Source organism: Cetorhinus maximus, chromosome 32 (genome assembly GCF_964194155.1).
Source record: "Cetorhinus maximus chromosome 32, sCetMax3.hap1.1, whole genome shotgun sequence".
NCBI classification, from domain to species: domain Eukaryota; kingdom Metazoa; phylum Chordata; class Chondrichthyes; order Lamniformes; family Cetorhinidae; genus Cetorhinus; species Cetorhinus maximus.
In genome coordinates this window covers 17,707,349-17,779,100 of record NC_135910.1, presented here as the reverse complement: position 1 = coordinate 17,779,100, position 71,752 = coordinate 17,707,349, and the positions used below count along the sequence as shown (strand labels likewise).

The 71,752-nt window shown below is 47.1% G+C and overlaps 1 protein-coding gene across 2 annotated transcripts; it reads left to right on the top strand.

Moving 5' to 3' along the window:
• Positions 1-17,235: 17,235 nt before the first annotated feature.
• On the top strand, positions 17,236-65,347 carry LOC144671506 (uncharacterized). 2 transcript variants are annotated; one of them, XM_078533466.1, is made up of 7 exons: positions 17,236-17,324; positions 20,536-20,662; positions 37,624-37,864; positions 42,213-42,263; positions 44,287-44,427; positions 61,821-61,897; positions 64,914-65,347. In XM_078533466.1, exons 3-7 carry the CDS (start codon positions 37,742-37,744, stop codon positions 64,918-64,920), a joined length of 399 nt encoding a protein of 132 aa, XP_078389592.1. In that variant the 5' UTR covers positions 17,236-17,324; positions 20,536-20,662; positions 37,624-37,741; the 3' UTR covers positions 64,921-65,347. The 2 variants fall into 2 exon arrangements, with proteins under 2 accessions (XP_078389592.1, XP_078389591.1); XM_078533465.1 differs by lacking the exons at positions 61,821-61,897; positions 64,914-65,347 and adding an exon at positions 45,922-46,319.
• The last annotated feature ends 6,405 nt before the right edge of the window (positions 65,348-71,752 follow it).

Below are 71,752 nucleotides of genomic sequence, written 5' to 3'. Positions count from 1 at the left end.
ACTGGCAACGAGGCATAACATGACCAGTCGGCCAAAGAAAGCCACAGAAACTCAACAGAAGTATATCAGCCGTATCTTGCAAGGTGATTGTAAGTACAGCCTTCATCATAGTCGTCAAAGTTATCTCCCTCCGGTATGCCACAGTTTGGCCATATCGAACCGTTTGATCAGACCACCGATGACTGGTCACAGTGTATTGAACGCCTTGGGCCCATGACATATCGGGGGAGGAGAAGAGGCGAGCGATCTTCTTATCAACTTTTGGCAGTAAAACGTAAGGCCTAATTCGAAGTCTAATGGCACCCAACGCCCCAGATTCCAAGAGCTTTGATGAGTTGGTAAATCTTGTGAAAAGCCACTTTCAGCCAAAACCCTCAGTAACAACACAGCGTTCTAAATTTAATTCAAGGTGTCGTGCCCCTGGAGAGACAGTCGCTTACTATGTAGCTGCCTTAAAGCAACTGACAGAGCACTGTGAGTTTGGGATGATGATTAAGACATGTTACCATTAGTACAGACTAGAAGCTTACAGGCTGGAGGCTTTAGGTCTTTGAATCCCTCAACAGAAACAGAATTACCTGGAAAAACTCAGCAGGTCTGGCAGCATCGGCGGAGAAGAAAAGAGTCGACGTTTCGAGTCCTCACAACCCTTCAACAGAAATGGATGAATCCCTCATCCATTTACCAACAACCTTCTCTCCCTTTATACATATTTTCCACTTTGAATGCAAATTCTCATTATCACTGGTTTTTTAAAATTTAAAATCTTCTAACCATAAAACTCTTTCATAATACCCACTTTACTTGTAACATCTGAAAAGAAAATAAACACATTGTTTCTGAGCTTCACCTGGTTAGGTGTAATATTTGACCTGCTCTTTTGAATGGTCTATTTAAAATGCAAATTGCTCCCTTTATACCTCACCTTCTATTTCCCTATGTTTGTCTAATTACCATTTCAACCCTACTTCTGGTCTATACATCAAAGCCTCTAGACCAGCTGGCTTTAACCTAATAAAGGTACAAACTTCCCCACCCGACCTGCAATGGTTCAAGTAGAAGGTTTATGTTAAGGGAAAATTAAAAATGCTAAAAGAGAGCACTGTAAGAATTTACTGAAGAACACTTAAAGTCTCCAGGCAGACATGGCTGCTAAACATATTAAGAGTTGACAATTACCAGATGAACATTGCACAGCCTTGAGAGTCAGACTGGAGACACAAGAAAGGACATAAATTAGATTAAGTGTACTCCCCTCTCACATAGGGAAGGGGCAGATGGTTTTAGCTTAGATATGGGAAGATCAACAATGGACAAAGAGGGGGTTTTGGTGAAACACCAACAGTCTTGAGTTGTGAGAACCAAGGTCTTTGCGTACGTGTTTTAATTTTGGTTGGATAATATAATTATGTATACACCATTTAGAATAATTGGTTAGCAGAATCACATGTTTATGTACTCAATAGGATAGTTTTAACATGGTAACTGTGTGTCGGTTACCGATTGGATATATTCAAATGTACTCAAATGTGTTATGATAAGAAAAAGTACGAAAGTAGTGAAATGTAATCAATCTGGGAGCTGGGTCATTCTTAGGAATGATTGCAGCTCCCTTGCATATGCTTGAATAAAACCGGTGAAAGGAAGCCTGAGTCTCTGTGGTCGCTGTGTGATCGGGGATTGTAACTTCTCCTCTTCAACTGGCCGATGTGGTTGTTGCTGTACTGGAGGGAGAAGCTTCTTCAGTTTACCACCATCTTCTCAAGGGGAAACAAGAGATTTTCAGAAAGTATTTGATAAGAACCATAGAATGAAACAGCACAGAAGGATACCATTCAGCCCATCTTGCCTTTGGTGGAGCCATTCAATTTGCCTCACTCTCCTTCATTTTCCCTTGAGCCTGTAAATCTTTTCCCTTCAAGCTTTTATCCAATTCTCTTTTGAAAGTTAACATTAAACCTGTGTCCAATGTGCTTTCAGGCAGAGCATTGCAGGTCCAACCCAACAGAGGGCGCTGGTGAGAAGTGACTGAAGCATTCTGGGAGAAGTCACCGCAACCAGCGTGACTCAGGAGGTAATCGAGGAGAAGGACTCTTGCACTCGACAGGAGGAAGAGCATCCAACTGAGGGCGCTGGTGAGAAGTGACTGAAGCATTCTGAGAAGACGGCTCAGTAAAGTCATCACGGTCCGACATTCTGAGGATCAGCAAATCCTTTTATGCCGGATTGTATGACGTGAAGCCCACGGACAGCACGGCCTCCCAGTCCTTCCTGTCCTCTATCACGGAGGTCTTAGACCACAGTACGCGGGAGAGCCTGGACAAACCGCTAACTCCTGATGAACTGACTAAGGCCCTTGAGTCCTTCGAGAAGAGTAAAACTCCCGGAAGCGACGGCTTGCCGGCGGAGTTGTATTCGGCTCTGTGGGACTTGATCGGCCCAGACCTGCTAGGAGTGTACGAGAGTATGCTCCTGGCCGGTAGTATGTCAGAATCCATGAGGAAAGGCATCATCACCCTCATCTACAAGCACAAGGGGGAAAGGGAGGAAATTAGAAATTGGCGACCCATTTCACTGTTGAATGTGGACTATAAGATTCTGTCCAAGTCATCGCCAATCGTGTCAAATCCGCTCTGGAATTGGTGATTCACCCTGACCAGACCTGCTCTGTGCCAGGCAGGAAGATCTCTGACAGCCTGGCGCTGCTCAGGGATACGATTGCCTATGTACAGGACAGGGGTGTGGATACCTGCCTCATCAGCTTGGATCAGGAGAAGGCCTTTGACAGAATATCGCACACCTACATGGGGGATGTGCTCTCCAAAATGGGGTTTGGGGAGGGAATTCGAAATTGGATCCAACTGCTCTACACTAACATCAGTAGCGCAGTCTCAATCAATGGGTGGGAAACAGATAGCTTTCCGATTAAATCTGGAGTCAGGCAGGGCTGTCCTCTCTCGCCTGTCCTTTTCGTGTGTTGCATAGAACCCTTTGCCGAGTCCATCAGGAAGGATCCGGGCATAAGAGGAGTGACGATCCCAGGCAGTGGAGGCACTCAGGTAAAAGCCTCCCTGTACATGGACAACGTCGCCGTCTTCTGCTCGGATCCGCTGTCGGTGCGCAGACTGATGCACATCTGCGACCAGTTCGAACTGGCCTCGGGAGCCAAGGTAAATCGTGGGAAGAGCGAGGCCATGTTCTTTGGGAACTGGGCTGACCGATCCTTTGTCCCCTTCACTGTCAGGGCTGACGGCCTGAAGGTGCTGGGGATATGGTTCGGAGGGACCGGGGCATGCGTTAGAAACTGGAAGGAGCGAGTGGCTATGGTGAAAAGGAAACTGGGCATGTGGGAGCGACGCTCCCTCTCCATTGCGGGAAAGAACCTGGTCATCAGGTGTGAGGTACTCTCGCTGTTGCTGTACGTGGCGCAGGTCTGGCCCATTCCAGACTCCTGCGCGATGGCGATCACTCGAGCCATCTTCCGCTTTATCTGGAGGTCGAAAATGGATCGTGTCCGCAGGGACGCGATGTACAAGCCTCTAGATAAAGGGGGAAAAAACGTGCCCAACGTCGCCCTCATACTGATGGCCACCTTTGTGTGTGGCTGCATCAAGCGGTGCGTAGACCCTCAGTACGCAAACACCAAGTGTCACTACGTGCTGAGGTTCTACCTGTCCCCGGTGTTGCGAAGGATGGGTCTGGCCACGCTGCCGCGGAACGCTCCAAGTAGTTGGACCGTGCCGTACCACCTGTCCCTGGTGGAAAATTTTATGCAGAAAAACACCTTTGACCACAAGTCCATCAGGCAGTGGTCAGCACGTAACGTCCTAGAGGCCCTGAGGGAAAAGGAGAGGGTGGACCCTGTGGGATGGTTCCCCGAGCAGACTGTCAAAGTCATTTGGCAGAATGCCTCATCGCCAGAACTTTCCAACAAGCACCAAGACGTAGCTTGGCTGGTGGTGAGAAAGGCCCTCCCTGTCAGATCCTTCCTACACGCCAGGAGGCTCACCCCCTCTGCACGTTGCCCTCGAGGTGGCTGTGGTGGGGAAGAGACCGTTGTTCACCTCCTTGTGGATTGTGCCTTTGCAAAGAAAGTCTGGAGAGAGATGCAGTGGTTGCTGTCGAGGTTCATCCCGAGCAGTTCTGTGACACAGGACTCTGTGCTCTACGGGCTGTTCCCAGGGACACACACCGAAACAAACATCAACTGCAGCTGGAGGATCATCAACTCGGTGAAAGACGCGCTTTGGTCTGCCCGAAACTTGTTGGTCTTCCAGCACAAAGAGTTGTCCCCGACCGATTGTTGCGGACTGGCACAATCCAAAGTCCAGGACTACGTGCTGAGGGACGCACTAAAGCTTGGGGCAGCTGCCGCAAAGGCGCAATGGGGAAGGGTCGCTGTCTAAGACCTTTCTACCACAGCGCACCGAGAGACTGGGAACTGTTTAGAGCCCCTCGGGCTGTACAGATCAAAATGAAAGGCTGTAAATGATTGTAATATTGTTTGTACTGATGCACCTGGTGATACATTTTGTAAAAGTTTAACCTGGATTGTACCCTTGTAATGTTGTTTTTGAAATGGTTTGGAATGTGATTGAAGATATTTTATGAATAAAGTATATTTTTACAAAAAAAAATAAATAAATAAATTCTGGGAGAAGTCACCATGACTCAGGATGGAATCGAGGAGGACCCACTGTCAAAGAACGGACTAGACCCAAACATTACATTGCTGTAGTATTTCCATCCCTCCCTCCTCCTCAAACCTAAAAAAAAAGAGAGGAAGAGGTACTGCCTTCAGAAATGCACCAGACCTGTGAGGGACACTCTTCTGAAAGTGGATTTTAAAGAAAAAGCAGCTGATTGGTGAGTAAACCCTGGGAGCAGACTCGGAGGGAGGAGCACCGGAGCCTTGAGTATAGATCTAGCTTACCTCGGGGATTCGCGGCCTTGTCTCCAGGGAGCAGACTCGGAGGGAGGAACACCGGAGCGGTGACCTCGGGGCACAGAGTAACTGAAGCCAAAACTAAAAAAGGTGACATCACAGGAAAGCTGTGACCTGATTGGTTGGTAGGAATCTGCACCAAATTTGAAAAAAAAAACACTGCAAAGCTAATTAATAAATTAATTATCTAAGTCGAGATGGCTGGGCAGGTGATGTGCTGTAGCTGTATGATATGGGAGCTGGCAGATCCCATTGTGAGCTGCAGTGACCACATCTGCAGCAAGTGTTGGTTGCTGGAGGAACTCCGGCTCAGAATTGATGAGCTGGAGTCCGAGCTCCGGACGCTGCGGCACATCCAGGAGGGGGAGAGTTACCCGGACGCTTTGTATCAGGAGGCAGTCACACCTGGTAGATTAAGTACCTCAAGTTCGGTCAGTGGTCAGGGTCAGCAGGTTGTGACTGCAGTGAGGCAGGTAGAGGGATCCTGTGTTCAGGAACAGAGGAGCCTCAGCTCTTGACCTTGTCCAACAGGCACGAGGTACTTGCTCCCTGTGTGGATGAGGAAGAGGGCTGTAGGGAGGATGAGCCAGATGACCACGGTACCGTGGCACAGGAGGCCATTCAAGAGGGGGGAGCAAAAAGACAAGTGGTAGTTGTAGGGGATTCTATAATTAAGGGAATTGAAAGCATCCTTTGTAAGCAGGATCGAGAGTCCCGCATGGTATGTTGCCTGCCCAGTGCCAGAGTGAAGGACATCTCTGACCGGCTTGAGAGGATATTGGAGAGGGAGGGGGAGGATCCAGTTGTTGTGGTCCACGTCGGGCAAATAACATAGGTAAGACGAGGAAAGAGGACCTTTTTGGGGATCATCAGGAACTAGGAACTAAATTAAAGAACAGGTCCTCAAGGGTTATAATCTCCGGATTACTACCCAAGCCACGTGCAAATTGGCATAGGGACGCGAGAATAAGGGAAGCAAACACGTGGCTAAAGGAGTGGTGCAGGAAAGAGGGGTTCCATTTCGTGGGGCACTGGCATCAGTAATGGAACAGGAGGGATCTGTACCGTTGGGACGGTCTCCACCTGAACCGATCTGGGACTAATGTTCCAGCGAAAAGGGTAAATGGGGTGGTTAACAGGACTTTAAACTAGAAAGTTGTGGGGGAGGGAAGGGTAAAACTCCAAGAAGTATGACTAATGAGAAACAAAGCAGCAGGTTAGCGTGTGGTGGGGTGGATTCAACTTCATGGAAAATTATGAAAAAACTGAAAAGAAAGGAGAGCCCAGGAGAGGCTATTAAAGTCTCCAGAACACAAAATAGGACAGAGTGTTTGGAAAGGGCTAGGAATCTAACTTCAAGTACATCAGATAAAGGGACGACAATGAGAAAGGGGACGGGAAATACAGGACTGAAGGTGTTGTATCTGAATGCACGCAGTATACGAAATAAGGTAATTGAGCTTGTGGCGCAGATTGAAATTGGCAGGTATGATGTGGTGGGCATTACGGAGACATGGCTGCAAGGGTGTCAGGTCTGGGAGCTAAATGTCCAAGGATATACATCCTATCGAAAAGATAGGCAGGTTGGCAGAGGGGGTGGGGTTGCTTTGTTAGTAAGAAATTAAATTAAATCGATAGCAAGAAATGACGTAGGGTCAGATGATGTAGAATCTGTGTGGGTAGACTTGAGGAACCGCAAAGGTAAAAAAACCATAATGGGAGTTATGTACAGGCCTCCGAACAGTAGTCAGGATGTGGGGCGCAAGATACACCAGGAGATAGAAAAGGTGTGTAAAAAAGGCAAGGTTACAGTGAACATGGGGGATTTCAATATGCAGGTAGACTGGGAAAATCAGTTTGGTAGTGGATCCCAAGAAAAGGAATTTGTAGAATGTCTACGAGATGGCTTTTTGGAGCAGCTTGTGGTGGAGCCCACTAGGGAACAGGCAATTCTAGATTTAGTGATGTGTAATGAAGCAGATTTGATAAGGGAGCTTAAGGTGAAGAAACTCTGAGGAGGAAGTGACCATAATATGATAGAATTTACCCTGCAATTTTAGAGGAAAAAGCTGGAATCAGATGTAATGGTATTACAGTTGAATAAAGGCAACTACAGAGGCATGAGGGAGGAGCTGGCCAGAATTGACTGGGAGATGAGCCTAGCAGGAAAGACAGTGGAACAGCAATGGCAGGAGTTTCTGGGAGTAATTTGGGAGACACAGCAAAAATTTATCCCTAGGAGGAAGAAGCATACTAAAGGGAGGACGAGGAAACCATGGCTGACAAGGGAAGTCAGGGACAGCATAAAAGCTAAAGAGAAAGCATACAATGCAGCGAAGAACAGTGGGAAACCAGGGGATTGGGAAGCCTACAAAGACCAACAGAGGACAACTAAAAAAGAAATAAGGAGGGAGAAGATTAAATATGAGGGTAAACTAGCCAGTAATATAAAAGAAGATTGCAAGAGTTTTTTTAGATATATAAAGGGTAAGAGAGAGGCAAAAGTGGACATTGGGCCACTGGAAAATGACGCTGGAGAAGTAGTAGTGGGGAACAAAGAAATGGCGGAGGAACTGAATAGGTACTTTGCGTCAGTTTTCACGGTGGAAGACACGAGTAACATCCCCAAAGTTCAAGAGAGTCGGGGGGAAGAGGTGAGTATGGTGGCCATTACCAAGGAGAAGGTGCTAGGAAAACTGAAAGGTCTGAAGGTGGATAAATCACCTGGACCAGATGGATTACACCCCAGAGTTCTGAAGGAGATAGCTGAGGAGATAGTGGAGGTGTTAGTGGTGATCTTTCAGGAATCACTGGAGTCAGGGAGGGTCCCAGAGGACTGGAAAATCGCTAATGTAACCCCACTGTTTAAGAAGGGAGTGAGGCAAAAGACGGGAAATTACAGGCCGATTAGCCTGACCTCAGTCGTTGGTAAGAGTCCATTATTAAGGATGAGATTTCAGAATACTTGGAAGTGCATGGTAAAATAGGGCAAAGTCAGCATGGTTTCATCAAGGGGAGGTCAGGCCTGACAAATCTGTTAGAATTCTTTGAGGAGGTAACGAGTAGGTTAGACAAAGGAGAGCCAATGGATGTTATCTACTTGGACTTCCAGGAGGCCTTTGACAAGGTGCCGCACAGGAGGCTGCTCAGTAAGATAAGAGCCCATGGTGTTAGAGGCAAGGTATTAGCATGGATAGAAGATTGGCTGTCTGGAAAGAGGCAGAGAGTGGGGATAAGGGTGTCCTTCTCAGGATGGCAGCCGGTGACTAGTGGAGTTCCGTAGGGATCAGTGTTGGGACCACAACTTTTCACTTTATACATTAATGATCTAGATGAAGGAACTGAGGGCATCCTGGCTAAGTTTGCAGATGATACAAAGATAGGTGGAGGGACAGGTAGTATTGAGGAGGCGGGGAGGCTGCAGAAGGATTTGGACAGGTTAGGAGAATGGGCAAAGAAGTGGCAGATGGAATACAACGTGGGGAAGTGTGAGGTCATGCACTTTGGTAGGAAGAATAGAGGCATAGACTATTTTCTAAATGGGGAGAGAATTCAGAAATCTGGAGTGCAAAGGGACTTGGGAGTCCTAGTCCAGGATTCTCTTAAGGTTAACTTGCAGGTTGAGCCGGTAGTTAGGAAGGCAAATGCAATGTTGGCATTTATTTCGAGAGGACTAGAACATAAAAGCAGGGATGTGCTGCTGAGGCTTTATACGGCTCTGGTCAGACCACATTTAGAATATTGTGAGCAATTTTGGGCCCCGTATCTCAGGAAGGATGTTCTGGCCCTGGAGAGGGTCCAGAGGAGGTTCACAAGAACAATCCCAGGAATGAAAGGCTTAACATATGAGGAACGTTTGAGTACTCTGGGTCTATACTCAATGGAGTTTAGAAGGATGAGGGGGGATCTGATTGAAACTTACAGAATACTGAAAGGCCTGGATAGAGTGGACGTGGGGAAGATGTTTCCATTAGTAGGAGAGACTAGGACCCGAGGGCACAGCCTCAGAGTAAAGGGAAGACCTTTTAGAACAGAGATGAGGAGAAACTTCTTTAACCGGAAAGTGGTGAATCTATGAAATTCATTGCCACAGAAGTCTGTGGAGGCCAGGTCATTGAGTGTATTTAAGACCGCAATAGATAGGTTCTTGATTGGTAAGGGGATCAAAGGTTACGGGAAGAAGGCGGGAGAATGGGGTTGAAAAACTTATCAGCCATGATTGAATGGTGGAGCAGACTCAATGGGCCGAATGGCCTAATTTCTGCTCCTACATCTTATGGTTTTATGGTCTTATGATCACAATAATTCACTGTGTTAAAAAATGTTTCTTCATATCAAAGAGTTAATCGAGTTTTGGTATATATCTAAGTTTGCTGACAACACAAAGGTTGGTAATAATCAGTCCTGATCTGTGAGAGGGATACAAAGAAATAGTGAAAGGATACAGACCAGTTGGACAAGAAGTTGGCAGATGAAGTACATTGTGACAACTGTAGGTCAGGCCAAGTGAGGACGGCAGATTTCCTTCCCTAAAGGACAATAGTGAACCAGATGGGTTTTTACGACAATCGATGATAGTTTCGTGGTCACCATTACTGAGATTAGCTTTCAACTCCAGGTTTTATTAAATGAATTCAAATTCCACCAGAGCATTATCAAGGGTCTCTAGATTACTCATCCAGTGACATTACCACTGCTTTAAAGAATAGGTGGGCTGGCATATTTTTTTCCCAACCCCTCAATTTTTGTGTGACCCAGTTTTGCTAATAATCCACAGCAAGATGGAGTTAAGGTTAACTCAAAAGGCGAGTTTATTTCACACATTCAAAATCCATGAACGAGAGTGTCTGCAACATCCCATCCCCCCCATTCACAAGGTAAAGGGTCAATAGTGAAAAAGAGGTTTACAGTACAAGGACCACAGAAAAACTGAATATTGGTTCACATGGGTTCCAGAGTCCCAAAGTCAGGGCAGAATTTTACAGCTACTCCTGCTGGTGGGATCTTTCAGTCCCGCTGAGGTCGATGTAGTTTTGAACAGCTCAGCGCATTTTCCAACTCCGCCCCACACCCCCGCGCCCACCCCACCACCACCCACCATGACGGGGACATAAAATTCTGCCCTCCGAGCTCAGTGTGGTATGCTTTCACATTTGGGTTTCGAGTTCAGCTGGCTGGAGACCCGAGTTGTAAGATTTGCTTTCCTGGTGGCGTTGATGAGCGAGATGGAGTAGGCGCGCAGAGATTGAGTCAGCTCTGTAGGCGACGGCACGAAATCTTCTAGCAGAGTCAGGTTAGATGGGGCCAGCTGTCCTGTCTGGGCAGAGTCGGCTTCTTTGTGGTTTGCCAGTTGGATGGCAAAACAGCAAACTGGGGGCAGGTCAGAAGTGGAATATTTAACTGCTCAATCGGCCAGGGTCTTGGGTCATATGACCTTCCTTCCCCACAATGATTTCAGCAAAGGCTGTTCATCCAGCATCTGGAATTGGCTTGGTTTTCAGGACTGATAATGTCTCGGCCATTATGGGTCGAAAGGGGTGCCATTTATGTTGCGGGTCCAGCGTTTGGGAACCCATTGCCTCTGTAGACCCACTGGCTCTGCTAGCAAGGTTGGCTTACCAAATGTAGATGGCCTTCCTGTAGCTCTGTTTGAAATTGGCCTGAAGAGCCCAGGTTGTCTGTTAGTAGCTCCTTAGGGATAACGAGGGGCAGGGTTTTCCACACCCGCCCACTGCCGCAATCTTCCGGTCCCACCACAAGTCAATGGGCTTCTGGCTGGTGCACTGCCTCGCCCCACAACGGGACCAGAAAATCCAGGCCGAGGTGTGACATTCCTGAAACTGAAGAGTCATATTGCACCCGAAGTGTTAACATTGTTCCCCTCTCCGCAGATGCTGCCGGACCTGCTGAGTTTTCCAGCATTTCCTGTTTTTATTTAAGGGAATTCTTTTGTTCTGGAGAAAAAGTCCCAGTTTAAACATGTTTAAACAACTTTTCCATGTTGCAGGAGCCCAACAGTCTGATGGCCTTTATTGAAAGGGGGTGGAAGTATAAGAGTAAACAAGTCTTGCTACAACTGCATAGGGCTTTGGTGAGATCATACCTGGAGTGTGTGCACAGTTAAGGTCTCCTTGCCTACGGGAGGGTATACTTGCCATAGAGAAGGTGCAACAGAGATTCACTAGATTGACCCCCAGGGTGAGGAGATTGTCCTTTGAGGAGAGATTGAGTAGAATGGCTCTACACTGTCTGGAGTTTAGAAGAATGAAATGTGATCTCATTGAAACATGTAATATTCCAAGAGGGCTTGAGAGGGTAGATGCTAAGAAGCTGTTTCCACTGGTTCAAGAGTCTAGAACTAAGGGTTGCAGACTTAAAATAAGGGATGGCCATTCAGGACTGAGATGAGGAGAAATTTCTTCATTCTGAGGGTTGTGAATCTTTAAACTTCGCTGCCCCAAAGAGCTGTGGACGCTCAAAGGTTGAATATATTCAAGGCAGAAATCTGAGGGGATTGCGGAGCGAGATGTGTTATTTGCCACTTTATGGGGTCTTTAATGTCTCATCCGAAAGATGGCACCTCTGCCAGTGCTGCATTGGGGCATCAGCTTACATTATGTGCTGAAGTCTCTGACGTACACTGGACAGTGCCATCATTCACACTAGCATTGACATAGCATGTTAAAATTTTAGACCTAGACAAGCTGTCATCGTTGTGACTTGGCAGATTTAATGTGAAGTACAAAATAAAACCAGATTCTGCTTTCCAACTGTCTGACAGTAAGACTCTGGTTAGTAAGAGGAGCAAATGGTACAGTTACATAACAGGGAATAACCTTTTTAACGTGACTGTATACATACAGTTACATACAGTCTTAACATGGCTGTAAAATGAAGAAATCAAGTCAAAATTAATTGACTGGGCAAAATAATAATGAGCGCTGTTTTATTAATTATCTGCAGTCCTATTTTCTACCTTCATAGTCAACCTCTGCACACACTGAAATCTAAAGTCAAATTATAAGTTAAATTGTATTTCACCAGAAGCAGTTGTGGGAAACCATGAAGAATTTAGAATTGAAAATTCCAACTTTAGCAATATTTCAATATACAAAAGTAAAGAGTGACATAATCAAGATGTTTCAAACGATTAAAAGGATTTTTTGAGGCTATAGTTTTTGTTGGTAAGAGTGTTAAGGGATAGGGAGCAAAAGCAGTAGGATGAGGTTAAGATGCAGATCTTCCATGATCTCATAGCATGACGGAACTGAAGAGGGTCACACGGACTTGAAACGTTAACTCTGCTTCTCTCTCCTCAGATGCTGCCAGACCTGCTGAGCGTTTCCAGCATTTTCTGTTTTTATTATAGCATGAAGGGACAGGCTTGAGGAGTGAAGGTTCCCCCACCCCTATTCCTATGCTCTGATTTCCCAAGCAAAATTGTTTGCTTTTTTTTGTTAAGAGTTGACCCTCTGTGGAAGCCCCACAGCCAGCTTCTAAGTAAGAAGCTCCTCCTGTTTTAAGACGGAGTTTGTGAGTGAAATACTGTTGATAATTTGATTTAAAAAGCTGGCAAGAATATAACGCCAATGAGAGCAACTTCACCCTCACTATGAGTGTAAAAGCTTTTTTGGGCAGCTGAATACAACTTCCTCAAAAGGTGTCCTTGAGAAAGACATCCCCTAACATCTATTTGTCAATTAAAATGCCAAATTTGACATGAGCTGAGTTAAAACGAGTGCCAACTGTGAGACTCTGGGATGCTTTGCATATACAACGTAGTTTGGGGACAGGCAGTGGGTGCATTTCCCACTTTGCCAGCCGGTCGATGATGTTGGTGGGATGGCCAATTGGTTTTCATGGTTGGGCCTCATTCGTGTGCAAGAGGTGAATTTCTGGCCCCAATTTCATGCTCTGTCCACAGCTCACTGTTTGGGAGAGTGGGGATCCACACCAGTACAGCAAACAGAACGCTTCTTTGCGACATTAAACCAAGGTGTTGCCAGCCCTTTAAGGTGGTCCAAAAAGGTCCCATGGCCATTATTTCCTCCTGGCCAATACTTAACTCTCAATGGACATCACTCAAAGTGCATGATCTGGTCATTTATCTCATTACCTCTTCCAATAACAGCACCCCCATGCTTCATGTTTGACAAATTTGATCAAATTTTTTGAAGAGGTAACCAGGAGTGTTGATGAGGGTAATGCATTTGATGTGGTCTACATGGACTTTAGGAAGGCTTTTGATAAGGTCCCTCATGGCATACTGGTCAAGAAAGTAAGAGCCCATGGGATCCAAGGCAAAGTGGCCCATTGGATCCAAATTTGGCTGAGAGGCAGGAAGCAGAGGGTGATGGTAGAGGGATCTTTCTGTGACTGGAAGTCTGTTTCGAGTGGGGTTCCACAGGGCTCAGTGCTGGGGCCCTTGTTGTTTTTGGCGTACATAAATGATTTGGACTTAGATGTTGGGGGTGTGATCAAGAAGTTCACGGATGACACGAAAATTGGTAGGGTGGTAAATAGCGAGGAGGATAAGTGTAAACTGCGGGAGGATATCAATGGACTGGTCAGGTGGGCAGAGCAGTGGCAAATGGAATTCAACCTGGAAAAGTGTGAGATAAAGCACTTGGGGAGGGCTAACAAGGCAAGGGATCACACTATGAATTGTAGGACCTGGAAAGTATTGAAGATCAGAGAGGCCTTGGTGTGCATATCCATAGATCCCTGAAGGTAGCAGGGCAGGTAGATAAGGTGGTTAAGAAGGTATATGGGATACTTGCCTTTATTAGCCAAGGCATAGAATACAGGAGCAGGGAGGTTATGCTGGAACTGTATAAAACACTGGTTAGGCCACAAACGGAGTGCTGCATGCAGTTCCAGTCACCACATTATAGGAAGGATGTGATTGCACTGGAGAGGGTGCAGAGGAGGTTTACCAGGATGCTGCCTGGGCTGGAGGGTCTGAGCTATGAGGAAAGATTGGATAGGCTGGGGTTGTTTTCCTTGGAGCAGCGAAGGTTAAGAGGGGACCTGATAGAGGTGTTGAGGGAGGGAATTCCAGAGTTTAGGGCCCAGGCAGCTGAAGGCACGGCCGCCAATGGTGGAGCGATTAAAGTCAGAAATGTTCAAGGAGCCAAAATTAGAGGAGCACAGAGATCAGAAGAAGAGCAAAGAATGACAAAAAGATTAATAAGGAGGGAAAAATTAGAGTACAAGAGGAAGCTAGCTAGAAATATAAAGGCAGATATCAAGAGTTTCTATAGATATTTAAATAAGAAAAGAGTTAACTAATTGAGCCTTAATCCTATAGAAAGTGAGTCTGGGGAATTAATAATGGAAAGTAGGAGATGGCAGATGAACAGGTATTTTGCATTAGTCTTCATGATAGAGGATACAAGTAACATCCCAGAAATAGCTGTAAATCAGGAAATGATAGGGACAGAGGAACTCAGGAAAATCACAATCACCAGGGAAGTGGTATTGAGCAAATTGTTGGAGCTGCAGGCTGACAAATCCCCAGGTCCTGATGGACTTCATCCTAGAGTCTTAAAAGAAGTGGCTGGGGAGACAGTTGATGCGTTGGTTTTAATTTTCCAAAGCTCCCTGGATTCGGGGAAGATTCCATCAGATTGGAAAATACCAAAGGAGATTCTGAGATTCTGTGATTCTGTGAAAGAAAGCAGGAAACTACAGGCCAGTTAGCTTAACATTTGCCACAGGGAAAATGTTAGAAGCTAGGTAATTGCAGAAAACAAAAGCTAATGGTATAAAGGGTAATATATTGGCATGGATAGAAGATTGGCTAGCTAACAGGGAACAGAGAGTTGACATAAATGGGTCTTTTTTTGGTTCGCAGGATGTGACGAGTGGTGTGTCACAGGGATCAGTGCTGGGGCCTCAACTTTTTACAATTTATATAAATGACTTAGATGAAGGGACCAAAGGTATGGTGGCTAAATTTGCTGATGACACAAAGATAGGTAGGAAAGTAAGTTGTGAAGAGGACATAAGGAGGCGACAAAGGGACATAGATAGGTTAAGTGAGTGGGCAAAGATCTGGCAAATGGAGTATAATGTGGACAAATGTGAAATTGCCCATTTTGGCAGAAAGAATAAAAAAGAAGCTTATTATCTAAATGGTGAGAGATTGCAGAGCTCTGAGATTCAGAGGGATCTGGGTGTCCTAGTGCATGAATCACAAAAGGCTATCAAACCCCTTCATCCAAGGTACAGCAAGTAATTAGGAAAGCTAATAGAATGTTATCATTTATTGTGAGAGGAATTGATTACATAAGTAGGAGGGAGGTTATGCTTCAGTTATGCAGGGCACTGGTGAGACCACATCTGAAGTATTGTGTACAATACTGGTCTCCTTATTTAAGGAAAGATATAAATATGTTAGAAGCAGTTCAGAGAATGCTTACCAGACTAATACCAGGAATGAGTGGATTATTTTATGAGGAAAGGTTGGACAGTTTAGGCTTGTATTCACTGGAGTTTAGAAGAGTAAGAGGTGACTTGATTGAAACCTTTAAGATCCTGAGGGGTCTTGACAGAGTGGATGCGAAGAGGCTATTTCCTCTTGTGGGAGAATCTAGAACTAGGGGTCACTGTTTAAAAATAAGGGGTCACTCATTTAAGATAGAGATAAGGAGAATTTTTTTTTCTCAGAGGGTTGTGTGTCTTTGGAACTCTCTTCCTCAAAAGGCAGTGGAAGCAGAGTCTTTGAATATTTTTAAGACAAGACTAGATAGATTCTTGATTAACAAGGGGGTGAAAGGTTATCGGGAGTAGGCAGGAATGTGGGATTGAGGTTACAATCAGATCAGCCATGGGCTTATTGAATGGCGGAGCAGGCTCGAGGGGCCTCCTCCTGCTCCTAATTTGTATGCTCATATGTGTCTCAGAGAGGTTAGAGGAGGTTACCGAGATAGGGAGGGCAGTGGTCATGGAGGAACTTAAAAACAGGGCTGAGAATTTTGAAATCGAGGTATAGCCAGACCAGGACACAGAACTTCATCCCGACAGAAAGACCGAATTGAGGTCTTTAAAATTATGAAAGATTTTGATCGAGCCGATACAGAGAGAATGTTCCCTCTTGTGGGGAAGAGCATAACTAGAGGCCATCAATAGAAGATAGTCACCAACATATCCAATAGGGAAGTCGGAAGAATGGTGAGAATGTGGAACTCGTTACCACAGAGAATGGTTGAAGTGAATAGTATGGATGCAATTAAGACAAAGGAAGCAGGTGGCTACAATGGTGGATTTAAATGAGGTAAGGGTGGGTAGAGATTCTAGGGAAGGATAAATGCTGGCATGGACTGGCTGGGCTGAATGGTCAGTTCCTGTGATAAAAATCTTATGTATATTAATCATGTTTAATTGCGTGCAGGCAGTGAGCATTAACTGGAGATTCTCTTGTGCCTCTTTAAGTAGACACAAACTGAAACTGTGAAGTGTTGGGTTTGGAAGTTCATGCTTGTGATGTGTAATTCCTTAAATAAATGTTTATAAAACCGTATATAGTTTGGGTCAAGTTCTATCCTTCACCAATTGGCTTTCTGGAACAGAACACAGCAAAGGTAGGTGAGTTAGGGGTGAAAGCTCATGGGCAGAGACAAATTATTGATGAGCTGTTTTTTTGCCATTGGGTAAGATTCTAGACTTCACCATAGATCAGTGGGCAAAAAAATAAGAGTTGCATTTCTATTGTGACCTTTCATGACCCCAGGATATCCCAAAGTGTTTTATGCCAAGTACTTCTTGAAGTGTGGACACTGTTATAATGTAGAAAACATGGCAGACAGAAGCACGTACAAACAACAATGCAATTAAGGCCAGATAATCTGCTCATAGAGATGCTGATTGATTGAGGGAGAACGAGTGGCCAGGATATCAGAGATAAAGCTCCCGCTTTTCTTCAAAATAACATCAAGGGGATCTGATATGCCCACCTGAGCGAACAGTCTGTTTAACTTCTGTTTAACAGCTCATCCAAACCACTGCCCTTCTGACAGTGCAGCACTCCTTCAGTACTGCACTGGGAGTGTTCACCTAGATTTTGTGCTCAAGTCTCTGGATTAGGACTGGAACCCAGGACCTTTAACTCAGAGGTGAGGGACAGTGCTACCCACTGAGTCACAAGCAACAGTCCTGAAAGATTAAAAGCTGACCATATAATCAAATGAGAACTCTGATTTTATTGGCTCTGTTTCACAGCTAACTAAGAGCTGCTGGGTGTGGGAGGGGTGGGGTGTAGGGGTTGGATGAGTTCCACACACATATGTCTAGCTGAAATTGACTCGCGAATTCACACCAATGACCCAGGGCCACAGAGAAACACAGAAGGCTCCTCCACACAGTTCAAGCTCATAGGGTGAGTCCACAGAAATACGATAGTATATTTTCTCGATTTTCTCAAAAATTAAGCAGTAATTCATCCAAAGTGCCTGAAGTTTCAAACTTTCTCTCTCTCTTTTGCACAGTTTTGTGTAGGCTACAGATTGATTTAGCTCCAAACAGTATTTTAACTGCGATTGCTCTTATTGTTATAATTGTTATTATTTCAGCAGGAGCGCACTTTTTGCAATGTTGTCTGTTGCTTTATGTTATTAAATTTATTAAGTCACAATTTGAAATATTTCTATTTTGGGTTGCAGAGTTTGTCTAAAGTTTGTTCTAATTTGCTGACACCATTCCAAGTTAATAAATGCATTTGTGTGATGTCCTGTTTATGATCATGTTAAATATCCCAGAGAATTCTCCATGTCAACTGATTTACGTTTACCCTGGTTACAGGTAAAGATGTAGTCCTGTTTTATTTGTGGAGTTTATTTAACACCTCTCATGCTCCCACCCTACACACTTGGTCATCTGCCAGCTGGATATTAAGTTTCCTTAGTCTATTCCCCAAGGAAGGAATTGTCCCCAGTCCTCGTCCTGACTGGCTCCGGGTGCACAAGTTGCCATAGAGGCTGACAGATAGCAATCTGGAGAGAGAATCCTAGTTGATGTTCCGCCCTACTTCAAAGTTCTCTCTCGCTCTCTCACGTGTTCTGCAGGGACTTTTCAGCTCTGTTATAATGTTTTTGGAGTTCATTAGCTTCTTACTTGAGAGGCGACTCTGCTGGAGGCAAAGATCTTGTCAAAAACACGTTGATTTATGTACTATCTATTTACAAAGCTTAAGCAGTGCCAAGACATAGCTGGAGCTACTCTCTAAGATGCTTCTCAGTCATTTTCTGTCAGTGAATGTGACCACATAAGTGTGACGTAGCTTCTTGGCCACATGCTCAGTAGCTAGCGTTAGAGTTAACCCTTTACTCTACATCATGTTAAGTGTCATCCAGGTTGGTGAAGGAATAGGGTCAGATTGGGTTTTATAACATGTTTACAGCTTCATGGCACTTTATTCAAACTCAGTTCAAATTCTCAAACTTCTCTCATGGTGGTTAAACTACAGGTCTCCGGATGCCTGGTCCAGTAACATACACATTAGCAGCTGTAGTGGCTCCAGCTTGTTAGAGTTAGGAAGTAAACATTATTCTTCATGTTTTGACAAATACCTAAAAACAAGGCTCCAATTATCATCAGCAAGGCACAACTCTATGAATGCTCTCTCCCTCTCACGACAGTGCAGATGGTATAGATTTCCAGAGATCCTTGTCAACCAACCAATTAATAACACCCCAGTTCATGGTTGGGCCACTTCTATGGAAAAACCCCAGCTCTTTAGCGTCTGAGGTATTTGCATAGCTTTGTACGTTTTAGACCTTTTTAGCCAGCTCACACATTGCCTCCAAGAGCTCCTGTTCTCTTTTCTGCCAAACAGAAAAATTGACCTCTTCCCGAGAGTGATTGCTTCTTTTCCTCACAAGAATTCTCTGTGTTCCTCTTTCTCTCTCTCTGTTTTCTCTTTGTGTCTGCACCTACGTGCTGATCACCTTCACTCTCCAGTTCCTCTGCTTGTAGCTCTCCTTTGTGTCTGCAACTCTCTTTTGTTTCTGGCCACATGGCATTCATATCTTAACCTCCTTCCTGTTGGTACTGCTTCTAGGTCATCCAAGGTTGCCAGGTCACATGGACCAGCATTTCTTATTATCCAAGAAAGGTACAATTTGCTAAAGTAAGGGGCATGCTGTTGAAGCTTTCTGTCTTGCACTCATTAGGACAGGCCTGGAAGGGTAAAGAAACCCACAAATTTGAGCAACAGGTGAAGCTAGCCGTTTAACACGGCTACTATGCAGTGGCAACACGAGTGGTGTTTTCCACTAACAGGATGCTGCCGTCAAGCCAAAATAACATTCTGCCTATCACACAACATTCTGCCTATCACACAAATAAGTAATGTATTATATGAATTTCAATGCTGATGTGATGCCAGGTATGTAGGCTGTACATCCCAACGACTGGCGGATTGCATCAAACAGCATGTCCTCTTGGCTGTTTGCAATAGACAGAGGACTGACCATACTCAACCAACCCGTGCTTGCAAAACTCAGAATATAATGTTTAACGTTAGATGTGATTCTGTGATTGGGCAGCACTTGCTGAACAATCCTGAGTGTGCTAAGAATTACACTAACAACCAATTGAAGATTATCAGTCAGGCTTGCAATGTAGCTCACTTATACCTGCTACAAGCTGCATTTGTTCTTATGCAGGGATCTGTCCTCTGCAGGCGAAAGGCACCTTTACAGACATGTCCAGACATTGTCCTTTTTTTTTAATAAACAAAAGCATAGAGGACAGTGGCATCCTGGTGAATCTGCTATGGTGTTGCGGTCACTTTGACAAACGGACCACAGGAGTCTCAGGTACAGGTCACGATCGTTTATTCAAGCAATTGCAAGGGGAACACCATCTCAATGCAGCTTGAGATAGCACTCTGCTAAACTACAAGTATTCAATATATTTACACATTATTGGTCATGTACAAGAACAGTTTCCAGATTCCGATCTCATCAACATATAGGTTTACATTAAACAGACATCTCTGATAACAAGTACATGCACCGTATGTCCCTATTTGTTTTCACCCAGGCAGAGACCTTCCCTCCTACCTAAACTAGGACCATCTGTTCTTCCCCTATCTGTTGAAGAGCACACTTAATCTTAGTTGTTATTGTCATCCTCTGACTACAGTCCGGCCCCAAGGCCTTTCTGTTGTTTGCAGGCCCTTAAGGCTGTGCAAGGTTCATCTGGTAACCTTTAACTGCCAACGTGCTTGGAGATTTTAAGTAATTTGTTCCCTTTCAATAAGTTCTTACTGTACCCCTATATTCCCCCCTGGCTGTGGCAACATCTTGACCAATCAGAGCCGACTTGCCAAACGCTCAGCACCCCTTTTCTCACGCAGTCTAAATTGTTGTTCCCTTTGAAATTTGGCATTCTTGCATCTGTCCTGATGAACGCAAGACGAAAATCTTGGGCAGAATGTCTCTCTTCCCAACAAGCGACCAAAGGTGCAATTCATTCATTCAGCCCTTTACAATTGACGAAAGCTCTTAAAACATTCTTAAAAGCAATCACAGGTTCTGCAGACATTTTAAAGAAATTACAAATATCCCTTACTGTGCTGCTTCCAGGTCAAAGGTCGCCACAATTTCGGGAGTGAGCCCGTTGAATTTGACAATGACACCACTTCATGCCTCACCCTTCAAGCCATGCTGTTCTGTGCCTATTGGCATGAATTGCTGAAACCATTTTCGCAAGGTGAGAGATTTCTAACCACAGTCTTTTCGGCGAGGTTCAATCATCTGGGAGCAGCAGGTAGGTTGGAGTGAGGAGTGGCATAGGGTCCCAGTGATTAGCTAAAAATTAACACTGGGATCACTAATAAAAGTCTCACAGCATCTGAGATAAGCACTAGAGTATAGCAATCCACAATAAACACCATAATGTAGATGTTATGACGCTGCGCTGGCAACCTGGCTCAGGATTGTTTGGATCCTGAGGTTTCCTGGCCAGCCCACCTGAAGAGTCGGTGGCGAACACATCCCCACTGATACTAGGTGCTATGCAGCCATTTAATGCTTCAAGTTAGCTGGAAGTGAGACTTCTGCCCCTCCCTTGGCAGGACATTCACCTCAGAGAGTTGCTGGCCAACCTGATTGGCCAGCAGCTATCTAGCCCTAGGAGCTGCAGTGGTCAAGCCTGGGACTGCAAGCAGTCCCGAGACTCTACGCCCTGTCGTCTAGGACCAGGAAAGTGTGGTGGTCTCTGGGTGGGGAGAAGAGGTGAGACCCAAGGGGACGGGCAGAAGGGGGTTGTTGACGGGGGGTGGCAGGAGCACTAGCTGGGGGGTGGGGGGGGCAGGCCTTGTGGAAGGTGGGGGCTCGATATTGAAAGAGGCCTGGGCTGAGTCACTTTCCAGGCCTCCCACCACCGCCCCCCCCACCCCTCCATCCCTGAACCCCTCTCACCCACCTGAAAATTGAGGCTGGGCAGGAAATTGCCCTCAAGCGGTCATTGATTGGCTACTTAAGGGGGCCTCAACTGGGGAAAGGGCAGGCCAGCCTGCCCAGGCCTCCCCACGGTGAAGTTGTGGAGAGGTTGGGGCAGCCGGGAATCTGGTGGGAAGGTCATCCAAGGAATATTACAGGCCCCGTAACCCCCTTCCCACCCCACCCCATTCCCCCAGCCCTACCCAAACCTGGCAGCAGGAGAATGTCAAAATCTGGTTCAATCGCATCCTTTGGGGGAGGAAATCTGCCAGCCTTACCCGGCCTGGCCTACATGTGACTCCAGACCCACAGCCGTGTGGTTATTGACTCTGAACTGGCCCCCTGAAATGGCCGATCAGGCCACTCCATTGCGTCAACTAGCTCTCCTCACAGACTACAGTGGTCAAAGACGGTGACACACTTTCTGCTTTCACAAGGACATTGAGTTACGGCAATAAATGTTCTCCCTGCCAATGATGACTACATCCCATAAGCAAGTGTTTAAAAAGAAATCATACTTAATTAACTTGGCAAAGCGGTTATGAAAGCTGCTAGATTGTCATTAAACCCCAACTGGTTTTTTTTTTTAAAAGCCCTTCAGGCACTGGAAGCCCTGCCCAGTGGTCTATGTGCGAGTCCCAATGTCTTCATGATAACGAGGGAGAAGTGTGGGCGATGTGGGGAAAATCCAAACTAGGGGTCAGAAATTTAGGATAGCTACTGGAACTCGCTACCACAGGGAGTGGTTGAGGTGAATACCACGGATGTAATTAAGAGGAAGCTGAATAACCGCATGAGAGAGAAACGAATAGAAGGGTACAGTGATAAGGTGAGATGAAGAGGGGTGGGAGGAGACTCGTGTGGAGCACAAACCCCCAGCATGGAACAGATGGGCTGTATAGCCTGTTTCTGTGCTGTAATTTCCACCCAATTCGGTCTTATAAATGATGACCTTGCCAGGGTAGTCCACACCTCAAGAGCAAATAAAAAACATAAGTGCCTCTAGTATGAACAAATGATTGAAGGCAATTCACAAGCAGTTATAAACTGACAGTAAGTCAGATAGGAAGTTGATAATGCAGATTGGTCAGGTCTGGGACTGCAAGCAGTCCCTAGACTTTATGTCCTGTCATTCAGGACCAGGTAAGTGTGGTGGTCTCTGGGTGGACAGACAGGAAGAGGTAATGCAGGGGATCATCCTGAGAAGAGAGAGCATCTCCTAACCAAAATCCACAAACAGGACTGTCCTGGCAGACCGATCGTGTCAGCCTGTTCCTGCCCCACGGAACTCATTTCTTGCTATCTTGACTCCATTCTCTGTCCCCTTGTCCAGTCTCTTCCCACCTACATCCGTGATTCCTCTGACACCCTACATCATATCAACAATTTCCCGTTCCCTGACCCCAACCGCCTCCTCTTCACCATGGATGTCCAATCCCTCTACACCTCCATCCCCCACCGGGATGGTCTGATGGCTCTCCGCTTCTTCCTCGAACAGAGGCCTGAACAATCCCCATCCACCACTACTCTCCTCCGTCTGGCTGAACTTGTTCTCACACTGAACAATTTCTTCTTAAACTCCTCTCACTTCCTCCAAATAAAAGGTGTGGCTATGGGTACCCGCATGGGCCCCAGCTATGCCTGTCTCTTTATGGGGTATGTGGAACATTCCTTGTTCCAGTCCTACTCCAATCCCCTCCCACAACTCTTTCTCCGGTACATCGATGATTACTTCGGTGCTGCTTCATACTCTCGTCGCGACCTGGAAAAATTTATTAATTTTGCTTCCAATTTCCACCCCTCCATCATTTTCACATGATCCATCTCTGACACTTCCCTTCCCTTCCTTGAACTCTCTGTCTCAATTTCTGATGATAGACTGACCACCATTATCCATTACAAGCCTACCGACTCCCACAGCTACCTCGACTACAGCTCCTCACACCCCGCTTCCTGTAAGGACTCCATCCCATTCTCTCAGTTCCTTCGCCTCCGTCGCATCTGTTCTGATGACGCTACCTTCAAAAACAGTTCCTCTGACATGTCTTCCTTCTTCCTTAACTGAGGTTTTCCACCCACGGTGGTTGACAGGGCCCTCAACCGTGTCCGGCCCATCTCCCGCGCATCCGCCTTCACGCCTTCTCCTCCCTCCCAGAAACGTGATAGGGTCCCCCTTGTCCTCACTTATCACCCCACCAGCCTCCGCATTCAAAGGATCATCCTCCGCCATTTCCGCCAACTCCAGCATGATGCCACCACCAAACACATCTTCCCTTCACCCCCCCTGGCGGCATTCCGCAGGGATCGTTCCCTCCGGGACACCCTGGTCCACTCCTCCATCACCCCCTACCCCTCAACCCCCTCCCACGGCACCTTCCCATGCAACCGCAGAAGGTGTAACACCTGCCCCTTTACTTCCCCACTCCTCACCATCCAAGGGCCCAAACATTCCTTTCAAGTGAAGCAGCATTTCACTTGCACTTCCCTCAACTTAGTCTACTCCATTCGTTGCTCCCAGTGCGGTTTCCTCTACATTGGAGAGACCAAACGCAGACTGGGTGACTGCTTTGCGGAACACCTTCGGTCTGTCCGCAAGCATGACCCAAACCTCCCTGTCGCTTGCCATTTCAACACTCCACCCTGCTCTCATGCCCACATGTCTGTCCTTGGCTTGCTGCATTGTTCCAGTGAAGCTCAACGCAAACTGGAGGAACAGCACCTCATCTTCCGACTAGGCACTTTACAGCCTTCCGGACTGAATATTGAGTTCAACAATTTTAGATCATGAACTCTCTCCTCCATCCCCACCCCCTTTCCGATCCCCCCCTTTTTTTTTCCAATAATTTATATAGATTTTTCTTTTCCCACCTATTTCCATTATTTTTAAATGTATTTCCATCCATTGTTTTATCTCTACCTTTTAGCCTATTTCGATTCCTTCACCCCACCCCCACCCCCACTAGGGCTATCTGTACCTTGCTCGTCCTGCTTTCTACCCTTAATTTAGCACATTCTTTTAGATAATATCACCACCTTCAACACCCCTTTGTCCTTTTGTCTGTGACATCTTTTGGTTATCTCCACCTATCACTGGCCCTCTATCCAGCTCTACTTGTCCCACCCCAACTTAAACCAGCTTATATTTCACCTCTCTTCTATTTTTACTTAGTTCTGTTGAAGGGTCATGCGGACTCGAAACGTTAACTGTGTTCCTCTCTGCAGATGCTGCCAGACCTGCTGAGTTTTCCCAGGTAGTTTTGTTTTTGTTTTGAAGGTAAGGAGTTGGGATTTAATTACGGGTCTTGCTTTGTTCCTGCCTTTCAAGAGGGAAAAGGGTGAATGTTAACAGGCAGGATCAACCCAGTTTCCATAACACAATAAGTATGGGCCAAGGCACCTGCTCTTCTTCAAGTAGTGCCATGGGATCTTTTACAGAGAGGGACTGTTAAGACACCTCATCCAAAAGACAGCACCTCCAACTGTGTCGCACCCCCTCAGTATGACACTGGGAGTGGCAGCCTAGATTTTTGTGCATAAATTGGGAGCAGGAATTGAACACACAACCTTCAGAATAAGAAGCCCACAGAAACACTCTTGAGCTTTACCCACGGAGTGACCAGCAATGACCAAGAGTACAAGGTGGAGAATGGCCGGCTCACACCCGCACATTGCACCCCCACTCCATATCATTCATCTGCTCATGACCATGAACAGGAGTCATGATCCTCAGTGATGAGTAACCATGCCGGATGTGGGAGTACAGTGGCTGAGGCGAGGTATGATGTGCTTTGGATACTGATGCATGGAACATGCCTCATCTCGTAGATCTTGACTCACTGAAGAAAGCCACGTTGCTTGCTAAAGGTTCCCTGCAGTCGTGCCTTTGCTACCAGATCAAAGGAAATACTTTGTCACTCAGTCACCATGTGACTTTTTAAAAACTTATTCATTGGAATGTGGGCATCGCTGGCTAGGCCTGCATTTTTTGCCCATTGTTCAGTGGGCATTTTAAGATTCAACCACATTGCTGTGGGTCTGGAGTCATGTGTAGGCCAGACCGGGTAAGGACGGCAGATTTCAGTAAACCAGATGGGTTTTTCTGACAACTGACATGGTCATCATCAAACTTTTAATTCCAGATATCTTTTATTAATAGCAAACTTCACCATCTACCTTGGTGGGATTCAAACCCCAGAGTATTACTCTGGGTCTCTGGAATACCAGCCCAGTGACAATGCCACTATGCCACCACCACCCCCACTGTTTACGTGGTAACTGACACTGGACTGTGGTCCCGGATAGTCAACACTTTGCTGGGAACATTGGAGCTCTGAATATCTGGATGAAGCTTTCAGTCTGCAAACTGCAGCCCAAGACAGAAGCAAACAATCTGATCGAGCATCAGTTGCATTATTTAGTTGGCAGCTTTGATTCAATGGAGCAGCACTCTTACCTCTGATCCAGGAGGTTGTGGGTTCAAGACCCACTCCAACCTCACTCCCAGCGCAAAACTGAAGGAATGCTGCACTGCTGACCCTCTGACAGTGCAGCACCCCCTCAGTACGGACCCTCTGACAGTGCAGTGCTCCCTCAGTACTGACCCTCTGACAGCGCAGCACTCCCTCAGTACGGACCCTCTGACAGTGCAGCGCTCCCTCAGTACTGACCCTCCGACAGTGCAGCACTCCCTCAGTACGGACCCTCTGACAGTGCAGTGCTCCCTCAGTACTGACCCTCCGACAGTGCAGCACCCCCTCAGTACGGACCCTCTGACAGTGCAGTGTTCCCTCAGTACTGACCCTCTGACAGCGCAGCACTCCCTCAGTACGGACCCTCTGACAGTGCAGTGCTCCCTCAGTACTGACCCTCTGACAGTGCAGCACCCCCTCAGTACTGACCCTCTGACAGTGCAGCACCCCCTCAGTACTGACCCTCTGACAGTGCAGCACCCCCTCAGTACTGACCCTCCGACAGTGCAGCACTCCCTCAGTACGGACCCTCTGACAGTGCAGCACTCCCTCAGTACTGACCCTCTGACAGTGCAGCACTCCCTCAGTACTGACCCTCTGACAGTGCAGCACTCCCTCAGTATTGACCCTCTGCCAGTGCAGCACTCCCTCAGTACTGACCCTCTGACAGTGCAGTGCTCCCTCGGTACTGACCCTCTGACAGTGCAGCACTCCCTCAGTACTGACCCTCCGACAGTGCAGTGCTCCCTCAGTACTGAACCTCTGACAGTGCAGTGCTCCCTCAGTACTGACCCTCCGACAGTGCAGTGCTCCCTCGGTATTGATCCTCAGAGTGTAACATCCCTTAGTACTGCTCCTCCAACAGCGCAGCATTCCCTCAGTACTGAGCCTCTGCCAGTGCAGCACTCCCTCAGTACTGACCCTATGTAACTGTAGCACCCACTCAGTACTGACTCTCCAACAGTGCAGCACTCCCTCAGTACTGACCCTCTGACAGTGCAGCACTCTCTCACTACTGACCCTCTGACTATGCAGCACTCCCTCAGTATTGACCCTCCGACAGTGCAGCACTCCCTCAGTATTGACCCTCCAACAGTGCGGCACTCCCTCAGTATTGACCCTCTGACAGTGCAGTGCTCCCTTGGTACTGACCCTCTGACAGTGCAGCACTCCCTCAGTACTGACCCTCTGACAGTGCAGTGCTCCCTCAGTACTGACCCTCTGACAGTGCAGCACTCCCTCAGTACTGACCCTCTGACAGTGCAGCACTCCCTCAGTACTGACCCTCCGACAGTGCAGTGCTCCCTCGGTATTGATCCTCAGAGTGTAACATCCCTTAGTACTGCTCCTCCAACAGCGCAGCATTCCCTCAGTACTGAGCCTCTGCCAGTGCAGCACTCCCTCAGTACTGACCCTATGTAACTGTAGCACCCACTCAGTACTGACTCTCCAACAGTGCAGCACCCCCTCAGTACTGACCCTCTGACAGTGCAGCACCCCCTCAGTACTGACCCTCTGACAGTGCAGCACTCCCTCAGTACTGACCCTCTGACAGTGCAGCACTCCCTCAGTATTGACCCTCCGACAGTGCAGCACTCCCTCAGTATTGACCCTCCAACAGTGCAGCACTCCCTCAGTATTGACCCTCTGACAGTGCAGTGCTCCCTCAGTACTGACCCTCTGACAGTGCAGCACTCCCTCAGTACTGACCCTCTGACAGTGCAGCGCTCCCTCAGTACTGACCCTCTGACAGTGCAGTGCTCCCTCAGTACTGACCCTCTGACAGTGCAGTGCTCCCTTGGTACTGACCCTCTAACAGTGCAGCACTCCCTCAGTACTGACCCTCTGACAGTGCAGCACTCCCTCAGTACTGACCCTCTGACAGTACAGTTAAGGGAAGAAATGGTGAGTAGAAAGTTCCTGTGCCCTTCTCCTCCTGAGACCCCTAATACACAGAAACAGAAGTTTTTACCAGGAAATAGCCAGGCGGAGAATCAATATTTCCTGCTTTAAACGGTCCCCAAATGTTTCCAGCTCTGAAGACTGCCTTCCGTTGAAGGAGAAAGGAAGTTTCCAGTAATGATTTGTGAAGGCTTGTCACCGAAGCTCCTTACTAGTCAGTGTCGAGCTCACTGCTGGTATTGCCAAGAAATGCTGAGAGGAACTTGTTGACACTCAGTTTCTTGGAAGAGGAAGCTGATCATTTGTGGCTGTGTGTGCCCACGGCTTTGGCGTTTGCTAATTATTATTATTTTGTTAATTATTATTGCTGATAAGTTGGAAAACCCATTAGTCCTCCTCCATATCTGTGCGTCACTCTTCCGAGAGGATGAGGACATCCAACACCCTGAGTGCTATCCAGAGAGAGGTGTCATCATCATCAGGAGTGTGAAAGAACATTTAACAAATGCAGCCAACACCTGTGGGAAGTGTTTCTGAGTTTCAACCGGAATTGTGAGACGCTTTTAGGTAATTCATCATTCAGAGTCAAGAACTTGTACTGTCTGTTGGCACTTTTATACTTAGCCAGTATTGTACTAGTGCAAGTCATGCTTTCAACTGTTAAATCTCTTGACTTAATCTTGGGTGATCCTATCCAGAGATTTTTGAACTGAGCTCCATTGACACTAGACACTCCACAAGCAGATCCCAAAGGCAGCTGGCATCAGGTTACCTGCAGAGGAATGTTTGCTAATGTCAAAAAGGACTTATTGCTGGATTTACAATCAAGCTGATACCGGAGACTGTAAAATCATGGCTGCAGTTACCTGGAGCGGAGTTTCCGGGTTGGCTAATTTGCTATTCTGAAAGTCATTTCAAACTTTTGCACCAGAGTTAGCACTCTCGCTTTTAATGCAGAAGGTCTGTGCTGAAGTCCCGCTCCAGAAATTTAAGCACATATTCTAGGCTGACGCTCCCAGTGCAGTGAGGGTGAGTTGCTCTGTTGCCGATGCTACCTCACCGGTAAACCAAAAGATCCCAGCGCTTTTCAAAGAAGAGCAGGGGATTTCTTCCCTGGTGTCCTGGCTGATATTTATCGCTCTCCCATTCTCTCTCTCTCTCCAGTTCTCCCTCTCCCACTCTCTCTCTCCCCGTCTCCCTCTCCCACTCTCTCTCTCTCTCCCCGTCTCCCTCTCCCACTCTCTCTCTCTGCCTGTCTCCCCCTCCCACTCTCTCTCACCCCGTCTCCCTCTCCCACTCTCTCTCTCCCCGTCTCCCTCTCCCACTCTCTCTCTCTCTCTGCCCGTCTCCCCCTGCCACTCTCTCTCTCTGCCCGTCTCCCCCTCCCTCTCTCTCTCTCTCTGCCCGTCGCCCCCTCCCACTATCTCTTTCTCTCCCCGTCTCCCTCTCCCACTCTCTCTCTCTGCCCGTCTCCCCCTCCCACTCCCTCTCTCTCTGCCCATCTCCCTCTCCACTCTCTCTCTCTCCAGTTCTCCCTCTCCCACTCTCTCTCCCCCCGTCTCCCTCTCCCACTCTCTCTCTCTCTGCCCGTCTCCCCCTCCCACTCTCTCTCTCTCTCCCCGTCTCCCTCTCCCACTCTCCCTCTCTGCCCGTCTCCCTCTCCCACTCTCTCTCTCCCCGTCTCCCTCTCCCACTCTCTCCCTCTCCCCGTCTCCCTCTCCCACTCTCTCTCTCTCCCCGTCTCCCTCTCCCACTCTGTCTCTCTCCCCGTCTCCCTCTCCCACTCTCACTCTCTCTCCCCGCCTCCTCCTCCCACTCTCTCACTCCCTCTCTCACCCCACATCTCCCTCTCCCACTCTCCCACTCTCTCTCCGTCTCCCTCTCCCACTCTCTCTCTGTCTCCCTCTCCCCCACTCCCACTCTCCCACCGTCTCCCACTCCCGCTCTCTCTCTCCCCCCGTCTCCCTCTCCCATTCTCTCTCCCCCATCTCCCTCTCCCACTCTCTCTCTCTCTCCCTCCGTCTCCCCCTCCCACTCTCTCTCTCCCCGTCTCCCTCTCCCACTCTCTCTCTCTCTGCCCGTCTCCCCCTCCCACTCTCTCTCTCCCCGTCTCCCTCTCCCACTCTCTCTCTCTCTGCCCGTCTCCCCCTCCCACTCTCTCTCTCTGCCCGTCTCCCCCTCCCACTCTCTCTCTCTCTCCCCGTCTCCCTCTCCCACTCTCTCTCTCTGCCCGTCTCCCCCTCCCACTCTCTCTCTCTCTACCCGTCTCCCCCTCCCACTATCTCTTTCTCTCCCCGTCTCCCTCTCTCACTCCCTCTCTCTCTGCCCATCTCCCTCTCCACTCTCTCTCTCTCCAGTTCTCCCTCTCCCACTCTCTCTCCCCCCGTCTCCCTCTCCCACTCTCTCTCTCTCTGCCCGTCTCCCCCTCCCACTCTCTCTCTCTCTCCCCGTCTCCCTTTCCCACTCTCTCTCTCTGCCCGTCTCCCTCTCCCACTCTCTCTCTCCCCGTCTCCCTCTCCCACTCTCTCCCTCTCCCCGTCTCCCTCTCCCACTCTCACTCTCTCTCCCCGCCTCCTCCTCCCACTCTCTCTCTCCCTCTCTCACCCCACGTCTCCCTCTCCCACTCTCCCACTCTCACTCCGTCTCCCTCTCCCCCTCTCCCACTCTCCCACCGTCTCCCACTCCCGCTCTCTCTCTCCCCCCGTCTCCCTCTCCCATTCTCTCTCCCCCATCTCCCTCTCCCACTCTCTCTCTCTCCCCGTCTCCCTCTCCCTCTCTCTCTCTCTCTGCCCATCTCCCCCTCCCACTCTCTCTCTCTGCCCGTCTCCCCCTCCCACTCTCTCTCTCTCTGCCCGTCTCCCCCTCCCACTATCTCTTTCTCTCCCCGTCTCCCACTCCCACTCTCTCTCTCTGCCCGTCTCCCCCTCCCACTCCCTCGCTCTCTGCCCATCTCCCTCTCCACTCTCTCTCTCTCCAGTTCTCCCTCTCCCACTCTCTCTCCCCCCGTCTCCCTCTCCCACTCTCTCTCTCTCTGCCCGTCTCCCCCTCCCACTCTCTCTCTCTCTCCCCGTCTCCCTCTCCCACTCTCTCTCTCTGCCCATCTCCCCCTCCCACTCTCTCTCTCTCTCTCCCCGTCTCCCTCTCCCACTCTCTCTCTCCCCGTCTCCCTCTCCCACTCTCTCTCTCTCTCCCCGTCTCCCTCTCTCACTCTCTCTCTCTCTCTGCCCGTCTCCCTCTCCCCCTCTCCCACTCTCCCCCCATCTCCCTCTCCCACTCTCTCTCCCCCATCTCCCTCTCCCACTCTCTCTCTCTCTCCCTCCGTCTCCTTCTCCTGCTCGCTCACTCTCTCTGCCCCCCCCGTCTCCCTCTCCCGCTCATTCTCTCTGCCCCCCCGTCTCCCTCTCCCGCTCACTCTCTCTGCCCCCACCGTCTCCCTCTCCCGCTCACTCTCTCTGCCCCCACCGTCTCCCTCTCACGCTCACTCTCTCTGCCACCCCGTCTCCCTCTCCCGCTCTCTCCCTCTCCCGCTCTCTGTCTGTCTCCCTCTCCATGTGTCTCCCCCACCCTCTGCCTGTCTCCCTCTCTCTTCCATTCTCTCCCTGTCTGCCTCCCCTCCCACTCTCTGTCTCTTTCTTGTCTCCGTTGCCCACCCTCTGTCTGTTCATCTTCCTCCCCCGTCTGCCTGCCTCTCTCTCTCTCCCTCCCCACTCTGTCTATCTCCCTCCCGTCTGCCTGTGTCCCTTTCTCTCTCTCTTCCTGTCTCTCTGTGTGTCTCTCTCTCCCTCTCGCTGTCTGTCTGTGTGTCTCTCTCTCCCCCTCCCCCCCGTCTGCGTCTCTCTGTGTGTGTGTCTCTCGCTCTGTGTCGCTCTCTCTCTCCCCATCTGCCTGTCTGCCTCTCCCACTCTCTCTCTCTGTCTGTGTCCCTTTCCGTCTGTCTCCCTCTCCATCTGTCTCTCTCTCCCACTCTCTGTCTGTCTGTCTTCCTCTCTCCTATTCTATTCATAGACTTTTTTCCGAGACACTTTTTATGGAATGAATGTTGTCCCAAAGAGACCGGTTATCAACATAACATTCTATGGGCAAACTTTCCCCACATTGCCCCTTATATAATATTTCTGTCAATATATTGGATAAATAAACCCCCATATCTAATACTTCTACTAAGGCCAGCGTTTCAGCAGCTAAGGTACTTTTCACTCCCCTTTTTATTTTCTTGGCCTCCCAAGCCAGTGGGCAACATTTATCATTCTTTCCCACCAAGGATATGATAAACCCGGCTGTGCTAGAGAATATGATAAACCCGGCTGTGCTAGAGTACCCATCTGGAAGATTGGCATGTGAAGCATCGCTAAAAATGACCAACCTCATCTCTTCTGGATCACCCAAGGCTGGAAACTTGAGCACAGAACTCTCAGAATTTATTTTTTTTTTTTAAAGTGTTTTATTTGCTCTCAGAACTTGCTCAACTGTAGCATGTTTCATCATGGTACTCAGCTCCAACACATCGTAACTAGCGTCAGGCCTAGTCTGAGTGCACAATCAGTTCAACCGCCCAATCAAACTTCTCAACTGTTCCATTTCTTCCTTGGTAGCAGGATCCTCTTTTTGTGAGGATCTAACCAGAGTTATTGGGATATAATTAACATTTTCTAGACAAGATTGTTGATTCAATGTCACTCCTAACTTGCTCTGCTTAATGTCTAAACCTATGTATTTAAAGGCCCCTGAAGCCTGACTTCCAACCTTGAATTCCTTCTTTATCTTCTCGATTACCCATTGTTCAAATTCTACAGATCTTCCCCACAGGAAATCATCAACATGCATGATAAAGATCCCAGCTAGTTTCTCCTTATGGTACCAGTAGAACATTGCGGGGTCTGCCTTTAACTGAATGCAACCTGTTTTCAACAAGACAGACCTCACGGAAAAGCACCAGACTCTTGACGCATCATTCAACCCATAAACACATTTCCATAACTTTCCTTCTACATCCCCGGCTTCTTTGGATGGTTTCAAAAAAACTTCCCTTTGAAACTTCTCCCCCTGTAAAAATGCAGCTTTTATATCAATCGATTCGCACTCCCAGGAATAGGATACCAAAATAGCTAAAAAAATCTTCAAGCTCACTTTCCCCGCAGTAGGTGAGTCCACTCTGACATCCTGATCCCCTAGTTTCTTTTCAAAGCCTCCGGCTACCAATCTCGCTTTGGCCTTATCTGTGCCGTCTGGGATTACCTTTTCTGTACAGATCCACCTGTGAGATAAAGCTAGCTGTCCTCTGTCAGGTATTTCAGAATATACCCCAAATTCCTTCCAACTTTCTAACATTTTTCGTTTGGCTTCCTTTATCAGCTTATTTTCCAATTTATTAGCAGCTACTAGAATCCCTCTGCCATAAGGGCTTCTACTCCTACTGAGATTGCTAGCTTGCTCTCTGGTCCTCCTTGTTAAGCTATGGCCTCTACTCACATTCCTCTCCCTTTCTGGGCTACTATATGATCGTCCCCCCATGCGAGCAGAACCCCATTTGCAAGTCCGTGATTTTTTTTCTAGGGTCACGACCACTTTCTGGTCCACGGTCAGAACTCAAACTGCACTTCCTGGGTTTCCATTTCTTTACCTCAGTTTGACAATCGATAGGTCTTGTCTCCTGTCCTTCATCCTGCACATTTAGCCAATGTATGTATTTACCAGTGGCCTTTCCTGCTCTCCCTACGATGGTGGGATCCCTCCACACACTGCTCCCCTCTGGCATGTAGGTTACCTTTGTTCCTACTTTGGGTAGTTGCCCTTTTGGACAAATAGCGTTGTCCTGTACCTCAGTATTACTTTGTTCATAGTCAGTCAACCCTGTATCTGCCATCATCTGCTCCTCATAACTACCCAGTGTATGTGTATGTGAAGTGTATGGTGCTTTCTCGCATTCTATTTCCTGTTCAGAGCCTGTAAAAGTACAGTCAGTACCAATTAACCGTGAAGAATGTACCCTAACAGATTGACTGCCGTGTTGCACAATTACTACTTTCCCATCACTCCCTATAACTTTGCCAGGTCCTTCCCACTCTTTCTGGCCTTCCATTTTATAATATACCTTGTCTCCTTGTCTAAACTGTGTTCCCGATGGTCTTATGAGGTGCCTTAGGGCCCTCCGAATTTTCTCCGAAACCCCAGCTTTAATGAAAGCTTTACTGCCTGTGTGCAAAGTGTTCAGATGAGCAGAAAAAGGTGGAGCTAATGCTCGTCCCTTCCAGAGCAGGGGCAGCATCTGACAACACTGAAGGTAACTTCGAATTTCTTCTGTACACCGACTGGTGCAGACTGTATCCCCCAACCGTTTGCAGACAGTTCTTTGCGTGCACCGCCCATGCTAACGCCGTTTGCAATTTACAATCTGGCTTCATCAGCCAATATTTTATGTAATTTTATGTCTACTACCACATGGTTTCTTTCACAAAGACCATCACTAAATGGGCTCTCAGCTGCAGTGCGCATAACTGTGATGTTTAAATTTTCGCACATATCTCGAAATTCCTCATTGGTGAATTCCCCACCATTATCTGTGAGGAACTTAGTTGGTGTTCCTAATCCTGTTCCTACCCATTTCGCCATGACCTTATCGACAATCGTCCTTTTGTCTTTACTATGTACCACAGTGGATAGGCTAAATCTGGTTGCCATATCTATGAAGTGTAGTAAAGATAATATCCCCGTCCTTGTCCCAAGCGTTCAAGTCCATTGCCACTGCATCGTTAAACTCCCTGGCTAGTGGCAGCTCACAACAGGACGTGGTGGTGCCATGCAATATTTAAGGCAAATTTCACACCGAGCAGTGATTTGTTCAATAAGATCATCATATCCTTTATCGACCACTCCCGCATCTCGAAGCAGAGTCTTCAGTTTCTGTGGCGCCGGATGTGCAAACTGTCGATGTAATTTCCAAATGATCTTCTTTTTGTCCACTAAATTCTCATTCTCAGCAGTTAACAAAACTTCATGGGCTTTTTGATGAGAAATCTCTGGCTTCCTCAGTGGCAGTCAGTAATGGCCTGACCGAGTAAAATGGAGATCCACATTTTTCCCCAAACACAACTGCTCTACCATTCTTCATATCTAGCATCATCCGAGCCTTCTTCATCACAGATCGACTCAACAATAGCGGTACCTTGCTAGAAACCACATCAGTACTGATAAACAGATTGACCCCTGCTATCTTACATGGGAGGACCACCTGTTTGGAGGATGTTAATGTATTGTCATGTCCGAACCTGAAGCAGGTAGAGCTTTCATACTCCTTGACCTTCCGCCAATCTGCCTCATCGAGACACTCCAGATAGCAGTCAGGCCAGTCCATGCCACATACTGTAGAAGTGCAACCACTGTCCAGAACTGCACAGTTGAGGGAATCTACCATCAAGATACTCATCACCGAATTCAAACTCTCAGTGATCAATACAATCCCATCACAGCAGTCACCATCATCATTTTCAGTTTCAGATGAATCATCTCCTGGGCCACTTCAGAAACACGATTCCTTCGCCGTGGGCAGTTCATTGTGTAATGGTACTGGGAATCACACCAATTAACCATTCCCCGTGCATTTTTTTGGATTTAAACATCTACAGTAAACAATCCAGACATGATTTATGTCCTGACTCTCAAATTGGCTAGGGTTACAGCCATTTTTAGACCTCTCATCATTAACCCCATCTTTGTACTGGAATCTTTGTCTAATATTTGGTCAACCGCAAAATTCAGCCACCATTGAATCCTCTATCCTGTGTTTTACAGCACAGTTGTTCACATTTGTTAAGTGACAGGGACCGACTGTTACCCCAGAAATCTTTTTAGGGCAGCAGCCATTTGGTCTAAGAGAGATTCTTTCCCCCGGAACTGAACCCCTGTTAATACTAAAAGACTATCAACATGGGAAATGCGAGCACAGTCCAGTAATTTAAATGCCAATATCAATTCCAGAATTTCAAGTTCAAATCGCTGTAGTCTCCTGTACCATTTATCAAAATCCATGATATATTCTTCCATGGGCTGATCATCTGATTTCCTAAACCAATCAAAGATCATCCAAGCTTCATCCGCTTCTAATAACTCATCCTTTTTGTACAACTTATCCAAAAATTGTATCAGACGGTTTAATCCCTCTTCATGATCCAAATCATCCACTTTCCACTCTGAAAATACTTTATTCCTGATCTTACTTTTGGCTGGTAGTGATAACACCAAAGCCATACCTTGCTTCTTCCAGGGTATAGCAGTAACCCCGGTCCACATTTCAACTTCAGCCCTCCATTGCTGATAAGGTTCAGAGTCAGAAAAAAATTGGTGGATAGTTAAAGCTTATGATTTTGCACCATCCTCCCACCAATCTGTAACTTAAATTGTCAGCAACCGTGCACTTCATTTCCCTCAGGGGACTGAGACAGAAATCTTCATATACAGCAATCAATCAGCAAAGCTTAAAGTTCACCCTCTGCTACCATGTTATTCACAATAAGAGGTTATGGTGGAAGAATTAATCCAGGCTGGTCTCTTGGTTAAAGCTGGTTTATTTCCAAGACAACTCTTCAGTGCTACTAACTTCCTAATAGCTTCCACACAAAGTGTTCCAGCTGTACCTTTTTATTCTATTTAGATGGGATAATTAATGCCCATCACCTGTTTAACTAGCAATTGGTTTTAACAAGATGATTGTCATATTAACACTAAGGGCCCAGGCAGCTGAAGGCACGGCCGCCAATGTTAGAGTGATTAAAATCAGGGATGCACAGGAGGTCAGAATTGGAGAGTTGCAGAGCTGGAGGAGGTTACAGAGATGAGGAGGGGTGACTTTTAAATTTGAGGCATTGCCGGACTGGGAGTCAATGCCTGTCAAGAAGCTCAACACCGTCCAGGACAAAGCAGCCCCGCTTGATTGGCACCCCATCCACAAACATTCACTCCCTCCACCACCGACGCACAGTAGCAGCAGTGTGTGTACCATCTACAAGATGCACCAGCACCTTCCAAACCCACGACCACCTAGAAGGACAAGGGCAGCAGACACATGGGAACACCACCACCTGGAAGTTCCCCTCCAAGACATACACCATCCTGACGTGGAAATATATTACCGTTCCTTCACTGTCGCTGGGTCAAAATCCTGGAAATCCCTCCCTAACAGCACTGTGGGTGTACCTACACCACAGGGACTGCAGTGGTTCAAAAATGCAGCTCACCCCCACCTTCTCAAGGGCAACTAGGGATGGGCAACAAATGCTGGCCCAGCCAGTGAAGCCCACATCCCGTGAATGCATTTTTAAAAAGTGAACACAAGGGGTGGTGGGCGAGTGGAATTTGGTGCTAGTTAGGATACAGCCAGCAAAGTTTCGGATAGGCTGAAGTTTACAGAGGGTGCTGGGAGGCAGGTCAAGAGAGCATTGGAATAGTCAAGTCTTGAGGCCACAAAGGCCTGTGCTGAGTTGACTGATTTATAACTTGGCAGCTTGATAAACCTCCCTAGAGGAAGTCATAAATATAGAACAAGATAGGGTTGCTAGGCTGTAATTCTTAAGGTAAAGTGAACTCCAGGGTATGCTCTAGGCCCAACTGCAGTGTTCTCCTTTAGACTGCTGTTGCTCATTGTCTAGACTTACACCTATAGAAAGGCCACAGGAGTCAGGTACTGATGAGGTGTTGGTGCTAATGGAACTGTTTTCTGGCAAGAGAAGAGGAGTTTAAATTGGTGAGGGTGATAATAAATTGAATCTACTACCAGCCAGGCCTCAATATTGAAGCTAATGATGTTAAAACTAAAACTCAGAACACCTGGATTTTAGTTTTGCCAATCCTGAGCTTTGTCTTTCAGAAGATGATGACCCTCCAGCTGAGCCGCTACGCGACCATCTCAGGCAGTGAAGGACATCACCAGCCAGCCTCCGTGCCGCCTGTGCTCATTGTCCAATACTGCTGAAGTGAACCTTGATATGAGGAGCGTGTTTTACTGTTCCCTTACGTTGTATGTCACGATGGCAATGATGGTCATGAGTGAGAGGAAGAATTGTTTCTTCGAGGCTTTGCAGGAGCTGTCTAACCTCCAGATGATGGTGGTAAGATTTGTTGGGATTGCTGTTGCATTGTGCTTTGAGACGGTGCACATTCGTTGTATCATCAATGGCACAATAACTCTCAATGGAAATTGTCCTTGGAAATTGCAAACTGACGTTGTATCCGTTTCAATGGTATAAATGACCACTCATGATGACAGAAGGAGGGGAGGGTTTGTGGAAGGGCTGGGATCTACCAGATTTCCTCCCTCTGTTTATTGTTTGGAGATCACTGGCACTATCCTGGTCCCCACCCCTCCACACTGCCCACCCCACCCCCACCTAGTGAAACACCTCTCCACTCTCTTGGTGTAATCCTCTCCCCTCAGCCAGTGTTTACCTCTCCCACCCACTGTAAACCCTTCCACCAATGCAAACCCTTGCCCCATCCCAGTGTAAACCTTCTCCCTCCAGGGTAAAGCCTCCCCACTCCAACATAAACCCCTCCCCCTCCAGTGTAAACCCTCCCACTCCAACATAAACCCCTCCCCCTCCAGTGTAAACCCTCCCACTCCAACATAAACCCCTCCCCCTCCAGTGTAAACCCTCCCACTCCAACATAAACCCCTCCCCCTCCAGTGTAAACCCTCCCACTCCAACATAAACCCCTCCCCCTCCAGTGTAAACCCTCCCACTCCAACATAAACCCCTCCCCCTCCAGTGCAGTGCAAAATCACAAGCTTTGACTATCCACTAATTTTTTATGACTCTGAACCCAGTTTAAACCCTTCCCCTTCCAATGTAAACCCTCCCCCTCCAATGTAAACCCCCCCCTCCAATGTAAACCCTCCCCCTCCAATGTAAACCCTTCCCCCTCCAGCGTAAACCCTCCCCCTCCAATGTAAACCCTCCCCCTCCAATGTAAACCCTTCCCCCTCCAGCGTAAACCCATCTCCCTCCAGTGTAAACCCTCCCCCTCCAGAGTAAACCCTTCCCACTCAGTGTAAGCCCCTCCCCCTCCAGTGTAAACCCTCCCCCTCCAATGTAAACCCTTCCCCCTCCAGTGTAAACCCTTCCCCCTCCAGTGTAAATCCCTCCCACCCAGTGTAAACCCCTCTCCCTCCAGCATAAACCCTCCCCCTCCAGTGTAAACCCTCCCCACTCAGTGCAAGACCTTCCCCATCCAGTGTAAACCCCTCCCCCTCCAGTCTAAATCCCTCCCCCTCCAGTCTAAATGCCTCCCCCCTAGTGTAAACCCTCCCCAAACCACCCCCATTCTAAATCACCCGCCTTGAATGAATGGAGTTTAATTTTTTTTGCCCTGGCTTATTGATTGGCTGTGCTCTATGACAACATAGTGCTCCAGTCAGATAAGGGAGCAAATTACTGTCTCCCCTTTCCATTGTAGAGTCATTCATTTGTAGACGTTTATTAAGCTTTACAACTTGCCACAACAAGGCATTCCATATCCGAGTAGTGATAATTTTATGAATGATACAAATGTAATTAATCTATATGTCAATTGCAGCATATTAATTCAACGTATACATTTGAATTTACATATGAATGAGTTGTTCGAGACCAGAAAACTTCCATTTCCATGGACTGGAAGAATCGGAATCCAGTGAGCTGCTCAGAGGAGATGGTGGTGTAGTGATAATGTCACTGGGCTAGTAATCCAGAGGTCCAGGCTAATCTTCAGGACCCATGGTGGAATTTAAACTTCAATTAATTCATTTTTTAAAAAAATCTGGAATGGAATGCTAGTCTCCATAATGGTCATGAAACCATTATCGATTGTTATATAAACCCACTGGTTCACTAATGCCCCTTAGGGAAGGAAATCTGCAGTCCTTACCTGGTCTGGTCTACCTGTGATCCCAGACCCACGGCAATGTGATTGACTCTTAACTGCCCTCTGAAGTAGTAAGCCATTCAGTTCGAGGGCACTAAAGGATGGGAGACAAACGCTGGCCTTGCCAGTCCTGCATCCTGTGAAGGAATTTTTATATATGGGTGGCCGTGCCTTCCGCTGTTTGGGCTGCTCTGAAATTCCATCCCTAAACGTCTCCTCCTTCAAGATGATCCTTAAAATCTGTCCCTTTGACCAGGCTTTTGGGCAGTTGCCCTAGTATTTTCTTAAGTGGTTCAGTGTCAAATTTTGTTTTATAACACTCCAGTGAAGAGATGTTTTATTACATTAAAGGTTCCATGTAAATGCAAGATGCTCTTGTTGAAGTCAAAGGATATTTCAGGAACTTTGTGAGCACCTACCAGCCTCTGTAAACCTGAGCTTATCCAAAACTCTGCTACTCAGTATCTTAACTCACACCCCTGTGCTCACTGACCTACATTGGCTCCTGTTGCATCAATGCCTCACTTTTAAAATTCTCATTCTCATGTTCAAAGTCTTCCATTACCTCCCCCTCCCTATCCCTGTAACCTTCCCCCAGCCCCTACAACCCTCCCTATCTCTGTAACCTTCCCCCAGCCCCTACACCCCTCCCTATCTCTGTAACCTCCTCCAGCCCCTACACCCCTCCCTATCTCTGTAACCTCCTCCAGCCTCTACAACCCTCCCTATCTCTGTAACCTCCTCCAGCCTCTACAACCCTCCCTATCTCTGTAACCTTCCCCCAGCCCCTACAACCCTCCCTATCTATGTAACCTTCCCCCAGCCCCTACACCCTTCCCTATCTCTGTAACCTTCTCCCTGCCCCTACACCCCTCCCTATCTCTGTAACCTCCTTCAGCCCCTACACCCCTCCCTATCTCTGTAACCTCCTCCAGCCCCTACACCCCTCCCTATCTCTGTAACCTTCTCCCTGCCCCTACAACCCTCCCTATCTCTGTAACCTTCTCCCTGCCCCTACAACCCTCCCTATCTCTGTAACCTTCTCCCTGCCCCTACAACCCTCCCTATCTCTGTAACCTCCTCCCTGCCCCTACAACCCTCCCTATCTCTGTAACCTTCTCCCTGCCCCTACAACCCTCCCTATCTCTGTAACCTTCCCCCAGCCCCTACACCCCTCCCTATCTCTGTAACCTTCCACCAGCCCCTACACCCCTCCCTATCACTGTAACCTCCTCCAGCCCCTACACCCCTCCCTATCTCTGTAACCTCCTCCAGCCCCTACACCCCTCCCTATCTCTGTAACCTCCTCCAGCCCCTACACCCCTCCCTATCTCTGTAATCTCCTCCAGCCCCTACACCCCTCCCTATCTCTGTAACCTTCCCCGGGCCCCTACACCCCTCCCTATCTCTGTAACCTTCCCCGGGCCCCTTCACCCCTCCCTATCTCTGTAACCGTCCCCGGGCCCCTACACCCCTCCCTATCTCTGTAACCTTCCCCGGGCCCCTACACCCCTCCCTATCTCTGTAACCTTCCCCGGGCCCCTACACCCCTCCCTATCTCTGTAACCTTCCCCGGGCCCCTACACCCCTCCCTATCTCTGTAACCTTCCCCCGGCCCCTACAACCCTCCCTATCTCTGTAACCTTCCCCGGGCCCCTACACCCCTCCCTATCTCTGTAACCTTCCCCGGGCCCCTACACCCCTCCCTATCTCTGTAACCTTCCCCGGGCCCCTACACCCCTCCCTATCTCTGTAACCTTCCCCGGGCCCCTACACCCCTCCCTATCTCTGTAACCTTCCCCGGGCCCCTACACCCCTCCCTATCTCTGTAACCTTCCCCCGGCCCCTACACCCCTCCCTATCTTTGTAACCTTCCCCGGGCCCCTACACCCCTCCCTATCTCTTTAACCTTCTCCAGCCCTACAACCCTCTGAGATTTCTGCACTCCTCCAATTCTGGCCTCTTGTGCATTTTCACCATTCCACCATTGGCAGCCGGGCCTTCAGCTGCTTAGCTCCTAAGCTCTGGAAATCCCTCCCTAAACCTCTCTGCCTCTGTACTCTCTCTCCTTCTTTAAGTTGCTCCCTAAAACCTACGTCTTTGACTAAGCTCTTGGTCGGTCATCTGTCTGGTTGATCTCCTTATGTGGCTTGGTGTCAAATTTTATTTGATAATCGCTCCTACCAAGTGTCTTTACAAGCAACATTTAAATGTTGCAGGCCCGAATTACAATGTTCCTGTGAAGGTACAAGTTCCACATGGAACAATGCTCTTCGGATTCCATACTGTCCAACTATTTTCCCCTCTTGTTTTCTTATGTCCAGTATGAATGGTGATGATGTATGGGAAACTAATTCGGGATTACTATGGCCAGCTGTGAGGGGGAGCGGCATTCCAGGTGATCAGGGGAGGATTGGAAATGTATTTCCCACTTTTCTGCTTTGACGAGGCTGAGGATGATGGAATGGGCAGCTCACAGAGAAATTAAAGGTTATAAGAAAGAAATGATGATTTTAAAAATTATATAATAATATTTAAATATTATTTATCATTTAGGGAAAAGAGTGTGACATCAGGCTGTACTGTCCTAATCTGAATGGCATCAAAGTGAGTATTCGGTAATGGGCTTGTATTTAATTTAACTAATTGTGTTTGTTGGTTTCTCAACATTGAGAAACCAGGTGAGGTTGCCACGCAAACTCCTCTCTCCTATCTGCAGGTCTGAACCTGGCCAATCTGGGGTTCACTACTCCAAATACCACCGCCACCACCCCCAGCCATCCCATTCACACACTAACCTTCGTTCTGCTCCACCATTCCATCCAAACTCGATGCAGAAAACGGCAGGGGTAAGATTCATCTAGCCCGCACTGGCAGTGGGGAACACAGGCCACAAAATCGGAACTTTCAGTGCTCTAAACTATTGAACAGATTCCCCCACGTAGAGCAAGATTGGTGAACTTACCCTATTATCTCGGCTTTCTCCTGTGTGTTCAGCTCAGTTTGAACACCAACTCTGGCCCACAAAGGCTCCTCAATATATTTTTCTGCATTGGACAGGGGAGAGAGGCAAACTAAACTCCTTCATTTTTTTCTGACGTCTGTGTGCAAGTAAAGGTGCTTTAATTTTGGAAATAGGCTGTGGCGTGTTTCCACAACCTCCTATTGGTGACGCCAATTTTAAAGTGATTCGCAGCAAATTCTCTTTAGTGTTAAATTGGAAGTATTGTTTATTCATACATTCAAAACTGGGCATGTTCACAACTACATACACACACACACACACGCACACAAGAAGGCGATGGGAAAGAGGGTTTTTACAACTGTGAATAACTTAAAAAGAAAAAGAATCAAAGATATGGATATTAATTCACATCATTGGCAGAGTCCAGGATGTTAGAGTCCAGCGAGGGTTCCTCCACATAGGAGTTGAAGTTCAGGCCGGTTCAGCTAGCTGAAAAAAGGAGTTGCAGAACTCCCTTAAAGTTGCTGGTTATGCAGTGAGGTGAGGTTGGTATATAGGGACTTGGCCTACTCTGTAGGCGATGGCAGGAATATTCCAGAAAACCAGGTTTCGAGGAGGATTAGACTTGAAGCAGACTTTATCGCTCTAGAGTCCTGCTTTGGTGTTGACAGGCTGGGAGTTAACAGCAGACTGAGTTGGGAGGCTCAGGATGTAACATTAAAACATTCCAAAGGCCAGAGGACCTTATGTCATGTGTTGTTGTCCATTGATGAGTCAGTTGCAGGTTAACAAGCAGTTTCTATGCCTCTTGTCAAAATTCATTATTCACCTTAAGAGATAGATGGTGACTATTAGCGCCTCCACAGGTATTGTGAGTTTTGTTGGCTCTACCTTTGTTATAAATCCAGGCTGGGGAGACAGACTGTCTGCCAGTCCCTGGCTTCATTGACTGTAATGGATCCACACAGTGATAGGTGTGAGATTCCACAAGGGTGAGGATTGAGCTTTTGTCCTGTAATTACTGTTGGAAGTTTCCAGAACTGTAGCCAACTTGCAAATCACATGACTTGTAGCAATCATGTTTTGGTCCAGCAAAGTCCATTTTTAAATAAGCAGAAAGCAAGGTTTTATTCAAACAGTTTATGATCTCTTACATGTCTTAAAAACATGATACTTTTCTCTTGACTATTTCTGCCACCAACCATATATTTTGCTTCATTCACCTCGATTTTGGTTAGATATTTATACATTCTTTCAGCACTTTTCCTTGCCGTTGTTTGGCTGCTTTTTTCTTTTCCCTGTCATTCGCCACTGTCTCTTTAATCCTTTTTTCAAAAATGAACACGTCGAGCAGCCCATTACAGCCCACGACAGCCCCTCTGTAGCAGGGGTCAACAGTCTAGGTCCAGGCTTCAGATACAGGCTTGCTTGTGTATTTCCAACATTTTGTTATTTCATCTTCCCAAGATTTTCAACTCTTTTAAAAAAACAAAATGAACATTCCTAAATTTGAAGCAAAGCCAAGACAGCTTACACTCCACCCACGGGAAAGAACCCCATTACATAATGTTACATGATACTTGTCTAGCCTTTCACATTTGCTCTTTCCTGAGTCCACACTTTCCCTACGCATATAGAGATGGTGCGATATTCATTTTTATGCAGGATTGCTGGAAAGAGACACTGGAATGTTTCAAGGCCGAACTGAATGTCTTGGATTTTGAATTTGATGGAGATTCAAAGTGGGAGGTGACGCAGCTCATATCCAACTTAAAGGAGCGATTTGATGTCCATCTCTCTTATTTGGTAAGCTCAATATCTGGTGGCCTGCTCTGGTTTGTGTAGACATTTGTTACGGTGTTGGAGCGATCGCAGCCGATTGCTTGTTTAATACCATCTGCTGTGGATCACACTGACTCACATGATAAACATGATGGCTTACATTTTAAAACCTTCCATGGAGATAGCATTAAGGGTTAAACACTTGCATCAAAATAACGAAAGAACTTCATTGGAATATGTTAAACTTTATACCATTAAATTGACTGACCCCAACTTAATTTCACATTTTCAATGATTACCTTCCCTCCCTAGAACCCAACGTCAAATTCCAAGACATGTCCCATTTTCACTATGCTTGGTTAATGTTCAGTTTCAGTGCCCATTTCACAGCCCCATCCCTCCTTCGCTGTGAAAGGTGATCTTATAGAGGTGGACATTAAAGGGACTGCAGAATACCAGCTAATGCAAGTCACCAGATCTCTTCCCGAATCCCACATCACTGAAATTTGGTTTAATCATAGCAAATGGGTGTACAATAGTTAAGGGTTATAGAAAGGTTAATCTAGAATAGTACTTTAAATTGAGAGCAATTCATAGGTTCGAACTAGTAGAAGGCAAATTCAGGATGGATTACCTAAAGATTCCTCTTCACACAGAGACTTGGTAGACTCCGAAATAGAGCAATGGAGGTGAAAGTCCTGGGAACATTGAAGGAACATTGAGATACTGTCATGAGGGAATGCAGCTTCATTCTGCAAGGATGAAATAAGAGGGGCTAATTGGCTTTCCTCATTGATAACTACCTTGTCAATTCTGGCTTGATGTTATCTACAATGTCTGCCAGCTGTTTATTTCTAAATTCTGGGAACAGCGAAGTGGTCACTGATATACGTGTGAAGTGTTAATGAAATGGAAAGTTAAGGGAGGGGGGTTGAAATCTGCATCCAGAGTTGAGAGGGAGAATACAATAGGGATGAACAACTTTGTTTGATTTGAATGGAGTACCCAGATCCAGAGGCCACAGACTAAAATGAACAAAGCTCTGGTGAGGCTGGAGACTAGACTTGTTTTTTCCACAACGTTAGAGATAAAGTAAAGAACCTGTGCTGAGAAAAAAAACATTAAAATCTTGAAATTAAAACTAAAGTGAACTGAGCTACTAAGATGAACACTAATAAACCCAATAAGGAATTTAGGAGAAACATCTTTACCCAGAGAGCAGTGAGAATGTGGAACTCACTGCCACAGGGAGTAGTTGGAGTTGAATAGTGTTGATACAGTTAAGGGGGAGCTGGATAAGCACATGAGGGAGAGAGGAATATGCTGATGGGTTGAGCTAATGTAAGGTTGGGAGGAGGCACGTGGGAGAGGAAGAATTGGTGTTGGATGGATCTGTTGGCTGAATAGCCTGTGTCTGTGCTGTGCATTTAATGTAGCCTGAGGCATTTCTGAATGAACAAGACCCCCTGGAGAGGGCATGGCATTCAGTATAATCAGAGTTGAACTGTCCTCTCGCAGAATGCATCCAAAGGCTGCCAACATTGTGAAATCTATGAAGAGAAACCTGCGACAAAATTTCTAAGCAATTTGAAGACATTTATGCAGTATCACAACAAAAATGGATGTCTACCACAATAGTGAAGGACATTTCAAAAGCACTTCATTGGCTGTAAAACGCTTTGGACATCTTGAGGTTGTGACAGGCGTTATAGAACTCCTTCCTTTCTTCCCATAATAAATGCGAATGGATTTAAGCAAGGAGATGGGTTTTCTGGTGGACTATGCGACCAGTGAAGAGATGGAACATTCTAGAAAGGAGAATTTGGCAGTGACCCCTGTATATGAATATTGAGTAAGTATGAACTTTCTCAACAGTCTAATGAAAAATTGGAGTTATTCTTTGTTCTAGTATTAAATACCGTACCTCCACACGCTGGGGGTTACGTTTCACAATGGGGATGTTACAGGTTGCTGCCAACTCCAGTATAAATCTTATTAAGAATATAAAAAATAGGAGTACACCCAGCATGGTAGCATCATAGTTATGCTGTTGGACTAGTAATCCAGAGGCCTGAATTAATGATCCTAAAATATGAGTTCAAATTCCACCATGGTAACTGAGGGGAATTTAATTTCAGTTAATAAAATCAAATTTATCTGGAATTAAGAACTAGCGTTGGCAATAATGACCACAAAAAATACCAGGCTGTCATTAAAAACCCACCTAGCTCACAAATGTCCCTTAGTGAATTAAATCTGCCGTCCTTACCCAGCCTGGCCTACATGTGACTCCAGACTCACAGCGGTGTGGTTGACTCCTAGCTGCCCTCTGAAATGGCCGAGCAAGTTGTACCCGAGGAGGTGGCTCACCACCCCCTTCTCCAGGGCAATTAAGAAGGGGCAATGAATGCTGGCCCAGCCAGCGATGCTCAAATCCCGTGAACGAGTAGAAAAAAATGGGGGGTTAGGCCTATACGACCCTTTGAAACAGGCCTGACATCCAATTGGATCACAGCTGATTTCCTCCCTCAATTCCAATTTTCTGCCCTATCCTTTGATTCCATTTTAAACGGCGCAGAAAGTGGGTGTCTCATTGAAAGCAGGTTGCAAATGGTTACAAGGCGTGGGCAGATAAATCTCAAAGTAAAACTGTTAATGACCTCTGTGGCAGAAAGCCACATGAAAGTTATTTGTTTTGGCTGCTTTGGCGGACATGCCGTTTCCTTCCTGTGTATATTGTGAGCTACTGCATGAAACAAAATCATCTTTCAAGACTTTATATGTTTGAAGGGCGTAACTAACTACAGATTGCACTTCAGTCGCTGTTACCCAGCTACGAGTAAGCGATCTGCCGAATAGCCCAGTGACAGTTACTGAATGTAAGGACGCCCTTCTAAAACAAGGCGGCAATGGAGTTGGGAGAGAGACTTTACAAAGTCACTCTTCAGATGTGCAACTACGTTGTGGCGATAAGGAATGTTGATGTGGCAAGTCAACAGTGGAAAGTTTTGACATAAAGGAATGATTAAAAATCATCACCACGGGAAGTAAGATTTATGGGGACAGGAGGAGGCCATTCGGTCCCTTGAGCCTGTTCCAATGTTCAATGAGGGGGTCATGGCTGGTCACGACATTGCCCACCTTGGCTCCATAATGCCTCAATCCTCTTGTCTAGCAAAAGCCTATCAATCTTAGATTTAAAATGACTAATTGAGCTAGCATATACTTCTACCAGACTTTGTGTGATGAAGTAGTTTCTCCTTTTTCCCCTGAATGGCCTGGTTGTTTTTAAGGTTGTGACTTCTTATCCTAGACTGCCCCCCGCAGCAGAACAAGTTTCCCTCTATCTACCCTATAAAAACGCCCCTTAGCTTTCTTTATTACAGGCAAGAAACGCACGTTTTTTTAATAATTCATTTCAATCTCTACATTAGCTTCAGATACCTGTATGGTTAGATTCTCTCCAGCTAAATTTGAGTTGTATTCGGAAAGACAAGGTTGAACGCTGGCACAGTGCTGGTGCTCGCTGGTGCTAGAGCAATTGAAAGTGCATCAGTTCACGTGTATATTGGCCCACTAACATGTGACCAATATAATTACACCAACTGACAATACTGGGGAAAGAGTTTCACCAAACCCCCCCCAATGATGTTGCTGGATGTAGAGATCGAAATAATTCCTTTTGTGCATGACAGTGACTTTCACACCGAGTGATTCTTGATGAATGAGACCAGTTAGTGAGCAGAAAATTGGTTTTTCAACTGCACCTTGGAAACCAGTTATGTTTATGATTATGTTCTAGTTGTCACCAGTTCAGTTTTTTTTGTGTGATGGCAGTGTAGTGGTGATGTCACTAGACTAGTAAACCAGAGGCCCAGGTTACTTCCACCAGGGAGTAGATGCGGGCATGGGTTCAAATCTCACCACAGCAGCTGGTGGATGTTAAATTTAATTGATAAACCTGGAATATAAAGCTAGCCTCACTAACATTCTTTAGGGAAGGAAGCCTGACACCCCTCCCCCACACAACAATGTGGTTGCCTCTTAACTGCCCTCTGAAATGACCTAGCAAGCCACTCAGTTCAAGAGCAATTAGGGATGGGCAACAAATGCTGGCCTTGCCAGTGATGTCCACATCCCGTGAAAGAGCAAATGAAAAAAGGTAAAAAATTCCTCTCCAAGTGCACTTATAGAGTACATATGAAATAGGAAGAAGCAGGCCATTCAGCCCCTCAAGCCTTCTCTGCTGACCTGTTTGTGTTTCGAGTTCCACATTCCCACCTAACCCCAGTAACCTTTGATCCCCTTGCCTAACAAGAATCTATCTACCTCTGCCTTAAAAATATTCAGTAACCCCCACCTCCACCACCTTCTGAGGCAGAGAGTTCCAAAGTCACACAACCCTCGGAGAGAAAATATTTCTCCTCATCTCTGTCCTAAAAGGGCGACCCCTAATTTTAAAACAGTGCCCCCTAGTTCTGGACTCACCCACAAGAGGAAACATCCTTTCCATGTCCACCTTGTTGAGACCATTCAGGATCTTATATACTTCAATCAAATCACCCCTCACTCTTCTAAACTCCAGTGGAAACAAGCCCAGTCTGACTAACCTTTCCTCATAAGACAACCCACTCATTCCAGGAATCAATCTAATAAACCTCCTCTGAACTGCCTCCAATGCATTTACATCATTCCTTAAATAAGGAGACCAAAACTGCTCACAGTATTCGAGATGCGGTCTCACCAAAGCCCTGTATAACTGAAGCATAACATCCTTAACTTTATGTTTAATTCCTCTCATGATAAACAATAGCATTCCATTAGCCTTCTTAACTACTTGCTGTACCTGACTCATGCACGAGAACACCAAGATCCCTCTGGCACCTCGGAATTCTGCAGTCATTTTCCGTTTAAGTAATACTCTGCATTTATATCCTTCCTGCCAAAGTGAACAACTTCACATTTTCCCACATTATACTCCATCTGCCGGCATTTTGCCCACTCACTCAACTTGTCTATATCCATCCGCAAACACCTTATTTCTTCACAACGTACTTTCCTACCTATCTTCGTGTTGTCTGCAAATTTAGCTCCCGTGGGCAGGGTTTTCCGGTCAGTGAGCAGGATTGGGGCCTGCTAACCGACGCCTAAAATGACACGGGGATAGGTTGGGTGTGCATCCCGATGTCACCCCGCGTCATTTAGGCTTTCAGCTCGGCAGCCGCTGAACTATCAATGGCCTATTAAGGCCAATAAAAAACTAATTAACTGGATGGATGGACCTGCCCATCCAACCCAGGAGCCCAGAATGGCCTTGGAAGAAGCATGAAACCTCATCCGCGGGCGGGATGAGGGTTAATGGGGGCTTTTAAATGTCTATCAAATGTTTAACTAAAAGTTAAGGACGTGTCCCAACTCATGTGGCAGTGTCACATGAGGGGACAGGCCAGGGAAATTTTTTAATTACCTTTCTGCCAACCTTTGAATGGGAGCCGATCTCCCTGAGGCGGCACTTAGCCTCAGGGAGACCTGTGCGCTCTGTCGCCCACATGCGTGAAAGAGCGCACTCCCGGCTGTGAGGGAATCTCTCCCCCCACCTCCCGCCCACACAAGGAGCGCACAGAGCTTCCTGGCGGACGTCACGCTGGGTGGGCCTTAATTGGCCCGTCCACGTAATATGGTGGCGCGCCCCACAACCGCCCCCCACCATGAGGGGAAAATGTTCCCCCATGCCATCGTTCCCCTCATCTAAGTCATTGATATAAATCGGTAAAAGTTGAGGCCCCAGTACGGATTCCACATGTCACATCCTGCCAACCAGAAAAAGACCCATTTATGCATACTCTCTGTTTTCTGCCAGCCAGCCAATCTTCTGCCCAGGCTAATATGTTGCCCAACACCATGAGCTTTTATTTTCCGCAATAACCTTTGATGTGGCACCTTCTGGAAATCCAATACATCCACTGCACATGTTACTCCTTCAAAGAACCGTAATAAATTGGTTAAACATGAAGAAAAATTTCCCCCCCCCACCATTAGGGGGGGGAAGTGAGGGAGCGGGCACGGGCGGGTGCGCCTCCAAGGGGCACGCTGCCATTTTACATGGGCGGGCCAATTAAGACCCACCCAGCGTGACATCCGGTCAGAAGCGCTGTGCCCTTCTTGTGCGGGCGGGGGGGGGATTCCCTGAGCTGGGAGTGCGCTCTTTCATGCACGTGCGCGACAGAGCGCACAGATCTCCCCGAGGCTAAGTGCTGCCTCAGGGAGATTGGCTCGGGATTAAAATTTTTAAGACAAATGATAAAAAAAATCTCCCTGACACGTTCCCTCATGTGACACTGTCAGATGAGTTGGGACATGCCCATCACTTTTATGGAAATATTTAATTAAAATTTAAATGCCTTCATGGAACCTCATCCCGCCCGTGGATGAGGTTTGATGCTTTTTCAGAAGCCCACCAGGGCTCCCGGCCTGCCCGCCAACCTTAAGGTCGGACGGGCAGGTCCATTAATGACTTTAATTCGTTTTTCAATGGGCCCCTGCTAGCCTGAAAATGGTTCCACCCGACGTCATCTCGCGTCATTTTACGCGTCAGCGAGTGGGCCCCGCCCCCACTCGCCAACCGGAAGATGCTGCCCCATGATTTCCCTTTCACAAAACCACACTGACTCTTCCTGATTACCTTGAGCTGTTCTAAGCGCCCAACTATAACCTCCTTAACGACCGATTCTAACACCTTCCTCACGACACACGTCAGGCTAACTGGCCTATAAGTTTCCTGTTTCGTGCTCCCTCCCTTCTTGAATGGAGGGGTTATATTTGCTACTTTCCAGTCTGATAGAACCTTTCCAGAATCTAGGGAATTTTGGAAAATTAACACTAACACATCCACTTCCTCATTAGTCACCTCTTTCAAGACCCGAGGATGAAATCCATCAGCACCTGGAGACTTGTCAGCCTGCAGCTCCATCAGTTTACTCAGTACCACCTCCCGAGTGATTGTAATTTCACCCAAGTTCCCCCCTCCCTTCCATCTACTGATTTGCAGCTATTACTGGAATGTTTTTTGTATTCTCTTTGGTGAAGACAGAAGCAAAACATTTGTTCATTTCACCCACCATTTCCTTATTATCTACTTTAACTCCCCTTTCTCACCCTCTAGAGGACCAACATTCACTTTACTTATTCTTTCCCTGTTTAAATACTTGTAGAAACTCTTGCTCTCCGTTTTTGCATTTCTAGCTAGCTTCCTCTAAAACTCTAATTTCTTCCTCCTGATGAACCTTTTAGTCATTCTCTGCCGTTCTTTATCTTCTGACCAATCATCTGACCTGCCACTCATCTTTGCGCAGTTGTATGCTTTTTCCTTTAAGTCTGATGCTTTCATGAACTACTTTAGTTAACCATGGATGGTGGGTCCTCCCTTCAGAATTTTTCTTTATAGTAGGAATGTACTTATTCTGAAATATCCCTTTAAATGTCTGCCACGGTTTCGCTATTGATCTATCCTCTAGTCTAGTTTCCCAGTTCACTTCAGTTAGCTCAGATTTCACGCCCACACAGTTGCCCTTATTTAAGGTTAAAATATTAATCTTAGACCCACTCTTTTCCCTTTCAAACTGGGTGTGAAATTCAATCATATTGTGGTTGCTGCCTTTACTCTGAGATCATTAATTAATCCTGTCACATTACACAATACCAAGTCTAATATAACCTGCTCTCTGGTCGGTTCCAGAACATGCTCTCTAAGAAACTATCTCAAAAGCATTCTATAAATTCCTCATCCAGGCTGCTACTGCCAATCTGATTTTTTTTCCAGTTTATATCACCCATTAGATTAACATCACCCATGATTATTGCCTTCCCTTTATCACAAGCACACAATATTTCTTCTTGAATACTTTGTCCTACACTGTGGCTACATTGTTAAGGAGCCTGTAAACCACTCCTACTAGTGAACATGCCAAGGTTCTTTAGCGTGCTGTAGGCTTTGAGTCAGAAGTTCCTAGGTTCAAGCCTGTCTTCTGGACTTGAGCCTACAATCTAGGTTAAGCCTCCGGTGTAGTACTGACTAGATGCTGACCTTCAGACAAGATTTCAATCTCTGGCCCTGTCTCTTCAGATGGACCCAAAACATCCCACGGTTTCTATTTGTAAAAGAGCAGGGAATTCTTCTGACATTATGACCAAAATTCTACCCTCAATCACCACCCAAAGCAAATTAGCTAAACACAGATTTCATTATCGTTTGTGGGAGCTTGCTGTGCAGAAATGGCTGCCATGTTTGTCTACTGTCATTGCATCTCCCTGCAAGGAATGGGGCTTGGAAATGTTTCTGGCTAATGTGATCAGCTGCTAGAGAGATGCAAGTCTCTTTCTCTCTGGAACATTTTGCTGACCCCCATCTATGGCAGAGTCAGAGATGTTAAGGTGGTTAACCAAATATTGTGTGTGTGTGTAGGGATGGGTGTGGGTGGGTGTGGGTGTGTGTGTGTGTAGGGGTGTGTGTGTGTGTAGGGGTGTGTGTGTGTGTAGGGGTGTGTGTGTGTGTAGGGGTGTGTGTGTGTGTGTGGGGGTGTGTGTGTGTAGGGGTGTGTGTGTGTAGGGGTGTGTGTGTGTAGGGGTGTGTGTGTGTAGGGGTGTGTGTGTGTAGGGGTGTGTGTGTGTAGGGGGGTGTGTGTGTAGGGGGATGTGTGTGTAGGGGGGTGTGTGTTTAGGGGGGTGTGTGTAGGGATGTATGTGTGTAGGGATGTGTGTGTGTAGGGATGTGTGTGTGTAAGGATGTGTGTGTGTGTAAGGATGTGTGTGTGTGTAGGGGTGTGTGTGTGTAGGGGTGTGTGTGTGTAGGGGTGTGTGTGTGTGTGTGTGTGTATGTAGGGGCATGTGTATGTAGGGGCATGTGTGTGTAGGGGCATGTGTGTGTAGGGGCATGTGTGTGTAGGGGCATGTGTGTGTAGGGTGTGTGTGTGTAGGGTGTGTGTGTGTAGGGTGTGTGTGTGTTTAGGAGTGTATGTGTGTAGCAGGTGTGTAGGGGTGTGTGTATGTAGGGGTGTGTGTGTATAGGGACATGTTTGTGTAGGGGGTGTGTGTGTGTGTAGCAGGTGTGTGTGGGTGTGTGTAGGGGTGTGCATGAATGTGTGCGTAGAGGTGTGTGGTTGTGTAGGTGTATAGGTGTAGTGGTTGACTACATACTTGCTGGAGCAAGTAACCTCAAGGTGAATACCATTGGCTACACTTCTTAGGGTTTCATTGTAGAGGCTTTGCCCCATAGTTTGTGTGGAGTGTAAGCTGATAATGGCAGGCCAAGTGAATAGGTTGTAGACCTTAGAGAGCGACAGGACCAACAGTCTACCTACTTAATCACTGTGATTTAAGGATTAAGAAATGAATAATGAGGATAACATAAAGTCAGACCGGACACAGAAAGAGGGGGAAGGGGGGATTGGATTAAGAGAGAGAAAAACAGATAGGGAAAGGAAACAATGTCAAGCTTAAAATTTGATATTTTCTAAAACCTCTACCCACAATTAAGTGCCAGAAGGAATGAGACTCCATAATTTAAATTCTTCACTTTCTAGGCCAGAGAGGTTATTTGGTAGTCATTAACAATTATCCCAACATTAAAAGACTATTAATTCAAAGGAAAAAGTACCACAGATGGCAGGGGAGGCAGCAGTGTAGTGATACTGTCGCTAGACTAGTAACCCAGAGGCCCAGGCCAATGTTTTGGGAACTTGGGTTCAATCCCACCACAGGAGCAAGTGGAATTTAACTTCAATTAATAAATGTGGAATTGAAAGCTAGTCTTAGTAATGCTGACTATGAAACCAGTGTCGATTGTTGTAAAAACCCATCGGGTTCATTAATGCTTTTTAGGAAAGGAAATCTGTGCTGGTCTTACCTGCTCTGGCCTACACGTGACTCCAGACCCACAGCAATGCTAAAATGGCCTAGCCATTTTCAAGGGCAATTTGGGATGGGCAGCGAATGCTGGTCTCGCCAGTGATGCCCGCACCCCGTGAAAGAATAAAGAAACAAAAATGCTGAAAATTTGAAACATGAGCAGAAAATATTTTTCTTTCTGGAACAACTATGAACCAAACCTTCTATTACACATTAAAGAGGGACATTTGTGCTTCACAGTTGTCGTCTGAGGCAAACCTAAAATCCCGGACCTTACCCGTGAGGGTGATCATTTTGTGTGCTCAGCAATAACGTGCTCCTGTGGCCAAGTTCAATTCCTGTTTCACCAGATGGGCTGCTGCTGACATGTTTATTGATTATTCTATCTGCATTTTTCCAGTTTGTCAGATTCTTTGCATTGGTTGACATTAGGAAACATGCCTAGGCAAAAAAATTAAGCAGCGGAACAGCGTGCATGCATCTAACTGAGGCCAACTGGATCAGTAACCTCTGTCTCATAACATCAGCAGGTCCACTTCCCAGCTACCCCTTAGCTAGTATTTTTCAAATATGTTCATTAGATTCGGGTACCGATCGCAAAGTCAATATTTATTACCCGTTCCTCGTTGCCCTTGAGGAGGTGGTGTGGAGCCTGTGCGAGAGAGTGGGCCGGGCTGCTAATTCCCTGGAGTTCAGAAGAATGAGAGGTGATCTCATTAAAATTCTGAATGGGCTTCACAAGGTGGGTAGCGAGAAAATGACTCCCCTGGTCGGGGAATTGGAACCCTCAGTCACAGTCTCAGGATAAGGGGTCAGCCACTTAGGATAGAGAGGACAAGAGAGCTCTTCATTCAAAGGATGATAAATCTTTGGAATTCTGTACCCCTGCGAATGCTAGTTGCTCAGCCATTGAGTTTCTGAGGGGAGGTGGTGGTAATGGTAATGTAACTGGACTACTAACCCAGAGGCCCAGGCTAATGCTCTGGGGACATGGGTTCAAATCCTACCAATGGCCGCTGGTGCAATTTAAATTCAATTAATAAATCTGGAAGCTAGTCTCAGTAATGGTGACCATGAAACTAGCATTGATTGTTATAATGCCCTTTAGGGAAAGGATTCTGCTGTCCTTACCTGGTCTGGCCTACATGTGACTCCAAACCCACAACAATGTGGTTGGCTCTTAAACTTCCCTCTGAAATGGCCTAGCCAGGCACTCAGTTTAGGGGTAATTAGGGATGGGTAACAAATGCTGGCCTTGCCAGCAATGCCCACATCCCACGAAAGACTAAGTTAAAAAAAACTGTTGATAGATGTTTGGATGCTGAGGGGAATTAATGAATATGAGGATAGTGTAATAGGGTGGAGCTGAGCTAGATTACGTTTGGGACAAGTTTAATGGGCCAAATGGCCCACTCTAGCTCCTAATATTCTAGCACCGCTGCAGTCCATCCAGCCCGAAAACTGTGATTCTCTCCCTCCACCTTTTCTTCAGTATTTCACATCTTTGAGTGACAGATCTACTAAATGTGAAATTGCAGGTCAAGGTCTTCAGGAGGTCTTGGCCAGTTTAGAGCAGATATGCACACAGAGCAACAGGAGGGTCAGGAAAACCAGCCCACTGTACCTGCTCTGCCTGTGTGTTAACCCTGACGGTTTTACCTCTTTGAAGCCCCCAATCCGCACCCATATCCCTTAAAATCTCAACTTCCTAGGTAATGAATTAACACTGCCCACCTTGAAGCGCACAGTTAAATACTTCCATGCCCATTGACTATGTATCATGAGGGCATTCATCAAGGCTGGGAATTCCCTCAGGCATGTTCTTGTTTTACCATTGCAGCTGTCAGAACACAAGGAAGGCAACTCAATACCCTTCAAGCAGAACCAAGTATTAACTGCAAGGATGTTTATTGCCACAGTAACATATATCCCTGGCGCTGCAGGGGAATCCGCCAGCATCATGGCTGAGGTGCCTCTGAAATGTTTTTCTTTAACAGCTAACTTTGCTACCTATAATCTGACCATCTCTTCATGCCCTTCCCTGTCATCTTTATCTTCTAGCCTTTGCTGACACTTGGCATTAATCATGGCCAAAAAACAGCACGGCATATTGTCAAAGTCCCACTGATACACCCTGTTGTGTAATAATAGACTGGGTGAAAACAAACAAAGCTGCTTATGGCACAGAAGTTAAATTAAAAATGGCTGTGGCTTCTGGTCAGCATCTGGACTGCTCGAGGGGCGCGGCAGACTTGGAGATGCAAATGGGATATTATCCTTTTAATTCTGGCCAGGAAGCTTTGTAAAACTGCAGACGCAAAGCTCCAGAATAATTTCCACAAATGCTGACACCCCAGTTTTTGGGAATGCTTACTAGAACTTCCTCATTCTTTGGTGTTATCCAAGCCTTACAACTTCTCAACACTTTCCAGGCTCCAGCGAGAAGGGAGGGAATCAGGAGGTTTCCTTATTTTTTAAAACATCAAAACGCTGCAAAGAGGAGGCTTGACAGAGGTGTTGGGAATATTGAAGGGTTTTGGACAAGTAAATAAGGCAAACGTAGGGAAACTATTTTTTTTAACACAGTGAGTGTTGTGATTGGGACTGGGATGCGGATTGGGATTGGGATGGGGATTGGGATGGGGATGGGGATGGGGATGGGGATGGGGATGGGGATGGGGATGGGGATGGGGATGGGGATGGGGATGGGGATGGGGATTGGGATTGGGATGGGGATGGGGATGGGGATGGGGATGGGGATTGGGATGGGGATGGGGATTGGGATTGGCACTCTCTCTGGCCTGAGTTTTCAGCTCGGCGGGTGGGCGTGATTGGCAAGCCCGGGATTGGCCGGGAAACAGATCGCCAACCGTGATTGGCCCCCCCCCGACCACGATCTCATGCTGGCTGGCCAATTAACGGGCAGCCAGCATGAAACAGGCGGCGAGGAGCTCAGCGTCGCCAGGATGGTGGGGGGGCGATAAGAGAGCGGGCAATGACGTCAACTAGGGCGCGGGCGAGCGCTGACAGGTGGCTTCCTGAAGGCGGAGAGCTGCCTCAGGGAGCTGAAGGCCCGAAACCCAGGAAATAAAGCTTCCAAAATCAGGAAAACAATGTCCAAGCATCAGGTACCTGAACATATAGATGATAAAAATGCTGTCCACAGATTTCTATTTTTATTTCATTTAATGACGGAAACCTCATCCTGCCCTTGGACGAGGTTTCATGAAAAATGTAAAGGCCGCCTGGCCGATTCGCCCGTCCGCCAACCCTAAGGTTGGACGGGCTACGTAGAACGACAAACAATTGCGCCATTGACCTCATAACTGTCCGCGGGTACGCGCCCGCCGACCGAAATATTGCGCGAGCGCGGGATGACATCGGGACACTTGCCCAACATCATCTCGTGCGATTTCCTGCCCGATCAGGTCAGGCACGCACCTGCCCGGTCAGCATTAAAATTCAGCCCCCTGAATGGGCAGTGGAATCCGATTCAATGGGAAGTTTCAAAAGGAAATTGGATAAATACCTGAAGGGGGAATTTACAGGACTGCGCGGGGAAAGAGCAGAGGAGTGGGATCCATTCAGATGGCACTACCAAAGGGTCAGCACAAACATGATGAGCTGAATGGCCTCCTTCTGTGCTGACAGCATTGCGCGATCCTATACAATGGGGAACATAAATATTTGGGAAACTGTGCTTTTAACAGAGACTAGAGAACGAAGGATAAACTGCAGCCGGGACTGAATTTCTGTCAAAAGCAAATCTAATGAGGCTAACACTCAACAAAACTAATAGTCCACATGGACCATGTCCAACCCAATATGGCAGAGAGACGGTTAGCTTTGTTGATATCTTAGGAAGCCAAGGAGAAACATAGAAACATAGGGCAGAATTTTCCCCCCACCGGTGGGGCGAGTTCAGGAGCAGACGTGTGGTGGCACACCTCCGATTGGTGCCCCCAACGTGGGTGGGCCAATTAAGGCCCACCCAGCATGACATCTGCAAGAAAGCGCTCCCTGTGCGGGTGGTGGGGGGGGGTGGGGATTCCCTGAGCTGAGCGTGCACTATTTCGTGAATGCGCATGAAAGAGCGACTCATCTCCCTGAGGCTAAGTGTAAAAAAATTCTCTGACATGTCCCCTCGTGTGACATTGTCACGTGAGTCGGGACATGTCCATCACTTTCAGTTACACTTTTAATAAATATTTAAAAACCCACATGAAACCTCATCCCGCCCGTGGATGAGGTTTGATGCTTTTTCTATTCCCCGCCAGGGCTCCCGGCCCCTACCCGCCAACCTTAAGGTTGGACGGGCAGGTCCATTAATGACCTTAAGTACTTTGTCAATGGCCTCCATTAGCCATTGACAGGTCGGTGGGCTCACAGCTGATTCTGCTGAGCCCCCGCCTACCTGAAAATTGAAATGAGGCGCGGTGACGTCGGGAGTTCCGCCCAATGTCATCCCGCGTCATTTTACCCGTCGGTGAGTGGGGCCCGCCCCCAACTCGCCAACCGGGAAATCCTGCCCATAGAAAATAGGAGCAGGAGTAGGCCATTCGCCCCTTTGAGCCTGTACCAGCATTTAATATGATCATGGCTGATCCTCTAACTCAACGCCATATTCCCACTTTCTCTCCATACCCTTTGACGCCCCTTTCTTGAATATACTCAGTGACCCGGCCTCCACAGCTTCTGTGGTAGAGAATTCCACAGGTTGACCACCCTCTGATTGAAGAAATTTTTCCTCGTCTTCGTCCTAAATGGTCTACCCCGTATCCTGAGACTGTGGCCCCTGGTTCTAGACTCCCCAACCAGGGGCATCATCCTCCCTGCATCCAGTCTGTCTAGCCCTGTTAGAAATTTATGCATTTCAATCAGAGCCCTTCTCATTCTTCTAAACTCTAGTGAATAGAGGCCCAGTCGAACCAATCTCCCCTCATACAACAGTCCTGTCATCCCTGGTATCAGCCTAGTGAACCTTCGCTGCACTCCCTCTATGGCAAGTATATCCTTTCTTAGGTAGAGAGACCAAAACTGCACACAATACTCCAGGTGTGGTCTCACCAAGGCCCTGTATAACTGCAGTAAGACATCCCTACTTCTGAACTCAGATCCTCTTGCAATGACGACCAACATACCATTTGCCTTCCTAACTGCTTAGCTGCACCTGCCTGTTTACTTTCATTGACTGGTGTACAAGGACACCCAGATCCCTTTGTACATCCACATTTCCCAATATATCACCATTTAAACAATACTCTGCCTTTCTGTTTTTCACAGTGAAGTGTACAACTTCACATTTATCCACGTTATACTGCATCTGCCATGTGTTTGCCCACACACACAACTTGTCTAAATCGCCCTGAAGCCTCCTTGCATCCTCCTCACATCTCACAACCCCGCCCAGTTTTGTGTCGTCGGCAAACTTAGATATATTGCATTTGGTTCCTTCATCCAAGTCATTTATATATATATCGTGAATGGCTGGGGCCCAAGCACTGATCCCTGCGGCTCGCCACTAGTCACTATCTGTCACCAGGAAATAGACCCATTTATTCCCACTCTCTGTTTCCAGTCTGTCAACCAATTCTCAATCCATGCCAGTATATTACCCCCGATCCCATGTGCTTTAATTTTGCCCATGAGCCTCTTATGTGGGACCTTATCAAAAGCCTTCTTGAAATCCAAATACACCACATCCACTGGTTCTCCCTTATCTATTCTACTAGTTAAATCCTCACAAAACTCCAGTAGATTACTTAAGCATGATTTCCCTTTCATAAACCCATGCTGACTTTGTCTAATCCCATTAATGCTTTCCAAGTGTTTTGTTACCACATCTTTTATAATAGACTCTAGCATTTTCCCCAGGACTGATGTTAGGATAACTGGTCTGTAATTCTCTGTTTTTACCTCTGCCTCCTTTTTTAAATAGTGGGGTTACATTTGCCACCCTCCAATCTGTAGGAACTGCTCCAGAGTCTATAGAATTTTGGAAGATGACCACCAATGCATCCAATATTTCCAGGGCCACTTCCTTTAGTACTCTGGGATGTAGATTATCAGGCCCTGGGGATTTTTCAGCCTTTAACCCCATTAATTTCTCGAGCACCATTTTTTTACTCATACTGATTTTCTTCAATTCCTCCCTCTCACTAGACACTTGGTTCCCTAATATTCCTGGGAAATTATTTGTGTCCTCTTCTGTGAAGACAGAACCAAAATATGTGTTCAATTCTTCTGCCATTTCTTTGTTCCCCATTATTATTTCCCCCATTTCTGACTGTAAGAGACCTACATTTGTCTTCATTAACCTCTTTCTCTTCACATATTTATAGAAGCTTTTACAGTCAGTTTTTATGTTCCTTGCAAGTTTACTCTCATCTACTCCATTTTCCCCTTTCTGATCAATCTTTTTGTCCACTTTTGCTGAATTCTAAACTGCTCCCAATCCTCAGACTTGCTGCTTTTTCTGGCAATTTTATATATGTCTCCTCTTTGGATCAAATACTATCCCTAATTTCTTTTGTAATCCATGGTTGAGTCACCTTTCTTGTTTTATTTTTGTGCCAGACAGGAATGAATAATTGTTGTAATTCATGCATACATTCCTTAAATGTTAGCCATTGCCTATCCACTGTCAACCCTTTAGTAAGGTTCCCCAATCCATCATTGCCAACCCGCGCCTCATACCCTCGTTCCCTTTATTTAGATTCAGGACCCTAGTTTCTGATTCAACTTCTTCACTCTCCATCCTAATGAGCAATTCTATCATTTTATGGTCGCTCTTCCCCAAGGGACCCCGCACAACAAGATTGTTAATTAATCCTTTCTCATTGCACAATACCCAGTCTGAGATAGCCTGCTCTCTAGTTGGTTCCTCAATGCATTGGTTTAAAAAGCCATCACGTACACACTCCAGGAAATCCTCCTCCACGGTATTATTGCTAGTTTGGTTTGTGCAATCTATATGCAGATTAAAGTCACCCATGATTACAGTTGTACCCTTATTGCATGCATCTCTAATTTCCTGCTTAATGCCCTATATGGAAAAGAAGGTCATAGATAAACCATTGTTGTCAGGCTTCCAGACGGCGCTGAGTTTCCTGGAAACCTCCCCCGCCCCATGCCCTTCCTTGCCAAAATTATCCCAGTCCATCTTGTGTCCCTCCACTTGTTGTTCTGAGTGGTGTGTGGGAGGAGCTGCATACTGTTGGCAAGGCAGAGCAAGGTTCTTCCAAGGGTCAATCTCAGTAGGGAGGGAGAGAGAGAGGAAGACTCCGTTTAAAATCATGAAGGGTTTAGATAGATTTTAAAAAGGCAAACTGTTACCAATGGCTGAAGAGGACACAGATTTAAGGCAATTGTCAAAAGAACCAGAGACGATTTTTATTCATTTAGCAGCTAGGATTTTGAATATGCTGCCTGTTAGGGTACAATGCTGGAACAGCTTTGTGACTCTCAATGTGATCTACAGTTATCTGATCTGAGTTTCTGCTTCTTCATTGCAGTCCTTTCAGCTGATCTGGATAGCAACATTGATGGGGATTTGCACAGCCTATTCTCCAAGTGGTAGCTGTGGAACAAGGTGAGCAACTAATCCAGTAAAACTATTAAGTGCATGTATTTTACATTCATGCCTCTCACTCCCCTCCATGCCTCCTTCCTCAGGTGCATAGCCTGCTCCTTCAGTTGTGTGTTGGAACACGGTGCACTTGTCTGCAATGACACTTGAGAAGCCCCAAAACAAAAACAGAATTACCTGGAAAAACTCAGCAGGTCTGGCAGCATCGGCGGAGAAGAAATCAGTTAACGTTTCGAGCCTTCATAGCCCTTCGGCAGAACTGAAGCATAGTTAGAAGAAGGGAGAAATATAAATTGGTATAAGGTTGGGGTGGGCAGGGGGGGGTGGAGAGAGAGACATTGAGGGTGTGGTGATTGTGGAGATGAGCAGATAATCAAAAGATGTCACAGACAAAAGGGTCAAAGAGGTGTTTTGTCTGAGAAAAGTACTAATTAAGAATGGAGGACAGGATATTCAAAGTACAGCTCTAGTAGGGGTGGGGTGGAAAGGCTAACAAGGTTTTAGTTTTAGATTTAAAAATAATGGAATTAGGTGGGAAAAGAAAAATCTATATAAATTATTGAAAAAAAAAGCGGTGGGGGGGGGAAGAAACGGAGTGGGGATGGGGGGAGGGGGAGTTTAAGATCTACAGTTGTTGAATTCAATATTCAGCCCGGAAGGCTGTAAAGTGCCTAGTCGGAAGATGAGGTGCTGTTCCTCCAGTTTGCGTTGGGCTTCACTGGAACAATGCAGCAAGCCAAGGACAGACATGTGGGCAAGAGAACAGGGTGGAGTGTTAAAATAGCAAGCGACAGGGAGGTTTGGGTCTTTCTTGCGGACAGACCGCAGGTGTTCCGCAAAACGGTCGCCCAGTTTGCGTTTGGTCTCTCCAATGTAGAGGAGACCGCATTGCGAGCAACGAATGCAGTAGACTAAGTTAGGGGAAATGCAAGTGAAATGCTGCTTCACTTGAAAGGAATGTTTGGGCCCTTGGACGGTGAGGAGAGAGGAAGTGAAGGGGCAGGTGTTGCATCTTCTGCGTGGGCATGGGGAGGTGCCATAAGTGGGGGTTGAGGAGTAGGGGGTGATGGAGGAGTGGACCAGGGTGTCCCGGAGGGAACGATCCCTACGGAATGCCGTCAGGGGGGGTGAAGGGAAGATGTGTTTGGTGGTGGTATCATGCTGGAGTTGGCGGAAATGGCGGAGGATGATCCTTTGAATGCGGAGGCTGGTGGGGTGATAAGTGAGGACAAGGGGGACCCTATCATGTTTCTGGGATCATCCTCCGCCATTTCCGCCAACTCCAGCATGATGCCACCACCAAACACATCTTCCCTTCACCCCCCCTGACGGCATTCCGTAGGGATCGTTCCCTCCGGGACACCCTGGTCCACTCCTCCATCACCCCCAACTCCTCAACCCCCACTTATGGCACCTCCCCATGCCCACGCAGAAGATGCAACACCTGCCCCTTCACTTCCTCTCTCCTCACCGTCCAAGGGCCCAAACATTCCTTTCAAGTGAAGCAGCATTTCACTTGCATTTCCCCTAACTTAGTCTACTGCATTCGTTGCTCCCAGTGCGGTCTCCTCTACATTGGAGAGACCAAACGCAAACTGGGCGACCGTTTTGCGGAACACCTGCGGTCTGTCCGCAAGAAAGACCCAAACCTCCCTGTCGCTTGCCATTTTAACACTCCACCCTGTTCTCTTGCCCACATGTCTGTCCTTGGCTTGCTGCATTGTTCCAGTGAAGCTCAACGCAAACTGGAGGAACAGCACCTCATCTTCCGACTAGGCACTTTACAGCCTTCCGGGCTGAATATTGAATTCAACAACTTTAGATCTTAAACTCCCCCTCCCCCCATCCCCACCCCGTTTCTTCCACCCCCCCGCTTTTTTTTCAATAATTTATATAGATTTTTCTTTCCCCACCTAATTCCATTATTTTTAAATCTAAAACTAAAACATTGTTAGCCTTTCCACCCCACCCCTACTAGAGCTGTACTTTGAATATCCTGTCCTCCATTCTTAATTAGCACTTTTCTCAGACAAAACACCTCTTTGACCCTTTTGTCTGTGACATCTTTTGATTATCTGCTCATCTCCACAATCACCACACCCCCAATGTCTCTCTCCCCCCCCCCATCCCCCCCCGCCCCCCCGCCTCCCAACCTTATACCAATTTATATTTCTCCCTTCTTCTAACTATGCTTCAGTTCTGCCGAAGGGCCATGAAGGCTCGAAACGTTAACTGATTTCTTCTCCGCCGATGCTGCCAGACCTGCTGAGTTTTTCCAGGTAATTCTGTTTTTGTTTTGGATTTCCAGCATCCGCAGTAGCTTTTAGCTTTTTGTTTTTATCTTGAGAAGCCCCATACCACCCAGGACAAAGCAGCCCACCCACCATCTTAAACCTTCACTCCCTCCGCCACTGAAGCATAGTGGCAGCAGTGTGCACGATATACAAGATGCACTGCAGCAACTCACTCCTTCGACAGCACCTTCCAAACCCATGACCTCTACCACTTAGAAGGGCAAGGGCAGCAGGCGCATGGTCTAGTCTTGAGCATTAGATTTAGACTCATACCTTGGGTCTGGACTTGAGCTTTGGACCTAGACTCACAGGTGAAGAGTTAGCCTTCAGTTACATTTAAGGAGGCTGGAACATCAGCCCAGTATTGAGTCATCTCCTTCAGGAGAGAAGAGAGATGAAATGAGTGGCCCGATTCTGATTATTGGTTAGACTTTTCTTTTATTCATTTATATGATGTAGGCTGGGCCAGCATTTATTGCCCAGCCCTGGAGAAGGTGGTGGTGAGCTGCCTTCTTGAACCGCTGCAGTCCATGCGGTGTAGGTACACCCACAGTGCTGTTAGGAAGGGAAGGAACTCTAGGATTTTAACCCAGCTGCCAGTACTTACTGTCAGTACTTAGAACCACAGCACAGTCAGGGGGCCATCTGAGGTCAACTCAAACCTTTTAGAAATGGAAAAACCTTAAAAATAATTAAAATTGGTCTCTCGTTGATCATTTTCACAGCTTGTGATTTGAGCTCATCCACTCCTTGTGGGGGAAATCGGATTGATCCAGGGAGTTTTGATTTTGTGAAAAGTGTTGGGGCTCCACAGATCATCCAGTTGTTGATGTCTCGTACCAACAACGAGTTTTCATCTTGATTCATCCCTGCTGCAAGTGACCAGCAACCAGCACTGGCCCCGAACCACACTTCAAACCACTGGGCAGCAAGAAGAGTTCAGCCGCTGGGATAACGAGGATGATTGAAGACTGTGTTTTCCATCACTGGTCAGGAGAGTCTCAGCTGTAACCTTTGCTGTTGACCCTGGAGGGTCATCGCTGCCTGAGCGGGAAGCGTTTTAGTCATCCACGTGTCAGCTTCGTGTGAATCCCGGTTTAATCGTTTCGAAGTTGCACCTTTGGATTTAAAAAAAGAATTAAATTAACCAGTAAGGGTACTACGCGTGTTCAAGATCGTGAAGAGATTTAATACAGTAAATGAGCAGAAACTGTTTCCAGTGACAGGATGATTGGCAAAAGAACAGGAAGCGGGAATGCAAAGGAACTGAAAGGACAAAGGGAACAGATTTACTACCCACCCCCCACAGTGGGTTTGTTGGTGGGAGGGCATTTATTCAGGTGGGAGGGTGGCAGGTGAGGACCCCAGTGTTGTCCCAGCTGCACTCTGGTAAAGTCGGTAGTGGGATGGCTCACTGCTATTTAAGGCTCTCATGGGCAATTCATGGCCATTTAAGAGCCTCATCCCACCACCACTGGTGTTAACCCAGCGGCAGACAGCAGGTTCGCCATGTGGTGAGCGCATGCTGGCTCCCGAGGGGGAAGCGGGGAGGAGAGTGCGCGGATCCCTCATTCAAAGACACTCAGTGCCCGATCGAGGGACTCCGCATCGGGAAGGGGTGAGCCTCTGAGAGCCAATTGCCCCCTGCCCTTGCTGTTGACAGCACTCTCCCATGATGCCCACCCCGTGGAGTCCCTTTCGCCATCGCTCACCCTGTGGTCTAGGATCCAGCGATAATCCTGGACCTCGGGTGGGTGCTGTACCAGCAGCGGCCACCGCCTCCCCCTCAATAGAGCTGCTGGCCTCTGATTGACCCGCAGCTCTTGGCGGGTGGGACCCCTGCCCCTGGGGTCCTTGATCCAGGGGAAGGCCCAACACTGTCGAGTTATGTGCCTGGATGGCACGTGATATGGTAGACCTCCTCCAAAAGAGACAATGCGCCACTCCCTCTGGCTCTCCAGCGGTGGGTCAGTCTCCCATCGCACCCATTAAACCCACCCAATAACTTCCAAAAGGGAATTGGATAAATTCTCCAGGGCAGGAAATTTTCAGAGCTTTGGGGAAAGACCAGGCAAGTGGGGCTAATTGAATAGCTCTTTCAAAGGGCCAGCACAGGGATGATGAGCCGAATGGCTTCCTTCTGTGCTGCACTGATTTCTGTCATCCAGAATCATAGACTGTTCCATCACAGGGACAGAGCATTCAGGTAATCAACATTGTGCTGGTGAGTGTCTGTCCATATCAGACCTTCACTCACTCCTTCTTGCTGCCTTAACTCTTCCATATTTCCTTAATTCAAGCAGTTCACAAATTCCTTTCTTCAAATAATTTCTCTCCCACCTACTGACGAGGCTTCCTGGCAAAGGAGAAAAGGTCTCAGCACTGGTGAACCAGGAATTGGGAGATTTATCAGCACAAAAAGTTGTCCTCGCAATTTCCCCATTATCATTGGGTTTGTTCACCGCGCGCAATAATTTAAGATGGTTAAACTGGGAGAGAAATTCTGTCTGGTAATTCACTCAGAAAATGAGAGGAAAACCATGGCACCTACTCTGAGTCAAATTCCTTTTCCTAAAGGGATCAACAGGAGGAATTTCAAAGAGTGACAGGTTGGAGAGACACTGCATAGGCACATCGGAGTGCGTTTGTCTGTGTGCGTTTGTCTGTGTGCGTTTGTCTGTGTGCGTTTGTCTGTGTGCGTTTGTCTGTGTGCGTTTGTCTGTGTGCGTGTTTGTGTTTCTGTGTTTGTGTTTGTGTGTGTGTGTAATAAGACCATAAGACCATACGACATAGGAGCAGAAGTAGGCCATTCAGCCCATCCAGTCTGCTCTGCCATTCAATGAAATCATGGCTGATCTGATAATCCTCAACTCCACATTCCTGCCTTTTCCCCATAACCCTTGATTCCCTTACTGATTAAAAATCTGTCTATCTCAACCTTGAATATACTTAATGACCCAGCCTCTACAGCCCTCTGGGGTAAAGAATTCCACATATTCACTAGCGTCTGAGAGAAGAAATTCCTCTTCACCTCTGTTTTAAATGGGCGTCCCCTTACTCTGAGATTATGCCCTTAGTTCTCGACTCTCCCACAAGGGGAAATAACCTCTCAGCATCTACCCTGTCAAGCCCCCTAAGAATCTCATATGTTTCAATAAGGTTGCCTCTCATTCTTCTAAACTCCAACGTGTACAGACCCAACCTACTCAACCTCTCCTCATAAGAAAATCCCTCCATATCCAGGATCAATCTAGTGAACCTTCTCTGGACTGCCTCCAATACCAGTATATCTTTCCTTAGATAAGAGGATCAAAATTGTTCACAGTAATAAAGGTGTGGTCCAACTAGTGCATTGTATAACTTTAGCAAGACTTCCTTATTTTTATACTCCATTCCCTTTGAAATAAAGGTCAACATTCCATTTGCCTCACCTATTACCTGTTGAACTTGTATGTTAGGTTTTTGGGATTCATGCATGAGGACTCCCAAATCCCTTTCTGCAGTCTTTCTCCATTTAAATAATATTCAGCTCCTCTATTCTTCCTGCCAAAGTGCATAGCCTCACATTTTCCCACATTATATTCCATCTGCCAAGTTCTTGCCCACTCACTCAACCCATCTATATCCCTCTGTAGATTCCTTGTGTCATCCCTACCACTTGCCTTCCCACCTATTTTTGTGTCATCCACAAACCTGGCGATAGTACATTCACTTCCCTCATCCAAGTCATTAACATATATTGTAAATAATTGAGGCCCCAGCACTGATCCCTGTGGCACCCCACTAGTTACAGGTTGCCATCCTGAAAATGCCCCCCTTATCCCAACTCTCTGTCTTCAATTAGTTAGCCAATCCTCTATCCATGCTAATATACTACATCCAACATCATGAGCTGTTATCTTATTAAGTAACCATGTGTGCGGTATCTTACAGACCGCCTTTTGGAAATCCAAATGTATTACGTCTACTGGTTCCCCTTTAGGCATGATTTCCCCTTCATGAAGCCATGCTGACTCTGCTTGATTAGATTATGTATTTCCAAATAATCTGCTACTACATCCTTTATAATAGACTCCAACATTTTCCCAATGGCAGATGTTAAGCTAACTGGCCTATAGTTACCTGTTTTTTGTCTCCCTCCCTTTTTGAATAAGGGTGTTACATTACAGTTTTCCCATCCTCTGGGACTTTTCCAGAGTCGAAGGATTCTTGGAAGATTACTACCAGTGCATCCACTATCTCTGTGGCTACTTCCTTTAATATCCTAGGATGCAACTCATCAGGTCCAGGGGACTTATCAGCCTTTATCTCCATTAGTTTCCCTAGTACTTTTTCTCTAATGTTAGTTATTGCATTTATTTCCTCTCCCCCCCCTCCAGCTTTTGCCCCTTGATTATTTAGTATTTCTGGAATGCTATTAGTATCTTCGACCTTGAAGACCAAAGCAAAGTATTTATTCAACTCCTCTGCCATTTCCTGGTTCCCCATTATTTTCCCAGCCTCATTCTCTAAGGGGCCTATGTTCACTTTGGCCTCTCTCTTCCTTTTTATATGTTTAAAGAACCTCTTACTGTCCATTTTTATATTATTTGCTAGTTTACCCTCAAAGTTTATTTTTTCTTTCTTTTTTATATTTTGGTCCTTTTGTTGGTTTTTAAAACTTTCCCAATCCTCTGGCTTACCACTAATCTTTGCCACATTGTATGTTTTTTCTTGTATGTATGTATGTGTGTGTCGGTGTGGGTGTGTGTGTGTTTGCTTGTGTGTGTTTGTGGGTGTGTGTTTCTGTGTGTGCAGGTGTGTGTGTGTGTGTGGGTGCCTATCTGTCTGTGTGCATGTGGGTATGTGCATATGGGTTTGTTTGACTGTGTGGGTGTGTTTGTCTGTGTGTGGGGATTGTGTTTGTCTGTGCGTGTCTGTGTGTTTGTCTGTGTGTTTGTGTGTGTGGGTATGTGTGTGGATATGTGTATGGGTATGTGTGTGCGCATGGGTGTGTGTTTGTGTGGGGCATGTGTGTGTGAGTGTGTGTGTGAGGGTGTGAGGGTGTGGGTGTGTGTGAGGGTGTGGGTGTGTGTGAAGGTGTGGGTGTGTGTGAAGGTGTGGGTGTGTGTGAGGGTGTGGGTGTGTGTGAGGGTGTGGGTGTGTGTGGGGGTGTGGGTGGGTGTGTTTGTGTGTGTGTGTGAGGGTGTGGGTATGTGTGGGGGTGCGGGTGTGTGTGTTTGTGTGTGTGTGTAATGGTGTGGGTGTGTGAGGGTGTGTCTGAGGGTGTGTGTGAGGGTGTGTGTGCGTGTGTGTGTGTGTGAGAGTGCGAGTGTGTGTGGGGGTGCGGGTGTGTGTGGGGGTGCGGGTGTGTGTGGGGGTGCGGGTGTGTGTGAGTGTGTGTGGGGGTGTGAGTGTGTGTGGGGGTGTGAGTGTGTGTGGGGGTGTGAGTGTGTGTGGGGGTGTGAGTGTGTGTGGGGGTGTGAGTGTGTGTGGGGGTGTGGGTGTGTGTGTGGGGGTGTGGGTGTGGGGGTGTGTGAGGGTGTGAGTGTGTGTGAGGGTGTGGGTGTGTGTGAAGGTGTGGGTGTGTGTGAGGGTGTGGGTGTGTGTGGGGGTGTGGGTGGGTGTGTTTGTGTGTGTGTGTGAGGGTGTGGGTATGTGTGGGGGTGCGGGTGTGTGTGTGTGTGAGGGTGTGGGTGTGTGAGGGTGTGTCTGAGGGTGTGTGTGAGGGTGTGTGTGCGTGTGTGTGTGTGTGTGTGTGTGCGTGTGTGTGTGTGTGTGGGGGTGCGGGTGTGTGTGGGGGTGCGGGTGTGTGTGGGGGTGCGGGTGTGTGTGGGGGTGCGGGTGTGTGTGAGTGTGTGTGGGGGTGTGAGTGTGTGTGGGGGTGTGAGTGTGTGTGGGGGTGTGAGTGTGTGTGGGGGTGTGGGTGTGTGTGTGGGGGTGTGGGTGTGGGGGTGTGTGAGGGTGTGAGTGTATGTGGGGGTGTGTGGGGGTGTGGGTGTGTGTGAGAGTGTGGGTTCGTGTGAGGGTGTGGGGGTGTGTGAGGGTGTGAGTGTATGTGGGGGTGTGGGTGTGTGTGAGAGTGTGGGGGTGTGTGGGGGTGTGGGTTCGTGTGAGAGTGTGGGTTCGTGTGAGGGTGTGGGTGTGTGTGAGGGTGTGGGTACGTGTGGGGGTGTGGGTGTGTGTTTGCCTGTGCGTGTTTGCCTGTGCGTGTTTGCCTGTGCGTGTTTGCCTATGCGTGCTTGCCTGTGCGTGCTTGCCTGTGTGTGTTTGCCTGTGCGTATTTGCCTGTGCGTGTTTGTCTGTGTGCATGTGGGTGTGTGTGTGAGCATGGGTGTGTGTTTGCCTATGTGTGTTTGCCTATGTGTGTTTGCCTGTGTGTGTTTGCCTGTGTGTGTTTGCCTGTGTGTGTTTGCCTGTGTGTGTTTGCCTGTGTGTGTTTGCCTGTGTGGGTTTGCCTGTGTGTGTGGGTGTGTTTTTGCCTGTGTGTTTTTGCCTGTGTGTTTTTGCCTGTGTGTTTTTGTCTGTGTGTGTTTGTCTGTGTGTGTTTGTCTGTGTGTGTTTGTCTGTGTGTGTGTGTTGGCCTGTGTGTGTTTGCCTGTGCGTGTTTGTATGTGTGTGTGTGGGTGTGTGTTTGCCTGTGTGTGTTTGCCTGTGTGTGTGTTGGCCTGTGTGTGTTGGCCTGTGTGTGTTTGCCTGTGTGTGTTTGCAAGATCGCAAGGCAGCTGTGAAGAAGAAGACCTTTTGGTCAATTTGGTCTGTTTTTCCATTCCCCAAAGACCTGCCCACTATTCAATCCAGCTGTTTCTGTGATATTATTTGGCATCTGTAATACAGGTAATGCATTATGTCTGAATTTCTGGGAAAGGATTTGTGAATGGTTAAACCTGTCAATATCAATGGTGGTGAGAAGTAAATTGTTCTAAGGACTTATTTGAAATGTCAGAAATGTGAAACTCTGTGTCCCGGTGGCTGTGCCAGTGTGTTTAGGTGGATTAACAGACCTTGAGTTCAAGAAGTCACTGAGCTGTCCCCTCTTTTAATCGATTCCCTGTACCAGTATTTCACAAGCCACTCTGTTCACTGTACTTCTATTAGTCAATAAATTAGAGCAACCAATCAACCTGATTACCCAGTAGGCTGAAAACCATTTACGTCTAGAAACCTGAATTCTTAGAACCAATTGGTTAGTCAGAAGCTGATGGTTTTATCATTACTGAGGACTTACAACGCTCAGCATCTCTCACTGCGTATTTTTAAATATCCTGTGTTTGAGGTTTTTTTTTAATATAAGAAATAACTTGCATTTCTGTAGCACCGGTCATGACCTCTGGACATTCCAAAGTGCCTTACAGCCGACAAAATGCTTTTGAAGTGCAGTCAGTGTAGGACAAACAGCAGCCGATTCGAGCGCAGCGAGATCCCAAAAAGCCACAATGTGGAAATGTTCGGAGAATCTGATTTTTTTTAAATTCGTGGTGTTGGCTGAGGGATAAACATCGGGCAGGACGCTGGGGAGGACTCGCCTGCCCCTTCTTTGAAACAGGACCACGGGATCTTTTACGCCCACCTGAGAGGGCAGACT

Bases quoted from the DNA above. Each gene is read 5' to 3' on its own strand.
- LOC144671506 (XM_078533465.1), top strand. From the start codon at position 37,742: ATGAGGAGCGTGTTTTACTGTTCCCTTACGTTGTATGTCACGATGGCA. The intron at 42,264-44,286 runs GTGAGTATTCGG...ATTTTTATGCAG, and splicing joins CTAATCTGAATGGCATCAAA to GATTGCTGGAAAGAGACACT. The intron at 44,428-45,921 runs GTAAGCTCAATA...GTCCTCTCGCAG, and splicing joins ATGTCCATCTCTCTTATTTG to AATGCATCCAAAGGCTGCCA.